Source organism: Vicia villosa, unplaced genomic scaffold (genome assembly GCF_029867415.1).
Source record: "Vicia villosa cultivar HV-30 ecotype Madison, WI unplaced genomic scaffold, Vvil1.0 ctg.002608F_1_1, whole genome shotgun sequence".
NCBI lineage: Eukaryota > Viridiplantae > Streptophyta > Magnoliopsida > Fabales > Fabaceae > Vicia > Vicia villosa.
The window spans coordinates 169,896-241,984 of record NW_026705984.1 but is presented as its reverse complement, the minus strand read 5'-3'; the positions used below and the strand labels follow the sequence as shown (position 1 = coordinate 241,984).

The following is a 72,089-nucleotide window of genomic DNA, read 5'->3' as shown; positions in this document are numbered from 1 at the left end:
TAAATATCATGGTTTCTTAGGCCACAAAACCTCACAATGTTTTCTTTTCAGGGAGCTAATCCAGAATGCTATCAAGGATGGACGTTTGAAATTTGCTGACAAAAGCAAGAACCCTATGAAGGTTGACGCTGATCCTTTGAACGTGGCTGACACTAACTTGTGTGAACCATTTGATGTCAACATGGTGGAAGTATCTGAAATTCATGCTGCTGGATCAAAGACAATTTCAGATGGAAAGCAGGCTACTGAAAGCCTAAGTGACAATCCGATCCTCAATACTGATGTTGAAGGATCCTTCGATGCTGAAATGACTGAAGATTCGAAAGGAGAAACAAGTGAGGCCACTGAAGACCTCACAATGAAGCTTCAACAGATACAGATTTCTGAAGTCCCTCCGGCGGTTGTTAACATGGTCAATGCTAGACGTCCCTTATCTGAAATCGAAGAACTAGAAAAATGGTTGATGTGGGAGAAAGCAAACCTTGAGATTCCGCCAAGGGGAAACAGTTTGAAGGATTATCTTTGGAATTGTCATATAAAGAATGGAGGAAAAAGGGTGATGTGCCCAAGATGTTCAATTATGACAAATCGGAGGATCCAGGCCAATTTCGAGAGGGCTTTGCGAGAAAGGTTAGAGCAACCTTGGAGAGGAGGAAACCTGCTGTTGAAAGTGTACCCAAGGTCTGAAGAAAGCTTGGTTGGGTTTTTGGTCAGGTGTCACAGCGACAATTCGGAAGTTGCACTATGCCCTAGATGTGGTGCAGTCTATGACGAACTGCTAGCAGGATCATTCGAAACGGGGTATCTTTATATGGGTCGGGAGACCCAGGGATTGCGTCCTAACTTATTTGGGTTCGATGATCGAACCCCATCGAGAAGGCCTGACAGCCCACACCCTAGAGCTCGAAGGGTTACATTCAAGGTTCCTGCAGACATACCTAGGGATAGATGGATGCAAGCTGGTGCCAGAACCAACAAATGGTGAAGTTGGGACCAGGGTGGAAGAACTGCAATGGCATATAGAAAACAATTCCAGACTTCTAATCGAGAGATGTACAGGTTGGAAAATTACAAAGGCAAAAATCCTATGTCCAGATCCCAATGGAGAAGACACCAGAGGATGAAGAAAGCCCAAAGGGAATTCAAACCAAGGGAGGCTGGAGAAACAAGAAGCAATCAAATCCCAATGCAGGGGGCAAAGACAAGCAAACCTCCATCGGAGCGCAAGTTGTTCGATTCTGAGAACGAGAAAGAAGAGGAGAGGATGCATTCAAGCCTTTGGAAAGAGGATGATAGAATGACAAATGATTTTGACTCTGATGGAGTATCATCTATAAACCTCAACTACAATGTTGTATCTGTACTCCCTCACGAGTTTAATCAAGAAACTGAAGTTGAAGATTGTGAGGAGGCTGACGTCGAGGAGATGGCAAAACACAGACCTGTGTGTTACTATGTTCTGAACAACGGTGCAGTTGAGGAGCAGAATGCCTTCTTCGAAAGGCCTGATGAAGGTATGCGAAACCATTTGAAGCCACTCTACATAAGGGCTAAGATCGAAAATGTTGGAATTAATAAAGTCCTGGTAGATGGAGGGGCAGCAGTGAATCTAATGCCCCAATACATGCTGAAAAGAATTGGTATGTTTGATACTGATATAAGGCCACATAATATGGTTTTATCTAACTATGAAGGCAAAATAGGGCAAACCTTGGGAGTTGTCCAAGTAAATCTCACGGTGGGATCAGTCACAAGGCCAACTATGTTTATGGTCATACCTGCGAAAGCAAATTATAATCTCTTGCTCGGAAGGGAATGGATCCATGGGGTTGCTGCTGTGCCTTCGACAATGCATCAAAGGTTAACTATTTGGAGAGAAGATGGAATAGTGGAGAATATTGAGGGAGACCAAAGTTACTACATGGCTGAAGTTAACCAGGTTAATAAGACTAAATTCGATAGGAATTTGGCAAACATAGGGCCTTGCCATGCTGCGGAAGATATATATACCCCGAATAAGAACGCATTGTATTACTTATCTTTGCACCCAAATGGATTCCAGTGGAATAGAGAAATAATGGATGGCCCAGAAGATACCGCACCAACAGAGCATGATCCAACAATACGGCCAACAGGCTGGGATGACGAAGTTGATGATGTCTGAGTCATCATTTTTTGAAAAGATTTCGGCTTACGTAGCCGAGAATAAAAGAAAGACGGCTCTCGAAGCCGAATTGTCAAACATGTTATTTAATGAAGGTCTAAAAAAGGAAGAAACTCCAGATTTGGGGATAGATACGATCCCTCACCTGCCTGAAGATTCAGTCTGAGTCGAAGAGATTTCAGGAGAAGAGATAGGTCAAAGATTGGATGCAATCTACGAAGAAGAGCCTTTGGGTTTCGAGAAGGACCCAATGGGATCAAATATCAAAATGTTAGCCCAAGATCCACTCGAAGAAGTAAATCTCGGAGATGGAGATCAAAAGAGGGTAACATACGTCAGTGCGAAACTAGCGCCAACGCTAAAGTCAAAAGTGTTCGCGTTGTTGAAGGAGAACAAAGATTTCTTTGCATGGGATTACGATGAGATGCCTGGTTTAGGCGCGATTTGGTCGAATTGAAGTTACCCATAAAGGAAGGAAAAAAGCCCATCAAGCAAACTCCTAGAAGGTTTGCACCAGAAATTCATTCGAAGATTAAAGCAGAAGTCGAAAGACTCCTACGGTGTAAGTTCATCAGAACCACAAGGTATGTCGAATGGATTGCTAATATTGTACCAGTTATTAAAAAGAATGGTTCATTAAGAGTATGCATAGATTTTCGTGATCTTAATGCAGCAACTCCTAAGGATGAATATCCCATGCCTGTGGCAGAAATGTTAGTAGATTCAGCCGCATGCTTCGAATATCTAAGTATGTTGGATGGATACTCTGGTTATAATCAGATTTTCATTGCAGAAGAAGATGTGTCTAAAACAGCTTTTCGTTGCCCAGGGGCAATAGGCACCTATGAGTGGGTTGTAATGCCTTTCGGTTTAAAAATGCTGGGGCAACCTACCAGAGAGCAATGAATTCAATATTTCATGATTTTATAGAAACATTCATGCAAGTATACATAGATGATATCGTTGTGAAATCTGTCTCAGATTACGATCATCTCGATCATCTAAGCCAATCATTCGAGAGAATGCGAAAACATGGCTTAAAGATGAATCCCCTTAAATGTGCTTTCTTTGTGCAGGCTGGAGATTTCCTGGGCTTTGTGGTTCATAAAAAGGGAATAGAAATTAACCAGAATAAAACGAAGGCAATTATGGAAACTAAGCCTCCATCCACGAAGAAAGAACTGCACTCCTTGCTGGGGAAGATAAATTTCTTGAGAAGATTCATCTCTAATTTGAGTGGACGCACGCAAGCTTTCTCCCCTCTACTTCGTCTTAGAGAAGGAAAATTCGAATGGCGTGCTGAACATCAAGAAGCTTTTGATAAAATCAAGCAATACTTGATCCATCCACCAATCTTATCTCCCCCAAATGGGAAGAAGCACATGCGCCTGTATATTTCAGCTTCAGATAATACAATAGGCAGTATGTTAGCACAAGAAGATGGGAATGGCATCGAAAGAGCCATTTATTATTTAAGTAGAGTACTCAATGATGCAGAGACTAGGTATAGCGCAATAGAAAAACTCTGCCTTTATTTATATTTCTCTTGTATCAAACTCAAGTATTATATAAAGCCAGTTGATGTTTATGTTTCGTCTCATTGTGATGTTATCAAACATATGTTATCAAAGCCAATATTGCATAGTCGAATTGGCAAATGGGATTTAGCCCTTACTGAGTACTCACTGATATTTCAACCTCTCAAGGCAATGAAAGGTCAGATTGTGTCAGATTTCATTGTTGACCATGCAGTGGTTGAGAACCCTCAACAATATGTAGATTTGAAGCCTTGGAAGCTATACTTCGATGGTTCGACTCATAGAGAGGGAACTGGTGTTGAAATATTGATAATTTCTCCTGATGGAATTCCAACAAAGCTCAAGTACAAGATTGAAGGTCCTTTATGCTCCAACAATGAAGCTGAATATGAAGCACTGATTGCTGGACTTGAAGCTTTGTTAGAATTGGGGGCAACCAGAGTCGAAATTAAAGGAGACTCCGAACTAGTGATTAAGCAACTAACAAAGGAGTACAAATGCATCAAAGAAAACTTGATCATGTACTTTGTCATAGCAAATAGGCTGCTTAAAAAATTCGAATATGTGGAGTTAAACCATGTTTCGAGGACCAAGAATCAAGAAGCAAATGATTTGGCACAGTTAGCCTCAGGATATAGGGTATCGAAAGAAAAATTAGAAGAACTGATCGAAGTCAGAGGGAAAGCAATGGCTACCAAACTTTCCCCAAGTGACCTGGAGAATTCACAATTAGGCTTTGCCAGCAAAGAAGAATTCGAAGTGTTAAATATAGACTCTTTAGCAGACACAGATTGGAGGAGTCCAATTGTGAACTATCTAAAAGATCCTTCGACAGACACGGATAGAAAGGTGAAATATAGAGCCTTGTCATATTTTCTGATGGGGAACGAATTGTTCAAGAAAACTCCTGAAGGGGTCTTGTTAAAATGCTTGGGTGAAGCAGAAGCATATTTGGCTCTCTCAAATGTACACAGTGGAGCATGTGGGGCACATCAAGCAGGGCACAAAATGAAATGGCTTTTGTTTAGATATGGAATGTATTGGCCTTCTATGTTAAAAGATTGCATAGAATTTGCAAAAGGGTGTCAAGAATGTCAAGAACATGCAGGTATTCAGCACGCTCCAGCAAATGAGTCAAGTCCAATAATAAAACCATGGCCTTTCAGAGGTTGGGCACTAGACTTAATTGGAGAAATTCATCCTAAATCCTCTAAGGGTCAAAGATACATACTAGTAGGAATAGACTACTTCACAAAATGGGTCGAAGCGATACCACTGGAGAATGTGGACCAAGAGGCTGTGATTGAGTTTATTCAAAGACACATCATATATAGGTTTGGAATCCCAGAAAGTATAACCACAGACAAAGGATCAGTATTCACTGGGCGGAAAATGCAAGACTTCGCCAAAGAAATGGGTTTCAAATTGTTCACCTCTACACCTTACTATGCTCAGGCAAATGGACAAGTCGAAGCAGCAAACAAAATAATAATCGGTCTCATAAAGAAACATGTGGGAAAAAAGCCTAAGAGTTGGCACAAAACCTTAGACCAAGCGCTTTGGGCTTGTCGAACATCTCCAAAAGAAGCTACAAACACTACGCCATTCCAATTGACATTTGGGCATGACGCAGTACTCCCAGTTGAGATATATTTGCAGTCTGTTCGGATACAAAGACAGGCAGAAATCCCTCCTAACATGTATTGGGAATTGATGATGAATGAATTAGTAGACCTGGACGAAGACAGACTTCGAGCATTGGAGATGATAAAAAGACAAAAAGAAAGAGTGTCCAGAGCATACAACAAGAAGGTGAAAGGTAAAAATTTTAGCAATAATGACTTAGTCTGGAAAGTTATATTACCCATAGATCGAAGGAATCAAGCACTTGGTAAATGGTCCCCACACTGGGAGGGACCCTTTCGAATCTTGAAAGTATTTTCGAATAATGCTTACGAGATAGAAGAGTTAGCAGAAGATCGCAGGATCCTAAGAGTAAACGGGAAGTATCTAAAGAGATACAAACCAAGCATGCACGAAGTAAAGATTGCAAAAACGTAGATATTGAAGTATACTACATAAGCCAAAATGGTTGAATTAACACCAAAATGGCTTTGTTGTCTAAACAAATATGTATGGAAAAATAAAAGAAGAGACGAAGAAATTTGCTTAACATCTTCCATTAATAATTAAGGGAGTACATTCATTACAGGAGATTTGGTTTCCAAAACATGGAAGGTTACAAAAAGAAACTAAAGCAAATAAAAACCTAGACTAAACTACCTCCTAGTTGATCCTCTGGTCTAAGCCTTCCAAAGGTAACAGGGGCAAGCTCTCTGCCTCGAACATGTTCATGGATCCGGAGTTGCGCATCCTTCTTACTATTCCCTTTTTAAGGAATATGTAAGACAAGAGCCTTCCATATGGAAGACAGGTCACAACCCCTTGACGGGCAGCAGCCATGGAAACGGCTTCGACAAGCCCTTTGAAAATCATTAAAGGGAAGTTAATTTTCTTCCCACGAAGGGCACAAAGGATAAACTCCAAGTCCTCCACCATGATGCTGTTTTGGTCATGGTTTCGTGGTTGAAAGTTACCCACGAGCAGTTGATGCCAAACCCTGATGACCTTAGCACTGTAAGGATCGTTGTCCATGAGAGTCCTCAACAGAAGATGATTCGTCATGTTGAAGCTATTATCATCAAAGGTTTCACCAGAATTGTTGCATCTCATCAAGTTAGAGATGGTGGAAGGAGTGATTCTGATTTGGGCACGTCGAACTTCAGAGACTATAGTAGTTCTGCCCTCTGGATCTATGCGTAGGGACGCAAACATCCAGAAATCAGCCAGCATGTTGGGATAAACTGGTCCCTCCAGGATTTCATAATAGAAATCAAGTTCTTGATTGGCAAAGAGAGCGCTGATGCTGATGAAGTTTTCATCAAACTCTTCTTCGGAAAGTTTGAACTCTTTCTTTATGCAAGCTCTAATGTTGTTATAAGTAAGAGGTTGCGCCATGAGGAGAAGAAAAAGTTGAAAATAGTTGTCTTTTAGACTCTGTGTTTTTGAGAAATGGAGGAAGAGAAACAAGGTTTCAAGCAAGTGTGAAAGAAGAAGTGTGATGTTAATCCTTTATATAGACCTGGGGCAATAGAGGGACGGTTTAATTGTAATGATTGATTGGACTGCGTTTGGTATTCCAAAGAGGAGTTATGGCTTCCGCCGTTTCCCGCCCTAGGAAGTTGAAATGTAATCATGAGAAACTGGTGCACGCACGTCTTAAAAGAGACGTTTTGAAGGAAGTGACGTCATCACTTAAATGATGGTTACGGCTAAGGGAGTGGAAACGTCAAGTCTAGACTAGAAGGAGTGCGAAGGATAGTCAGGTCACGTGCTTGCATTTATTAAGATTACTGTGACAATTAAATATATTTTGGCAAGATTTGAAGAATTGCTAAAGTGTTACACATAATCGTTGCAAAATGGAATAGAATATGTAAACTGGCGAACAAAAGGTCTACATAGATATATTCCTGGTGGAATTCGATTACAAGACAAATCAATGTGCATTACAGAAAAGTCATTACAAGATTCGAAAGGACTAATTAAAATCTCTAGGAAGAGTGTCTTTTATATTCGAATACTGAATCTCCCAGGAAGACATGCGAAGTTCAATCAAGGCCCGTTGTTTCTTCAGTTCGTCAATTTCGGGAACTAGTTTTTGTGCAGCTTCGAAATGCTGGATTCCTAAACGCGCAACTTCAGTCAATTCCTGCTCACTGGAATGTTGAATGGTTGCCTTACGATATTCAGCCTCCTTTATCTTTTCTTCAAGCTGGACAATCTCTTGTTTCTAGGATTGGATATTCCGCTCACATTCATCGTACTCTTGTTGTTTCTCTGAGCGTTTAAGCTTGAGAGCATCACCTTTCTTCGACGCATCAGTAGCGGCTTTCCAAGATAAACTATGAGAAGCCACCTTCGTAGTAAGTTGCTCCTCAATATTGCGACGTCGAAGAATGTTTGATTGAAGTTGTTCAATCAGAGAACCCAGCAAAACAATCACCTCCGAGACTTCTTTCGAAACCAGAAGCAGATCCACCTTTTTTAGAAGTTGATTCAAGCCATGAGTTTTGGTAGGATCCTTGCTAAGAATTTCGACGAGGTTGGTTTCGAAGAACTTTTCCTTTATCTGATGAAGAAGTACAGATGTATCCTCTTTGTCACCAGATTCTGGCTGGACAGCTGGAGAAGTTTCGAGCTCAGAAGGTGAAATGTTATCAGTATTCATCATAGCCTTGAGGAAGCTGAGAGGATCAGTTTGTTTAAGCTGCTCCAATTATGAAGGAGTGGGCTTTGCTGGGGAAGGCGTCGAAGTAGTTTCAGGAGAAATTATGGTCCCAAAAGGTGTAGTTTCATTAGGAACTACTGTGGCTAGCTTGGAGGTTTCTTCCATAACATCTTGTTCAGATAAAGAATCCTCACTACCAGTTGGATGACCAGCTGCATTGTGGCTACCTGAATATTGTTGATCTGCTTTTTCGCTCTGGTGAGTAGGTGGAGAATCATCAGTTGAATGGCTTTCTTCGACTGGCATATTAGGAATGATGGTCGCTAAAGGCTGAGCATCTTCGACAACTGGTGAAAGCACGTGAGATTTGGCTGCATTAAGTAATTAGGACACATTATGATGGGTAGATTGCAAGAAATCTATTTGTCGTAAGAAAAAATGTACACTTACCTTGGAGACTATCAAGGTCGATGGTAAGGTTGAAGGCTTTGAGATCAGAAGTGGCTGTGCCAGCATCATCCTACAATCATAAGGTAAAATGTTAACTTAATTGTTTAAGTTAAAATTTATAGAAATGATTATGTTAGGAGATCCAAATACCTTGGTTGGAATGTTATCTGGACTCGAGTTGTGGCTCTCCACAACAAGAACGTTACTACCACCTTTCAAAGGTGATTCTTCAGAAGATACCTTATCAACCGGTGAAGGAATTTTCGAAGAACCAGACCCCTTTTCTTTGCCTGAAGGAGTGACAGTCTTCTGTCTTTTCTTGTGTCCTTGCCTGGTGCGAGGAGGATATTTGTCTTCATCATCTGAAACAACGGTTTGAGGATCTTTTCGCTTCGAGTGCACCGGAGGTTTCGAAGTCTGAAGAATATGAATTGAGCAAAGTAAGTACCATCCACAGAAATATACCAATTGGAATATAAAATGCGTGTATACTGTGGGTTTCTTGCCGGTCGTGGTAGAATCACTCCTACTTGCCTTGTTGCTATTCGAAACTCCAGAATCCTTTTGTGCAGCGGCTTCTTTGATCTTTCTCTTTCGAGCTACGGCTGTAGTTGAAACTGGAATCAGTATTTCAGCCAAAAGAAAGAAAAGTTAGTCGAAAGTTGTCTAAACCCAAACCTTTAGGTATTGGAGTCAAGACACGAACATGTTCAAGATCTATATGAAGGTGTCCTTTGAAAGTATCCAGGGTATGCTTAGTCGGGACCACTCGTTCAGCGCGTTTTTTAGTGCTTTCCTGAAGAATTTTAAAAGCATTCCCACACACGAACCAGTCTGGGAAAGGAGGGCTTAAAGCCACACCAAAATCAGCACTTGGCAGTGGAGGGAATTTCGGAGGATTAAGTTTGAAAGCCACTTCATAATGCAGTTCTGGTCGAACAGACGAGGGCAGTTTCAACTTATCCAGTTTAGTAGAAAACTTTTCGCGCAAAATGATTGCAGCTTCACGAACGTTCCGACTAAGATCATCGGGCCTGTAAATGGTTTCAAAGAATTTTTGAAAGGCTTGTATTTCTTTAATATGAGTTGAAGTACCTTTGTGAAATTTTTCCTGCACATCATCAAAAGCTTCAGTTAGTTCGCGAGTAAGGCTCTCAGCATCGAAGATTTGCATGGTGTAGTAATCTGTCCACCATTTTTGAAAATCTGGAGTAGAATAAAAGGCAGGTTCGAAAGGAATGGGAGAGAGATTGGTAACACCGGTGTATCTGGCGATTTTTTATTCACACTCATCTTCAGTTAGATACAAAGTGTGTAAGCACATATGGTTCCTTTTCTCATATAGACATTTGGGTTTTATTTGAACCAATCCAAATTGTCTCGACACCAAATTTGGTTGGTAGCAGAGAAGAACACATTGGCTTTTGGAGGGTCGAAGACGGTGATAGAACAGCCTTGGGGTAAGAAAAGCTTCCCAAATAATTACAGATTCAGTCTGTTGGTCTGGGGACGTCGCTGGAAACCTTCGAGTGAACCATTCAGGACCCACTGTCCTTTGTACGAATGGAGCCATTGAAGGGCTGAATTGATCACACTGAGCAAACATCATGATATATGCTAAAAAGTGTTCACGAAGCTTCCCAGTATCTTCTTTAGGAGTTAGCGAAGCCAACCTGGTTCCTTCTACAGCTCGATTTTTGATGTCTGGATCTTCTTCGTTGACAGTGCCTCGAAATGGGAGGTGTAATACGGTGAACTGACTTTTTATCGATCGAAATGTCGCGGTTAAGCATGAGTCGCCACCGACTTTTATTTTATCCAAACAAATTCAGAAAGGCTAAAAGAAACACAAAAAAAAACCTTTTAAAGAAATCTAAGTTCGGGGGGTAATTTATGCAAAGGGAAGGTGTAAGGCACCCTTTGCATCCATGGTTTTCCATGGGCTCTTAATTGCTTTGCTTGCTCGTTTTCAAAAAATGTAGATGAAAGAGGAAAAAAGGACTTTAGCTCGTAAATGAGCGTAGCCAGCTTTTGAAGAATTTTGAGAAAGAATATAGAAAATAGAGCATGGCAAGGCAATTAGGGGCAATTACCTTAAACTTAGATGATAGGTCTCTTTTTAGCCTTTCAGAATGAAAGGGTCTATCCTTGCCATAAGAGGGCAGGAAGCCTTTCGTTTGGAGGTTGAAGGGTCATCGAGTTATCGTTCGCCCTAAGACTGACCCATGCCATAGAGAGGCAGGTAGTCTAAGGGGAAGGATCATAATAGCCTTTCGTAGGCAACCAGAAGATACCTCAACCTTTTCCGTAGGCAACTTCCGAGGGTCGAGGTCATGTTAGTGTATCGAAGGCAGCATCATTTAGGGTCGTATGTGTTAGAACAAGATTTGTTCTTATCAATTATCTTAGTTTTGATGATAACAATAATATGAATTTTGCTTAAGATAATATGGTACTCTAATCCAATGCAATTTCCCTTTCAGGAAATATATATAAAGAGTACGCATAATTCAGCGCTCAGAAGATGTGTCTCAAATGGTTCAGCGTGCAACATCAGAACATGGTCTGGCAAGACATCAGAAGATGGTCGAAGCAGAATCAGAACATGGGTCTATGGAAGCATCAGAAGAACATGAGATCAGAAGCACTGAAAATCAGAAGATGGTATCATGCTCAGAAGCACTTCAAGGTCAGAAGATCAGAAGATGCTGTGCACCAAGCTGTTTGACTCTGATGATATTCAAACGTCGTATTCACAAACATCAGATCAGAAGGAAGTACACGTGGCAGACTACGCTGACTGACAAAAGGAACGTTAAAGCTACTAAAGGCTACGTCAGTAGACACAGCGTGAACAAGGCTCGAGGTAGTTGACAAAAGCGTATAACATTAAATGCAAAGCTGTACGGAACACGCAAAGCATTAAATGCATTCAACGGTCATCTTCTCAACGCCTATAAATATGAAGTTCTGATGAGAAGCAAGGTTAACGATTCTGCACAAAATCAACTTATATCAAACTTGCTGAAACGCTGTTCAAATCTAAACTCAGAATCTTCATCTTCATCAAAGCTCACTACATTGCTGTTGTAATATCTTAGTGAGATTAAGCTTAAACTGTAAGAGAAATATCACAGTTGTGATTATCGCTTTTAAGAAGCATTTGTAAACTCTTGAATTGATTACATTAAGTTGTAAGGAACTAGAGTGATCGGTTGATCAGTATACTCTAGGAAGTCTTAGCAGTTGGCTGAGCAGAAAGTCTTAGGAGTGAACTAAGCCTAGAGTGATCGTGTTGATCAGTAGACTCTAGAAAAAGTCTTAGGAGTGAACTAAGCAGTTGTTCCTGGAGTGATCAGGTTGTGATCAGAAGACTCTGGAAGACTTAGTTGCGGCTAAGTGGAAAACCATTGTAATCCGTGCGATTAGTGGATTAAATCCTCAGTTGAGGTAAATCATCTCTGCGGGGGTGGACTTGAGTAGCTTCGTTAACAGCGAACCAGGATAAAAATATTTGTGCATTTATTTTTATCGTCCAAGATTTAAAGTCACACTTATTCAATCCCCCCCTTTCTAAGTGTTTTTCTATCCTTCAATTGGCATCAGAGCGCCGGTTCTAAGGTGCAAGCACTTAACCGTGTTTAGAAAAGATTCAGGAAGAGAAAAACGCTTCATTTAAAAGATGGTTGATGAAAGTGAAAGGACTATACCTACACCTGCATCTACATCTGGCTCTGCTGAGCAATACAACGGTAACAATGGTTATACTAGACCGCCGGTATTTGATGGTGAAAACTTTGAATACTGGAAAGATAAACTGGAAAGTTACCTTCTGGGTCTAGATGGTGATCTATGGGATCTTCTGATGGATGGTTACAAACATCCTGTAAATGCCAGAGGCGTAAAGCTGTCAAGGCAAGAAATGAATGATGATCAAAAGAAGCTTTTCAGGAATCATCATAAATGTAGAACTGTTTTGCTGAATGCTATCTCTCATGCTGAGTATGAGAAGATATCTAACAGGGAAACGGCCTATGACATATATGAGTCCTTGAAAATGACTCATGAAGGAAATGCTCAAGTCAAGGTGACAAAAGCTCTTGCCTTAATCCAGAAGTATGAAGCCTTCAAGATGGAGGATGATGAAGACATTGAAAAGATGTTTTCGAGATTTCAAACTCTTACTGCTGGATTGAGAGTTCTTGACAAAGGATACACCAAGGCTGATCATGTGAAGAAGATCATCAGAAGCTTACCCAGAAGATGGGGTCCTATGGTGACTGCATTCAAGATTGCAAAGAATCTGAATGAAGTTTCTCTGGAAGAGCTTATCAGCGCCTTGAGAAGTCATGAAATAGAGCTGGACGCAAATGAGCCTCAAAAGAAAGGTAAGTCTATTGCATTAAAATCAAATATCAAGAAATGCACTAACGCTTTTCAGGCCAGAGAAGAAGATCCTGAAGAATCAGAATCTGAAGAAGAAGATGAACTGTCCATGATTTCCAGAAGGCTAAATCAACTCTGGAAGACCAAGCAAAGGAAGTTCAGAGGCTTCAGAAGTTCAAGGAAATTTGAACGTGGAGAATCTTCTGATGAAAGAAGATTTGACAAGAAGAAGGTCATGTGCTATGAATGCAATGAGCCTGGACACTACAAGAATGAATGTCCAAATCTTCAAAAGGAAAGTCCCAAGAAAAAGTTTCATAAGAAGAAAGGTCTTATGGCAACCTGGGATGAGTCAGAAGATGATTCAGAAGATGAGCAGGCCAACTGTGCGCTGATGGCGACAGAAGATGACGGATCAGAATCTACATCAGAATCAGATTCTGAAGAGGTATTTTCTGAACTTACTAGAGATGAGTTAGTTTCCGGTCTAACTGAACTTCTGGAACTCAAGTCTCAGATTAGTCTCAAATACAAAAAGCTGAAAAAGCAATTTGAATTTGAAACAAAGAAGCTTGAGTTGGAGAATTCTGAATTAAAAGAAAAACTTTTAAAATTATCCAATAATGTTGGATCTCCTTCTGATTCAGAAAAATCCACTCCTAGTCTGAACCATATTCTGAAAGAATATGATTTAAGTTTCAGAAAGTTCTTATCTAGAAGTATTGGCAGAAGTCAGCTAGCTTCTATGATATATGCTGTGTCTGGAAACAAAAGAGTTGGCATTGGTTATGAGGGTGAAACCCCATACAAACTTGAACCTGTTGATGAAATGAAAATTACATACAAGCCATTGTATGATCAGTTCAAGTATGGCCACTCTCATGATATTAGGCACACCTCACATGCACAAAGTTTTCACATAACACACACTAAGAAGCATGTGACACAACCTAGGAAATATCATGAAACTCACATTAAGAATTATCATGCTGTTCCTCCTATTGCTTACAATGTTAAACCCAAGTTCAATCAGAACTTGAGAAAATCTAACAAGAAAGGACCCAAAAAGATGTGGGTACCTAAGGATAAGATTATTCCTATTGCAGATATCCTTGGCTGCAAGAAGGACAAAGCACAACATGTCATGGTACCTGGACTCTGGATGCTCGCGACACATGACAGGAAGAAGGTCTATGTTCCAAGAACTGGTGCTTAAGTCTGGAGGAGAAGTCAAGTTCGGAGGAGATCAGAAGGGCAAGATAATTGGCTCTGGAACTATAAAGTCTGGTAACTCTCCTTCCATTTCTAATGTACTTCTTGTAGAAGGATTAACTCATAACCTCTTATCTATCAGTCAATTAAGTGACAATGGTTATGATATAATCTTCAATCAAAAGTCTTGCAAGGCTGTAAATCAGAAGGATGGCTCAATCCTATTTACAGGCAAGAGGAAGAACAACATTTATAAGACAGATCTGCAAGATCTTATGAGTCAGAAGGTGACTTGTCTTATGTCTGTTTCTGAAGAGCAGTGGGTCTGGCACAGAAGATTAGGTCATGCTAGTTTGAGAAAGATCTCTCAGATTAACAAACTGAATCTTGTCAGAGGACTCCCTAATTTGAAATTCCAATCAGATGCTCTTTGTGAAGCATGTCAGAAGGGCAAGTTCTCCAAACCTGCATTCAAGTCTAAGAATGTTGTTTCTACCTCAAGGCCATTAGAACTCTTGCACATTGATCTGTTTGGCCCAGTCAAAACAGCATCTGTCAGAGGAAAGAAATATGGATTAGTCATCGTAGATGATTATAGCCGCTGGACATGGGTAAAATTCTTGAAACACAAGGATGAGACTCATTCAGTGTTCTTTGATTTCTGCATTCAGATTCAATCTGAAAAAGAGTGTAAAATCATAAAGGTCAGAAGTGATCATGCTGGTGAATTTGAGAACAGACCCTTTGAAGAATTCTTCAAAGAAAATGGTATTGCCCATGATTTCTCTTGTCCTAGAACTCCACAGCAAAATGGGGTTGTAGAACGAAAGAATAGGACTCTTCAAGAAATGGCCAGAACCATGATCAATGAAACCAATATGGCTAAGCATTTCTGGGCAGAAGCAATAAACACTGCATGTTATATTCAGAATAGAATCTCTATCAGACCTATTCTTAATAAGACTCCCTATGAATTGTGGAAGAATAAAAAGCCCAACATTTCATATTTCCATCCTTTTGGATGTGTGTGCTTTATTCTGAACACTAAAGATCATCTTGGTAAGTTTGATTCCAAAGCTCAAAAGTGTTTCCTTCTTGGATATTCTGAACGCTCAAAAGGCTACAGAGTATACAATACTGAAACATTGGTTGTAGAAGAATCAATCAATATCAGGTTTGATGATAAGCTTGGTTCTGAAAAACCAAAGCAAGTTGATAATTTTGCAGGTTGTGATATTGACATATCAGAAGTTGTTGAGCCAAGAAGCAACGCATCAGAAGCAGAGCTTCTCAGAAGCAAAGAATCTGAAGATCAAGTATCAGCTTCTCTGGAGGATCTAAGTATTTCTGAAGAACCATCTGTCAGAAGATCATCCAGACTCATCTCTGGTCATTCAGAAGATGTCATTCTTGGAAAGAAGGATGATCCAATCAGAACAAGAGCATTCCTTAGAAACAATGCAGACTGTCAATTAGGTCTTGTATCTTTGATCGAGCCAACTTCTGTTGATCATGCTCTAGAAGATCCAGACTGGATAATTGCTATGCAAGAAGAACTAAATCAGTTTACAAGGAATGATGTTTGGGATCTTGTTCCTAGACCAGATGGATTCAATATAATCGGTACAAAATGGGTCTTCAGAAACAAGCTCAGTGAGAAAGGCGAAGTGGTAAGGAACAAAGCCAGACTGGTGGCTCAGGGTTATATTCAGCAAGAAGGGATTGACTACACAGAAACCTTTGCACCAGTGGCCAGGTTAGAATCTATTCGTCTATTAATTTCTTTTGCCACTCAACATAACATCACTCTCTATCAGATGGATGTTAAGAGTGCCTTCTTAAATGGTTATATAGATGAAGAAGTTTATGTCCATCAACCTCCTGGTTTTGAAGACTCTATGTCTCCTAATCATGTTTTTAAACTTAAGAAATCATTGTATGGATTGAAACAGGCTCCCAGAGCTTGGTACGAACGCTTAAGTTCTTTCCTTCTGGATAATGGTTTCACTAGAGGAAAAGTGGACACTACTCTCTTTTGTAAAACCTTTGAAAAGGATATTTTAATTTGTCAAATATATGTAGATGATATTATTTTTGGAACATCTAATGCTACACTTGGAAAGGAGTTTGCTAAGTCTATGCAGGCTGAGTTTGAAATGAGCATGATGGGAGAACTCAAGTATTTCCTTGGAATACAAATAAATCAAACATCAGAAGGAACGTATGTTCACCAGACCAAGTATGTGAAGGAACTTCTGAAGAAGTTTAATCTTCTAGACTGCAAAGAAGCCAAAACTCCTATGCATCCAACATGCATCCTAGGTAAGGATGAGGTAAGTAAGAAGGTAGATCAGAAGCTATACAGAGGTATGATTGGATCTCTTCTATATCTGACTGCTTCTAGACCTGACATTCTGTTCAGTGTTTGTTTGTGTGCTAGATTCCAATCAGATCCTAGAGAATCTCATTTAACTGCTGTTAAGAGGATTCTAAGGTATCTGAAAGGTACTACTAATGTTGGCTTAGTTTACAGAAAATCTAAAGAATACAACTTAGTAGGATTCTGCGATGCTGACTATGCTGGAGACAGAATTGAAAGAAAAAGTACTTCAGGAAGTTGCCAATTTCTTGGAAGTCATTTGATCTCCTGGTACAGCAAGAAGCAAGCAACTATTGCTCTATCAACAACAGAAGCAGAATATGTCGCTGCTGCTGGTTGTAGCACACAGATGCTCTGGATGAAGAGTCAGTTAGAAGATTATCAGATATTTGAGAGTAACATTCCTATATTCTGTGATAATACTTCTGCTATATGTTTATCTAAGAATCCTATTCTTCATTCAAAAGCTAAACATATTGAGATAAAACATCATTTCATAAGGGACTATGTTCAGAAGGGTGTTATTTCTTTAAACTTTGTTGATACAGACCATCAATGGGCTGATATCTTTACAAAACCCCTGGCTGAAGATAGGTTTAAGTTCATTCTGAAGAACATCAGTATGGATTTATGCCCAGAATGAGAAGATGAGAAGTTCTCATGTATGAGTATCTTCTGAAATGAATGTGGAACAATTTTTTTTCAGAAGTTCTGATTGAAATCTTTTAGAAATTATGATTCGGTTATTACTAACGTTTCATTGTCTAAGTTGATTCAGAACCTCTTTTAAAGCAAAACAGCTGTTACGTTTTATCTTGGGATGGTAAACCTGTCGTTACTATTCATGGATAAGCGCGCGTGCAGTTGAAGGGACGCCGACCATAGGTAACTGTGCCAGTCACTTCATTTGTCTTTATTATCTCTCCTCACGTCACGTAACATTAAATGCTAGTCATCATTCGTTTCATTTCATTTTTCTTTTAAATACTCTTCAAAATGGTTTTTTGGTTTCCTATCTTTTTGTTTTCCTCTTAAAAGTTTTCTCTCTCTCTCTCTCTCTCGGTTTTCATTTCTTCTCTCAAAACCTAGCGTTCACCCTAAGCCTGTTGAAGCTCCATGACTCAAAGGCGACAGATCTCTGTGCATCTCGGGATGGCTCTTCTAATACCGCTCAAGTCAGACTCTTCTTTGATGTTGTTATCAACTTTCATCCAAAGACAGAAAACTTTCTTGAGTTGTGGGAAGATATACTCAACTTCTATGTTGAGTTTCTTGACCGAATGTTGTATTTTTTTTATTTTTGTAGTCATTTCCTCTTTGGAAATTCTACTTTGTAGTTTTCTTTTCCTTGCTGCTTCTGCTTGTTAAACATAGGAACCTTTTGTAATATCTTTTGCTGATCAATGAAAAAGTTTCTTTGTGTTTTACATTCCAGTAAATGTTTTCTTTTGTCGTTTTATACATCTGAATTTTTTTTTATATATATTCTTTTTGATGTTATGACAAAAAGGGGGAGAAAGATAAATGATAAATGATTTGATTAAATCTATCAGTTGCTGGGTAAAGGCTCCCACACATTCACTAACAAGAACTGCAAGTTCTATATGGTTTAAGTGTTTTGCAGGTACAGAGAAGTGAAGTGAATCTTCAAAGCAAACACTAGAAGCAAAACCATGGAAACTGAAGCAAGCTGAGTGCTGTCAAGCTTCAGAGATCAGAAGCAAGAAAGAAGAATGAATCAGAAGCACTGATAATAGAATTTGAATATCATTGTCTATCCTGTTATGACAAAATTCTATTTGCCCTGATACATATAATGTTATGGCTCTGATACATTATTTGCTCTGATACATGTTTTTAGCCTAAATGCTCTGATACATTTGGCTCTGATACATATCATGTATTTGAATATACATTTTATGTTCTAACTCGTTCATGCTGACTTTTGTCGTTTAGTTTTTGTTCTGTAACATTTCAGGATGTAGAGATGCTCAGATGATGCTCTGGTACATTCAACAATGTTCTGATACAAATCTAGCATGAAGTGATGTTGGTAGACATTCAAAGTTCTGAAGCTATCCGAGGGAAGCAGAAATCAGAAGATGTGAATGTTCTAAAAGATCCAGTAATTCAAGTTCTGAAGCTGTCCTGAATGGAAGCAGAAGTCAGAAGCTGTGAATGTTCTGAAGATCAAAGAAATTCAAGTTCTGAAGCTGTCCAATGGAAGCAGAAGTCAGAAGCTATGAATTCTCTGAAGGCAGAAGCTTATATGATCGTCTCTACCGAAATAATCAGGGAAGTCTTTTATCAAAGTTCTTCGAGTATTTATTTCAGGGGGAGATTATTTATCTCAGGGGGAGATTGTTAATCTCAGGGGGAGACATATTCATATGCTTATGCTATAGCTGTGTAATTTGTCTTTTGCCGTCTACTCTTTCTGATCGCAAATTCATATCATTTATATATGTTTTTGTCATCATCAAAAAGGGGGAGATTGTTAGAACAAGATTTGTTCTTATCAATTATCTTAGTTTTGATGATAACAATAATATGAATTTTGCTTAAGATAATATGGTACTCTAATCCAATGCAATTTCCCTTTCAGGAAATATATATAAAGAGTACGCATAATTCAGCGCTCAGAAGATGTGTCTCAAATGGTTCAGCGTGCAACATCAGAACATGGTCTGGCAAGACATCAGAAGATGGTCGAAGCAGAATCAGAACATGGGTCTATGGAAGCATCAGAAGAACATGAGATCAGAAGCACTGAAAATCAGAAGATGGTATCACGCTCAGAAGCACTTCAAGGTCAGAAGATCAGAAGATGCTGTGCACCAAGCTGTTTGACTCTGATGATATTCAAACGTCGTATTCACAAACATCAGATCAGAAGGAAGTACACGTGGCAGACTACGCTGACTGACAAAAGGAACGTTAAAGCTACTAAAGGCTACGTCAGTAGACACAGCGTGAACAAGGCTCGAGGTAGTTGACAAAAGCGTATAACATTAAATGCAAAGCTGTACGGAACACGCAAAGCATTAAATGCATTCAACGGTCATCTTCTCAACGCCTATAAATATGAAGTTCTGATGAGAAGCAAGGTTAACGATTCTGCACAAAATCAACTTATATCAAACTTGCTGAAACGCTGTTCAAATCTAAACTCAGAATCTTCATCTTCATCAAAGCTCACTACATTGCTGTTGTAATATCTTAGTGAGATTAAGCTTAAACTGTAAGAGAAATATCACAGTTGTGATTATCGCTTTTAAGAAGCATTTGTAAACTCTTGAATTGATTACATTAAGTTGTAAGGAACTAGAGTGATCGGTTGATCAGTATACTCTAGGAAGTCTTAGCAGTTGGCTGAGCAGAAAGTCTTAGGAGTGAACTAAGCCTAGAGTGATCGTGTTGATCAGTAGACTCTAGAAAAAGTCTTAGGAGTGAACTAAGCAGTTGTTCCTGGAGTGATCAGGTTGTGATCAGAAGACTCTGGAAGACTTAGTTGCGGCTAAGTGGAAAACCATTGTAATCCGTGCGATTAGTGGATTAAATCCTCAGTTGAGGTAAATCATCTCTGCGGGGGTGGACTGGAGTAGCTTCGTTAACAGCGAACCAGGATAAAAATATTTGTGCATTTATTTTTATCGTCCAAGATTTAAAGTCACACTTATTCAATCCCCCCCTTTCTAAGTGTTTTTCTATCCTTCAGTATGACCTTTAGTTATCGAGGTAGCATGGCTGAGGTATCCTCATATTCGAGGGACATGGCTTATTCTGCAAAAAACGCAAGGCAACAGGCAGCAAAGCAACAGGCAACAGAGGGATTACCATAAAAGCGTGCGTGTGTGCAACAATCACGTGGTTAATTCGATTAAATTATCTTGTATATTTAGTTATCTAATTCAATTAACAAGACTTGCACTCCCTAGGATTACTAACCACACAGTTACATAACAAATACGGGGAAGGGAAATTGTAACCAGCGGAGGAGAGGGGAATTGAAACCAGCGGGATATAATTAAACAATTAAAACAGAAAATATTAGAGTTAGGGTTTAGGGTTACCGATACGCGTAGCTTTGGCATTCGACAAACCCTGAAAATTGGAAAAGAAAGAATAAACAGAGGGGTGAGTGCATTATCGATTCGTAGGCAAACATTACTAACCCTAAAAATAAAGAATAAAGAAATTTTAAAATAAATAAAGCAAATGGGAACTTAGCTTCGAATTTGATCTGATATGGTTGGCGGGGAGCCTCGGGGTTAACCCTGAAAGTGGCAAGGCAAAAGGATGAAGGCAAGACAAACCCTGATTTTTAAAAGGAAATAAAATAGATTTTAAATTAAATAGGGTACTTAGCTTTGAGTCTTGATCGGGCGCGCAGTCGGAAGAAACCCTGTTGCTAACCCTGAAAAGGTATAAAACATATTTTTTAGTGTAGGGCAATGTTCTCGTAAACCCTGACTAGGGCACAAATTAACCATAATTAATAGAATAAATAAAAAAACCAAATTAATTAATTATTGGTTTTCAACCTAATTAATTAAATCGGTCAAAAACAAAATTTCGATTAAATTGTCTAATCTTAATAAGTATTTTTAATTAATAAAACAAAATTAACCTAGTTAAATATTTAAACAATTAAGTTAATCATAAAAAAATGTTAATAAAATGGTAGAAAAAAAATCAAACTTTCGATAAAAATAAACAATTGTAAAAATGTTATATGTAAAAAAAAAAGGTTATAAAAATAGAAGTAATCAAATAATTAAAATAATAATAAAAAAAAGGTGAAAGAAATAAGTAAAAAACATTTATATAATTAAAATAAAAATAAATTAGGAAAGAAATACTTAGCTAGTAATCCTGTGTGGTAAGCTGAGAAGGACCATGGTGTAGCTGAGTAGTGCTGGAGCGTCAGATCATCTTGATGGTAATCCAAAGATCCTGGTGTGAGGACGTATCGTAGCCACGCATAAGGTAGCAGTACTGGATCCATAAGAGAAAAATATGGTAAAAATTAGTGTAGCCAGCGGGACTCGAACCCAGGCTCTTGTTATTACCAACCACGCCCTTTTGTCGTTTGCGCTGCACTGGTCAATTGATATAATCACAAACTAAATATAATATAATGAAAAACATATTAGGAAATTTTAAACCAAAAAACTTGCGCGCCCAGGGACCATCGTCTTCCTCTTGAAGACTGAAACTTTTGCCCACGGTTTTTTTTTTGCGTTGTTGCCATAGCCCCTGCAACTAATGAAATTCACAACACACAGCATAAATCAATTACGAAGCCACGGATCGACTCCTTTGGACGCCCTGAGCATGATAGTACCCCTCATTTGACCTAATTTTGCTTTGAACAAAAAACCCTAAATCGTACCTTAAAAACCTAGCAATGGCAAGTAGCAATTCCTGCGCTAAAACCATAATTAAACTACACAGAAACGATCTACACATCCATACCAACGCAAATATATCCTCGAAATCGATTTATGATACACAAATTAACATAATCGAATCAGTTTTAGGAAAGCAAACTGTGACGCCCATTGGAAGCGATTCTGGGCGTTATAGACTTCGGTCTTGATTGGGACACGACCAACGATCCTTCAGGAAGACAACTGAACCTCCAAAAGCTCTTGAATCTCCTTTAAACTCCCAAACTGATTTGGATTTTTCTTTGAGTTTGTTGAAGTTTTTTCACGGGTTTCTTTAGCAGCAATCCTTGTGAATTCGTGCCCTTGCCTCAGAATATGTTTAGGTACTTATAGAGAGTGCATTAGGGTAACAAAATTGAAAGCAATCTTTTTGAATCTTGATATTGAATTTTTGAGAAATTTGATTTGTAAAACCTTCTAAAATAGGCCAATTTCAATCCAATCTCCTTTAATTCTATTTTGCACGAAAATATATAATTTAGGAGATATTATTGATAATTGAATTGATTCAAATTGATCCTATAAATCAAATATTTGATTTTCTATTGATTTACTTATTTTTAATCATTTTTAAATGAATAAAAATTTATAATAAATCAAATAAATCACATAATTTCGTGGCCATTGGTTTATGGGCTCTCCATGTCATGAGGAACCAGTTTGGATCTTAAAAATATAGGCCCATTAGCAAGAAATTCAAAACTCCTTCACATTTTCCCTCCAAAATAGTCCAACTTTGACAAGGTCTATCTCTCTCAATTTTTGAGGTATGGAAGTGTTCTAGGATTTTTTAGGAACCTTGGGGAGTCCCCTAACCAGTGTCTTTGGTCTCATATGAAAATGATTTTCCATACTCATTTTATGTCCTTTTGAAAAAGGTGTCTTTTTGTTGACTTTTGAAAAGGACCTATAATGTTTTAGTCCATATCTCTTAAATGAAGCATTTTTGGACTTGGCATGTGAGAGACAATTTTGTAGAGAATTCAATTTCCTTCAAAATGAGCTTTGGATGGGAAATTTCTGATGTTCCATGTGAGAGTTATGGCTGGTCAAAGTTCAGTTGACTTTTCCTATACAAAACCCTAATTTAGAAACTTTTTGAATTGTTGATTTTTGATCTTTCCTTGATGAACCATGATCAATCCTTGATCAAATGGTGAATGATACTTCAATATGAGGATCTTGACAAAAAATCAGGAGTTTTGACTTTGTTTTGGCCATAGTTGACTTTTTAGGTCAACCAGTCGACTGTTGACTTTCTGAACATTTGAATGATCAATCCTTTGAGATGAGACTTGATATTTGTCATGGAGATGATATGAGATATATTGAGCCATGTGAGATGCCTTGGAGCCTTTGGTTCACTGATTTTCCTTTGAATAAGCCAAACCCTAGTTTCAGAGCCTTGTATAGGAGAGTGTGTCTTGGAGCTTTGTATCTTTATTTGAATTTGAATAGGAGAAATAGTATGGGAAAATTTTGGGGTATGACAGCTGCCCCTGTTCAATTATCTTAAACCTGAAGATGTAGAATGGTTTGTATGCCAGTCGGTATCTGAAGGTGGAAGATGATTGAACACTAGAATACCAAGAAATTTGCCCTAGCTGGAGTAGGGAATTTTGTCGGAGATGGGCTTAAAGATGCCATCTAGATGTTGAGACTGAAGTGTTTGAGAAGTAGTTGTTTAGAGATGGGCTTAAAGATGCCATCTGACTTGATAAGCTCGGGAATTAGAATATGTTGTACGTTAGACTGTTTCTAGTTCGCATCATCAGATGTCTGGAAAAGCCGTATGTTAGGCTGAAGAATAAATCATGCGTTAGATCATTCTTAATTGCATCCTCAGATGTCTGGAAAACCGTGCGTTAGGTCGGAGAATAAATCGTGCGTTAGACTATTCTCAATTGCATCCTCAGATGTCTAGAAAACCGTGCGTTAGGTTGATGGATAAGTCGTTGTTAGGAGTAAATTAATGGTAAATTCATGTGTTAATATAAGTGATTTCTTCTCTAAACTAATGCAAATTGTGATAAATCCATAGGTTTTTATTAAGAATTGAACTGAACAAGTTTAGTTCGTGCGTAAAGCAAATCGAATCACTTGTGGGTGTTATTGTTGCAGGTTTAGAGCTTAATTGAAGCTTGAGAAGAACATGAGGAGGAAAGAGAGCTGGAAGTCTCAAAGGCAGAAGAAAAAGATGGAAATTGCAAAGAGCGCGCCGCGAGAGTCCTAGAGCGCGCCGCGAAAATATCTCTGTTTTGAAGCGCGCCGCGCCAGTCCGATGCCGCGCCGCGGCCTCGGCGTTAAAAGCCCAAAACTTCTATTTAAAAGCCCTAGCTTCCAAGAGAAAAATAACTGTGTGGAGAGCGAAATTAGGAGAACAATCTGAAGGTGCAGCCACAATCATCAATTGAAGACCAATTCTCTATCAAGCGAAGACATTCCTTTGATGAAGATGAATTCTTCCATTAATCTTTGTGTGTTCTTCATGTCTATGGAGAGCTAAACCCCTCTTGTTGAATCTAAGGTAGTAGTTAACCTATGAATATACAATACCATTAATTAATTCCTGTGAACAATTATTTGAATTCATTATCAATAAGAAATCTTGTTTTTATTCTTAAATTATCGTTGAATCTTTGATCGAAAGAAAGGATTTAACTTTTGCCCTAGGTTACTATATTGATTCAATTGCAATTTGCAGAGATGGGATTGTAATTGGGTTTTCATAATTATCGTTCTTAATTACTATTATCGTTATTGATATTTGGAGAGATCGAATCTCATACCGGTAAAAGTTATCTAATTTGATTTGCAGACATGGAATCTTATTTGAGGATAAGTGAAGATAATGATTTAAAAGATTGTTCAATTGTGAATTAAGTAATAATTGTATAGGAGTAGGTTGATGAACCCTAAGGTTCAACATATTTCTCTAATCGTTAACAACAGTTCATTACTCGCTTTTAATTTATTGTTTACTTTTGATATTATTAGAATCATAAAACAAACCAACTCAATTTTCCAAACTCAAAATAAACAACTATAGAACGGCAGTGATATTAACCAATCCCTGTGGATACGATATATTACCGAAAATATTTACCCAAAAATACTTTCAACAAATTGGCGCCGTTGCCGGGGATTGGTGTCAATATTGCACGCATTGCAATAGTTTTTTATTTTGAGTTATTTCCTCATTTTTAGTTATATTATTTTTAGTTGTTTACTTATTTTTTAGATTTTTTGTTTAATTACTTAATTTTAGATTTTTTGTTTAGTTCCTTAATTTTAGATTTTTAGTTTAGTTCCTTTATTTTAGAATTTTTGTTTAGTTCCTAAATTTTAGATTTTTAGTTTAGTTCCCTTATTTTAGATTTTTAGTTAATTACCTTATTTTAGATTTTGTTATTGCAATAGTCTTTTAATTTTGATTTTTGTATAATTTTTCTATCTTGTTATTTCACTTGTTTGCTAGTTTTGTAGATGTTTGTTTGTCAGAATGTTTGACCCAAATACAAATGACGCGATTCATGCTCAAAACGAGATCCTTTTTCAACAAATGGAGTATCTCTTTCAAAGTGTGTCACAGTTCACACCTCAAGTTAGTGAGTTTCATGATATCGGATGGGGCATACCGGAAGGTGCGATGGAGTATCAGATGGCTAACCATGAATACCAACAACAAGGGCTTTCACACTATAATCAAGGTTATCAAAGAGGACCCACTGAGTTAGAGGAAACCATGAATCAATTCATGCAATTCTCTTTAACCATTCAACAAAACCGGGAAACGCAAGATATTCAACTTACCAAATTCTTCGCCGAGCAAAACGTAAGTCAGGCCTCAACTTTTCAAAACCCTATGACTTGTGTAGAAACCTGCAATGCTACTTCTATAAGGAGTGTAAAAGTGGTTGATGAGGAAGTTGGAAACAATGATGTTGGAAAGAAGAGAGTGGAGGAGGAAATTGATGACAAGGAATATGTTGTTGAAAAGGATAATATAGAGTATGTAAATATCAAGAAAAATATAGAAGTTGAGTATGAGCTTTCAATGAAGCTACCTTATCCAAGACCTCCTAAAAAAGGAGATGATGTGTTTGTTGAAGGAACAAAAAAGGAGGATATAATCAAAGAAGTCGTGAATGAGTTAGAAACGTCAAAAGTTGAAACTTTTTCAAAAGAGAATATGGTGGACTTAGAGTTGAAGAAGAGTAGTAATGCAAATGAGCATAAACTCTCATTGGAATTACTCCCTCTACAAGTTCCTAATAAAGAAGGGAATGAGAGTCACCACTTTCGGCCAATGGATATGTTTAGCCGTTTGCAAATCACCATCCCATTTTTAGAAGGTTTAGAGGTAAAGCCAAAACGTGTCAAATTCATCAAGGATAGGTTTTCACCGAAGAAGAAATTAACGGATAAGGAGGTTATCTCTCTTGAGGAGAGGAAAAAACAAATGAAGGAAGAGAGATCGCGAGTTGAACTGGTAAGAATTAAGGATGAAGAAACCAAACAAGAAAACATGAAATACTTTTGGGGTTTCACATTGGTAAGAAAAGTACCAAGGAAACGAGACAATGGTTGATGATTCAACCATGAACCGTCGAGCCATGCGACGTTAAACGAAGCGCTTCGTGGGAGGCAAACCACGCTTCTAATGTTTTATTTTGTTTTGTTTGTTTTTATTTCAGGAAATAATAAGGGAACCTTTCTGGTGAAAGCTAGGAAGAGGCAATTGATATTGCAATACCCTCTGTGAGTCAACCCTCTCGGGCTTGTTACGAAACATTGAGGTCAATGTTTAGTTCAAGTTTGGGGGTGGATTTACTCTTTTGCATTTTTCAATTTTATGCTTTTATTTTTGTCATTTTATCCCTAGTAGAAAAAGTAGTTCCACAACATAATGAAAACCTCAAGCAAAGCACCAACAATGGAGCAACATGCGTGAAAGTGGTAGTGAGGGAAAATTTCGAAATTTTTGAGATTTTTTCTTTCTTTTTCAATAAGTAACAAAGCAGGTATGAATTTTCAAACTCAAACTCTTAATATGTGCAATGAAACTTAAGGTGTTAGTAAATGCTGTCAGAAGTTCTTTATGGTACAGTGTTTATTGGATCAGCTTAGCCTTAACCATTGTAAGGAAAGCTTTCCATTGTTTACTATATGCAGGAGACCATCAATTATTTTGACTTGTTTGTATCATGCTAAACCGTTTGTTGCATCGTTTGTGGAAATCTGTGAAAGTGATTTAGGCACTTGTTTGAATCTGAGAGTTCTTTTAGCCTATTCCAATGTAAAACTTATTTGCTTCTGTGAGAGTGTGATCCTTTGCTAACCATTCTTTGAGCCTGAGATTAAGATAAGCATCATAATATGCACCAAGGAAAATACCTGGTGAGTTTTGATCTCAATAAAATTTTTGTGTTAGACCATCAACCATAAAATTTGGTGATGTGTGTTCTCTTTGACCTTTTTAGAAAGTAGGGGAGCATTCATATAATCTAAATACAGGTTGATCTCCAAGTTAGGGAGAGTCACATTCAAAAGAAGAGTAAGTACATGTGGTAATTGGTGAAAGATAAAAGAAGTCGTAGCTTGAAAAAAAAATTTTTGGAAAAAGAACACCGTTTGAATATAACGGTTGTTGAAAAAAAGTGAAAAAGAAAAACCAAGCTATGAATGGAAAAAGATGAACGGGTGAGAGAATTAAAGTTATAAAGAAGAAGGAATGAGTTATGATTGGGATGCTCCCCTAGATTAGGAACAACCCTTGACTATCTTCTTTTCTTTGAATCTTAAACCACATTACAACCCGAGAAAGACCTTCTGATTCTCAGATTCCACAAGACTTGATGCTGACAATTTGGTGAACGTGTGATATGGATCTTTTGATTTAATTGTTTGGATGAGTGTTTAACCCCTCTTTTATTCATCATACTTTTTGATGAGAGTGATTAGTGTTGATTCAATTACAATTGTGTAGTGTCTTGAACTTCTGGAGGTAATTTGCTTTCAAAGTTTGTTTCATGTGTATATTCTGAGTTTGCAGGTAGAAGAGGAGTATTTGACTTAGTTATTGGATTGAACCACTTGAGAAAACCTTTTTGAAAAACTTGTTGCTTGATTGTCGGTAAACTTTGCTGGAGGTAAGTAATTTTGTTTAGGGACAAACAAAACTCTAAATTGGGGAGAGTTTGTTAGGAGTAAATTAATGGTAAATTCATGTGTTAATATAAGTGATTTCTTCTCTAAACTAATGCAAATTGTGATAAATCCATAGGTTTTTATTAAGAATTGAACTGAACAAGTTTAGTTCGTGCGTAAAGCAAATCGAATCACTTGTGGGTGTTATTGTTGCAGGTTTAGAGCTTAATTGAAGCTTGAGAAGAACATGAGGAGGAAAGAGAGCTGGAAGTCTCAAAGGCAGAAGAAAAAGATGGAAATTGCAAAGAGCGCGCCGCGAGAGTCCTAGAGCGCGCCGCGAAAATATCTCTGTTTTGAAGCGCGCCGCGCCAGTCTGATGCCGCGCCGCGGCCTCGGCGTTAAAAGCCCAAAACTTCTATTTAAAAGCCCTAGCTTCCAAGAGAAAAATAACTGTGTGGAGAGCGAAATTAGGAGAACAATCTGAAGGTGCAGCCACAATCATCAATTGAAGACCAATTCTCTATCAAGCGAAGACATTCCTTTGATGAAGATGAATTCTTCCATTAATCTTTGTGTGTTCTTCATGTCTATGGAGAGCTAAACCCCTCTTGTTGAATCTAAGGTAGTAGTTAACCTATGAATATACAATACCATTAATTAATTCCTGTGAACAATTATTTGAATTCATTATCAATAAGAAATCTTGTTTTTATTCTTAAATTATCGTTGAATCTTTGATCGAAAGAAAGGATTTAACTTTTGCCCTAGGTTACTATATTGATTCAATTGCAATTTGCAGAGATGGAATTGTAATTGGGTTTTCATAATTATCGTTCTTAATTACTATTATCGTTATTGATATTTGGAGAGATCGAATCTCATACCGGTAAAAGTTATCTAATTTGATTTGCAGACATGGAATCTTATTTGAGGATAAGTGAAGATAATGATTTAAAAGATTGTTCAATTGTGAATTAAGTAATAATTGTATAGGAGTAGGTTGATGAACCCTAAGGTTCAACATATTTCTCTAATCGTTAACAACAGTTCATTACTCGCTTTTAATTTATTGTTTACTTTTGATATTATTAGAATCATAAAACAAACCAACTCAATTTTCCCAACTCAAAATAAACAACTATAGAACGGCAGTGATATTAACTAATCCCTGTGGATACGATATATTACCGAAAATATTTACCCACAAATACTTTCAACAGTCGTGCGTTAGACTAATCCGATTTGCATCCATAGATGTCTGGAGGGCCGTGCGTTAGGTTGTGCTTTAAATAAGATTTGAATCTTTGTAATGTACCTGTCACATATTCACTTGGTAATCAATGTTAGTTTTATGCAATGTATGTAATGAATGAGGTGGAGTTCTCAAAATAAATGGGACGCTTTGTGTGTTATGCATGAATTATAACCGCATGCAATATATGAATATGCATGTGATGTATATGATGTATGGCTATGATTTATGTTACTCGAAGCATCTTGATTGAGAAGATAAATCTCTATGTCATTGTGAGTTTGATGTTTTGATCTTGTCTTGAAGATGCTCACCTGGGAATTTATGGTTTCTGCTTGGGGATGATCAGTAGTTGATGTACCCTGATTGGGGATCAGAGAAATTAATACACCATGCTGGAGAAGAGCAAAGTGTTGGAGAACCGGTAGTGTTGAAGATGTAAACTCTGTTGGGGATCCATGTCTTTGTCGGGACGAGTATGTTTGAAGATATCTTCTTAATGATTACTCTGTGGGGATATGATCTTATGAACGTGGCTCTGTGGGGAGATGTGGGAGTCTTGAAAGTTGCCCCCAGTATCATAGTAACTTACTACTTGATTCAGAACACGCCACTGAGTATTGATCAAGATGTTGAACTAGACTTTCATAGATTTGCCCCTGCTAGAGATTCACCTCGCGAGGACTTTATGAAGTGTATATTGTAGGCGACATGCCCCTAGTAATCGTAAACTTAGGATGATGCCCCTGACTGTTTGGCTTTTGAGAGATTCTTGTAATCTTGACTTGATTGCCCCAGATTGATTGGGCGAAACGTGTCATGCCCCTCGTGTGCGTTGGAGACATTGCTTCTTGGAGTAATCTTGTCTGTCGGGATAACTTTCAGTCATTAGTTGTACCCTGTGCAAATTCTTTCTGTTGCTAACATTTGAAATTATGTAGCAGAATATGTTTAATAATGAATTCATGAGATGCAATGCATACGTCTGTCTTGAGTTTTTTTGAAAATATTTAAAACAGGAGATGTAAAAACGTGGTATTTGTAAAAACATGATTTTTGTAAAAACGAAACATCAACTCAGCATTTGTGGTAAACCTTAAGGAGTCGGGATACCTTTGTTATGGTAGTATGCTTTCGAACTAACCATGCTTCAGTTAGGACTTTCAAGGGTTGTAGCGTGGCTTGGTTCACGGTTTAAGAAACAAAGGATAAAGGCTCAAAATTTGATTGTACCCACCCCTCTTCGTGATGATCTTCAGTCCTAAGCTCAGTTAATTCAACTTATGCATTCATGTTCCAAGAGACTTTTGGATTTGCACCTTTGGTAATGATGATGGTTCACAAGCAAAGAGAACTTTTGAGATGGCAGTCACTTCTTCCTTTTGGTAGTCACAACATTGTGTTGTTCAGGAATTTATTGACTTCTCTTTTTCATCTTTTTGATATCCCTAACTTTTGCCTGAACTGTCTAGTTTGAGCTTACAGTCAGCGGGATGCCTTGATTTTTGCCTAAGTCTTCTTTTGATTTTTGACTTAGCAGGCTTTTCTTTGTATATATGTTTTTCATTTTTTTTCTTTTCGAAAGATATTGACTGCCTTGCTTAATGATCGATGAACCATCATTGGCTTTTGATTGACATCTCCAACACTTCTTTGATGTGTGCGGATGAACGCTTGTGATTGAAACCTTTGTTGAAAGGTGTACTGAATGATTCTCTTAAAATAGAATGCACATCCAAATTAACTGAGAACTACCCTGCCCCTGGTTATGATCAAGGGTTTTAATTAGTACAAGAAAGAAACTTCTACTTTTTAGGCTCAAAGGGGTTGACGAGGGATTAACATCCTTATATCTCCACTGTTTAGGAATTGAAACAATGCCTGTACATCGTCAGCATAGTCCGCTCAAAAGCATATTGTATGAGGTTGCGGTATCGTTTTCGTCATCCTCCCTCAAAAGGTATACAGCTTTAGCAGGAGTTGAGTATCATAAAACATATGCAAAGTAAAGATGCAGTTTAGATGAGTGATAGCGAAATAATTTATTCAAGACAAACATATGCAATGCACTGATGATGATTATTAAAACAGATAATGTCTATCATGAGTCGAATGTTTAAACAAACAGAATAGAAATTGCAAATGAAAGTAAATCTAATGATCTAAAGTTCATCCATTCTGACATTAATCAGTTTTGTCATGACTAGGCGTGGAAACGGTGATCACCACAGGAATCTTAGGAAGATTGAACTCAACTTCGCCAGCATCGATCACGTCTTGGATCTTATTCTTCAATGTCCAGCAATTGTTTGTGTAATGTCCAGGACTGTTGGAATGGTACGCGCACTTCGCATTGGGCTTATAGTTAGGAGTGTAGGTGTTAGAATTCGTTGGCTCGATTGCCCCGAGCGTCTGGATCATATGAGTGAATTGATTGTTGTGACTCAGTTGTCGTTATTCCATTATCATGACTCAGTGGTAATGATTCCATTATCGTGACTCAGTTGTCGTGACTTCGTTGTCGTGATTCCATTATCGTGACTCAGTTGTCATGATTCCATTATCGTGACTCAGTTGTCGTGACTTTGTTGTCGTGACTCAGTTGTCGTGATTCCGTTATCGTGACTCAGTTGGCGTGACTTTTTTGTCATGACTCAGTTGTCGTGACTTCATTGTCGTGGTCTTTTCTGATTTGAGTGTCATGATTAAATCTTTAATCGCACGCTTCAACGGTCTACCATCCTTTACACCATAACCATGATTGTTTGAATAATAAGCGCATCTCGCATTGTAATTGTATCCCAAGAATAAGAGTGCCTTCAATTCTTCTTGCCCCTTGGCCAAGTTAAAGATCATCTCTCGGAATTGGTTGTTCTGAGCCTGAAGGTGTTTGACTAATTGCTCGAAATCCATTTGGGCTGAAGTACACAGCAAGAGAGGATGAGATACCTGTTGTGAGAAACCTGCTATGCGATGTTATGAATGCAAATGCAACGTTTTCAAGGGTCTATAGGAAATTTAGTTTGCGACGTTGCGTCTTTGTCTGAAGAATTCTGAATTTCGTCTTTGAACATCCTCCTTTGAGAGTCGAGCTCACCATATCGAGTGGGTCATCGCCTCTGATTCGGGATACTTCTCAATTTGAAGATATATGGCTAGAGGAAAATAAATCCTCTTGCCCCTTGATTAGGTATTCAGTATCTAAATTGGAAGGTATGTGGCCAGATGAAAGTAAATCCTCTTGCCCCTAGGTAGACACTGAGTCTCTGAATTGAAAGGTACGTGGCCAGAGGAAAATAAATCCTCTTGCCCCTTGATTAGGAATTTGGTCCTTGATAAGAGCACCTGAGATTGTGCGCCCTAAATTCCTAAGATCCTTGAAAGGGTTAGTTAATCATGTTATGCTTATGATGTCATGATGTTATGCGAATGCAGTTTGTCAGGCATAACGTGGAATAGTAAGGGTAAACACGTCCTTTAACAAAACCTGCAAGGAAACAAATGTTAGTATGCGAATGCAACTCATTATGCATAACGTGAGATAGTAAGGACAAACAAGTCCTTTTAACAAAACCTGCAAGGAAGCGAAGGTTAGTAGCAAGCACAAACAAGTCACACAGGTCACACAATTTTTGGCTTAAGGCTTGCGTGAAGTCTGATCAGGTGTCCTTCCCAAGGGTATTTCTATGGATAAGGAAATTTCAGCAACGGGTTCTACCAAGTGACTCAGAATTGTCAGCCCTCCTAAAGCACCCTCGAACATGATACATACATACCATGCAATGATACTTTGAGAAAGAACCTATCTGAGTTGTAGTATCGGGTAGCGACTATGCTCTCAACATACATCAAGAGTAGTCCCCCCACTACGTTCCTAAAAGTCAGGATGGGTTAAAGGTAACTAAAGGTCCTTAAGCTCCGTCACCCACGGACATCCGCACGAACCTCCCTCATACAAGAGAAGCATGCAAACACCCATAGAGGCCTAACTTAAGCGTGAACTCTCATATTGACCAATCCTCCACATACATGAAGGAGGTCGCCATGACTATGCCACTTCCTATCTTAGATGTACTTGAATCCGGGTGTAGGATTCGTCCTTCATTTAATTCCCAAAACAGCCCTGAAAAATAAAACAAGCAAAGCAAACAATAGAAAACATTTAAAGTGTTCCTAAACTATTAAGGTAACCCCTCTTTTTAATCGAAAAGTCCCCAGCAGAGTCGCCAGTTCTGTAATACGGTGAACTGACTTTTTATCGATCGAAATGTCGCGGTTAAGCATGAGTCGCCACCGACTTTTATTTTATCCAAACAAATTCAGAAAGGCTAAAAGAAACAGAAAAAACCTTTTAAAGAAATCTAAGTTCGGGGGGTAATTTATGCAAAGGGAAGGTGTAAGGCACCCTTTGCATCCATGGTTTTCCATGGGCTCTTAATTGCTTTGCTTGCTCGTTTTCAAAAAATGTAGATGAAAGAGGAAAAAAGGACTTTAGCTCGTAAATGAGCGTAGCCAGCTTTTGAAGAATTTTGAGAAAGAATATAGAAAATAGAGCATGGCAAGGCAATTAGGGGCAATTACCTTAAACTTAGATGATAGGTCTCTTTTTAGCCTTTCAGAATGAAAGGGTCTATCCTTGCCATAAGAGGGCAGGAAGCCTTTCGTTTGGAGGTTGAAGGGTCATCGAGTTATCGTTCGCCCTAAGACTGACCCATGCCATAGAGAGGCAGGTAGTCTAAGGGGAAGGATCATAATAGCCTTTCGTAGGCAACCAGAAGATACCTCAGCCTTTTCCGTAGGCAACTTCCGAGGGTCGAGGTCATGTTAGTGTATCGAAGGCAGCATCATTTAGGGTCGTATGACCTTTAGTTATCGAGGCAGCATGGCTGAGGTATCCTCATATTCGAAGGACGTGGCTTATTCTGCAAAAAACGCAAGGCAACAGGCAGCAAAGCAACAAGCAACAGAGGGATTACCATAAAAGCGTGCGTGTGTGCAACAATCACGTGGTTAATTCGATTAAATTATCTTGTATATTTAGTTATCTAATTCAATTAACAAGACTTGCACTCCCTAGGATTACTAACCACACAGTTACATAACAAATACGGGGAAGGGAAATTGTAACCAGCGGAGGAGAGGGGAATTGAAACCAGCGGGATATAATTAAACAATTAAAACAGAAAATATTAGAGTTAGGGTTTAGGGTTACCGATACGCGTAGCTTTGGCATTCGACAAACCCTGAAAATTGGAAAAGAAAGAATAAACAGAGGGGTGAGTGCATTATCGATTCGTAGGCAAACATTACTAACCCTAAAAATAAAGAATAAAGAAATTTTAAAATAAATAAAGCAAATGGGCACTTAGCTTCGAATTTGATCTGATATGGTTGGCAGGGAGCCTCGGGGTTAACCCTGAAAGTGGCAAGGCAAAAGGATGAAGGCAAGACAAACCCTGATTTTTAAAAGGAAACAAATTAGATTTTAAATTAAATAGGGTACTTAGCTTTGAGTCTTGATCGGGCGCGCAGTCGGAAGAAACCCTGTTGCTAACCCTGAAAAGGTATAAAACATATTTTTTAGTGTAGGGCAATGTTCTCGTAAACCCTGACTAGGGCACAAATTAACCATAATTAATAGAATAAATAAAAAAACCAAATTAATTAACTATTGGTTTTCAACCTAATTAATTAAATCGGTCAAAAACAAAATTTCGATTAAATTGTCTAATCTTAATAAGTATTTTTAATTAATAAAACAAAATTAACCTAGTTAAATATTTAAACAATTAAGTTAATCATAAAAAAATGTTAATAAATTGGTAGAAAAAAAATCAAACTTTCGATAAAAATAAACAATTGTAAAAATGTTATATATAAAAAAAAAGGTTATAAAAATAGAAGTAATCAAATAATTAAAATAATAATAAAAAAAAGGTGAAAGAAATAAGTAAAAAACATTTATATAATTAAAATAAAAATAAATTAGGAAAGAAATACTTAGCTAGTAATCCTGTGTGGTAAGCTGAGAAGGACCATGGTGTAGCTGAGTAGTGCTGGAGCGTCAGATCATCTTGATGGTAATCCAAAGATCCTGGTGTGAGGACGTATCGTAGCCACGCATAAGGTAGCAGTACTGGATCCATAAGAGAAAAATATGGTAAAAATTAGTGTAGCCAGCGGGACTCGAACCCAGGCTCTTGTTATTACCAACCACGCCCTTTTGCCGTTTGCGCTGCACTGGTCAATTGATATAATCACAAACTAAATATAATATAATGAAAAACAGATTAAGAAATTTTAAACCAAAAAACTTGCGCGCCCAGGGACCATCGTCTTCCTCGTGAAGACTGAAACTTTTGCCCATGGTTTTTTTTTGCGTTGTTGCCATAGCCCCCGCAACTAATGAAATTCACAACACACTGCATAAATCAATTACGAAGCCACGGATCGACTCCTTTGGACGCCCTGAGCATGATAGTACCCCTCATTTGACCTAATTTTGCTTTGAACAAAAAACCCTAAATCGTACCTTAAAAACCTAGCAATGGCAAGTAGCAATTCCTGCGCTAAAACCATAATTAAACTACACAGAAACGATCTACACATCCATACCAATGCAAATATATCCTCGAAATCGATTTATGATACACAAATTAACATAATCGAATCAGTTTTAGGAAAGCAAACCGTGACGCCCATTGGAAGCGATTCTGGGTGTTATAGACTTCGGTCTTGATTGGGACACGACCAACGATCCTTCAGGAAGACAACTGAACCTCCAAAAGCTCTTGAATCTCCTTTAAACTCCCAAACTGATTTGGATTTTTCTTTGAGTTTGTTGAAGTTTTTTCACGGGTTTCTTTAGCAGCAATCCTTGTGAATTCGTGCCCTTGCCTCAGAATATGTTTAGGTACTTATAGAGAGTGCATTAGGGTAACAAAATTGAAAGCAATCTTTTTGAATCTTGATATTGAATTTTTGAGAAATTTGATTTGTAAAACCTTCTAAAATAGGCCAATTTCAATCCAATCTCCTTTAATTCTATTTTGCACGAAAATATATAATTTAGGAGATATTATTGATAAATGAATTGATTCAAATTGATCCTATAAATCAAATCTTTGATTATCTATTGATTTACTTATTTTTAATCATTTTTAAATGAATAAAAATTTATAATAAATCAAATAAATCACATAATTTCGTGGCCATTGGTTTATGGGCTCTCCATGTCATGAGGAACAAGTTTGGATCTTAAAAATATAGGCCCATTAGCAAGAAATTCAAAACTCCTTCACATTTTCCCTCCAAAATAGTCCAACTTTGACAAGGTCTATCTCTCTCAATTTTTGAGGTATGGAAGTGTTCTAGGATTTTTTAGGAACCTTGGGGAGTCCCCTAACCAGTGTCTTTGGTCTCATATCAAAATGATTTTCCATGCTCATTTTATGTCCTTTTGAAAAAGGTGTCTTTTTGTTGACTTTTGAAAAGGACCTATAATGTTTTAGTCCATATCTCTTAAATGAAGCATTTTTGGACTTGGCATGTGAGAGACAATTTTGTAGAGAATTCAATTTCCTTCAAAATGAGCTTTGGATGGGAAATTTCTGATGTTCCATATGAGAGTTATGGCTGGTCAAAGTTCAGTTGACTTTTCCTATACAAAACCCTAATTTAGAAACTTTTTGAATTGTTGATTTTTGATCTTTCCTTGATGAACCATGATCAATCCTTGATCAAATGGTGAATGATACTTCAATATGAGGATCTTGACAAAAAAATCAGGAGTTTTGACTTTGTTTTGGCCATAGTTGACTTTTTAGGTCAACCAGTCGACTGTTGACTTTCTGAACATTTGAATGATCAATCCTTTGAGATGAGACTTGATATTTGTCATGGAGATGATATGAGATATATTGAGCCATGTGAGATGCCTTGGAGCCATTGGTTCACTGATTTTCCTTTGAATAAGCCAAACCCTAGTTTCAGAGCCTTGTATAGGAGAGTGTGTCTTGGAGCTTTGTATCTTTATTTGAATTTGAATAGGAGAAATAGTATGGGCAAATTTTGGGGTATGACAGGAGGTGAGCTTCGAAAGTAGCATTAAGCCACAGTTGCAAAAACCAGAAAGGACCAGCAAAGAGTAGAGATCCTGATTCATAATTCTTAACAAGGTCTGTTGCTTCACCTAGGTTCTCATAGAGAAACCCTAGAATTAACTGGCTTAGGTTCAGTTGCGTTCCAGCATGTAGTTGATTGGCCATACAAAGATACCTCTTTTCTACCTGTATGGACCTAGAGCAGAAAACGCACCTCGAAAGCCATAAGGCTAAGAAAGCAATATGCTCTTCGTCCGAGACTACTTCATTGTTTTCGTCATGATATTGTTGAATGAACGCAGTGTAAGTAACTGTTGCTTCGCTGAAATTAATGGTATCAGTATCCATGACATTGGGGTCAAAGGTCTCTCCGGTTGGTCGAAGCCCCGTGATAGCAGCTATGTCGAAAAGAGTGGGGGTGACCATTCCACACGGGAGATGAAAAGTGTTATGGGAAGCATCCCAGAAATGAACTGATGCTACTAACATGTTTTGGTTGTATTCTAAATCAGTTTTGGACAGTTGGATTAAATCATAAATGCCCAATTGTTTCTAGAAAGAAGCCTTGTGTTTCTCTACTCTTGTTAGCCAGACATAGTACAGTTCAGGGTCTTTTGCTAAAGGAATTGACCTAAAAACTCTCAAAAAATTGGTTATATAGTTTAACCTAATTTTCTCTAGGGCTAAAGGGGTTACGGTCGAAGTGTCTTCTGCACTATCAGGATCTGCTAAGATAGGACGGCCATCTTCATCTATTTTGTTCTTACTAACTAAAGGCCTAGTTTTATAATAAGCAGGAAAGAATTTATTCAGAGAAGAGTTAGTTTCTCCTGGTAAAGGACCCATGAAGGCATGAGTTTTTCCAGAAAGTTCAAAGGGAATGATTACCTGATAAGCATAAATGGCGCGCACTTCTGCAGTATTTGGGTTTGGTATGTATTCTTGATCCCCCATCTGTGTAGATTTCTGAAGTTTCAAAGTTGGTTGGAGAACATTTGAGGAAGATGCCATGAGTAAGCTTGATCTGAGAAATAGGTTTGAATGGAACCAGAGACGTTTCTTTTCCGTAGAAAGAATGAAGAAAGTTATCTGAGCATATGAGTTCAGGTATTTAAAGGTTTAACGGAAGCCTTTTCAAGTCTTTTGGGTAAAAACCAAGAGACACGTGGCAGACGTTGATTTAATCCAACAGCGGTCGAATAGTTATTAGCTTTACTCCTAGTATGTAGGAGTAATCATCATAAAGTAAGACCAGAACGTGGGAATGTAAGTTATGAGTAGACATCTTTGAAAATGACAAGACGTTTTGGAAACAGAGTCATAAATGATTATGACGTCAGTCAATGATCTTGGAACTCTAAAACGAAATCTTGTTACAGCAAGAAACGCCTATTTCTCTTGTCTTTCGAAACAGGCATTTATTGGGGGCAATTTGTTAGCTAAAGATTTCGTTTTGAAAGAAATGTCCTTCGAAGGTTCGAAGTTCGAAGGAGATGGATTACTGATGACCATCCTTGAAGATAGAGAATGGCTACTGATGGCCATGCTTCGAGAATGATGTTTAAGTTGAAGCAAAATAGTGAGCACCGAAGCTAATTTCGAGAAGAATGATCTTTGGAACTTAGACGTTTTTGCGAGATATGCAAAGTACTGAAGCTTAGCGTATTTTCGTGGCATTCTCGATTATAATTATGTTGCCACGCGTCGAAGGAGGATTCAGGCGGGATGATTTGAATTTGGAAGTAGTTTATGTAACCGCACGAAGACAGATGGCATCCCTGGATTTTCTGCGAGTAACGTGGCATTAGATTAGCGTAGGACCATTAGGGTCGAAACTAGTATAAATAAGGATCTTAATGTTAGGATTCCGTGTGTTCATTTTGTACAATTCACTCACATATTGCTCAAGTATCAAGTGTTAAGAGAAAGAGTTCGCTGAGAAATGTACGTATGACACCAACACCAATTTAAATACATGTGTATTTTCCTTTATTCAAGTATCTTTCGATATTATTACGCTTTCTTTTACTTTCTGTCATTTACATTCCTGCACTCTTTATTTTCATGTCATTTATCTTCGAAGCACTTAACTTTTCTGCACTTTAAGATTCTTGCACTTTTACAAGTTTTGTCTTATGTTTTATCTTTAACTTTCGCTGGTGTTATATTTACGTGTATAACAAGGTGATTGCTAATCTTTATTTATTTGATTAAGTATTTCTTATTTCGAGACACACCAATCATAGACATAATTCAAACTATCATGAATAACAACCTATTTGACTATGTCCTAGGATCAATCTAGTCGATCCTGCGAGTAACCAAATAATATTTATTATAGTTTGGAAGACTAGCGGTTGTTTACCAGAAATCACCGTAAACAGATGTATACAAGTCTGAAGAGACTACTTGAGCCAAAATATCTTAAAATATAGTGGGCAAATTTTGGGGTATGACAGATGGCCCATAATGAGATTTTTTTTGTAACAAACGTGAAATAAGTGGATGAAATTCTTTGTAAATGGTTCTTAGGTAGATCACTAGAAAACACTTACATCTTCACAAATTGCCTTCAAAATTTTATCCTTCAGGTTAATCATTAGTGGATAGAAATGTATGGCTAGGTTGAGAGCGAGTGTATTTTCTTATTTCTTCTATGGTGGCTTTTGATTTGATGGTGGTGGTCCAAATGACTTGAGCTCTAACTCAGTCCTTATTAGGGTGCAGTTCTTAGAGGGCGGTTGTCCCGGAGTTTGGCTTGTGATAAATTCTTTTGTTTTTTTTTTTTGGCTTTGTAGTTATTTCCTCTAGTTTTTGTTCGTTTTATTGTAGCTTTTGGTACCTCTTATGTCATCCATCTACTCATTTGTATACTGATTGTACTCTTTCTTCTATTTATTTATAGGGTTAAATATGTTAGAGGTCCCTCTAAATATGACAACTTTCAATTTTAGTCCCTAAAAAAATTTTCATCAAACAATTGTCCTTGTAATATTTTCCGTCCCTATTTTTGGTCCCTCCCGTTAGATTTCACTAACGGAGGCTTGCGTGGCACGCCACGTGTTACGCCACATCAATTAAAGTCAACACTAAAAAAAATTGATAGATTGCGGGGGTTTTAAACCCCCTTTAAATAACTCAAAAAATAATAAATTTTTAGCACCCAAAAACTTCTTCTAAAAAGGTTCCACCATGTTCCTCAGATTCGCAGTGAGAACACAATGATCTTATATGAACAATATTTAATTCTTTGTTCAAGAAGTGCAATTAAAAATGATCTTTTGTTAAAATATTTTAAAAACATATATGATTAAGTAAGCAGAAAGTAAGAAAATGAGGATGAGGAGGTGAACAAGAGCATGATGGTGATAAATCCCAAAAGGTTATTATCATTATAATATACATGTCAAATATGCTTTCATACTTTCATCTTTATGCACAGGTTACAAGACTTACTAAAAGAATACTAAACAAAACATATATTAGCAAACATGTAATATAGAAATACAAGCTGATTCCAAAAGTGGAGCATCCACAAAGTCTGGAAGAATTTAGACCGATATGTTTAATAGGCTGCATCTACAAAATTATTTCAAAAGTTTTGGTGGGAAGGCTAAGGAAGGTAATAGGAGGATTGATCTCAAAGTCACAAACTGCATTCGTCCCGGGAAGGCAGATTCTAGATGGGGTTTTGGTAACGAACGAAATTGTAGACTATGCGCGAAGAAGGAAGAAGAGCTGCTTGTTGTTCAAAGTAGATTTTGCAAAAGCATATGACTGTGTAGATTGGGAGTTCTTAAAGGAAATGCTGATTAAAATGGGCTTTGGTCAGAGATGGATGAGGTGGATGTCAGCAGGCATGTTCAATAGCAACATGTCAATACTGGTAAATGGCAGTCCAACGGAGGAATTCAAAGCTGGTAGAGGGCTAAGGCAAGGGGATCCCCTTTCCCCATTTTTGTATACAATCGTGGCTGAGGGTATGGCAGGAATGATGCGCAAGCTAACGGAAAGAGGAGAATTTCAAGGATTTAAAATAAATCAAGGAGTCTCATACGAAGTTCTCCAGTTTGCTGATGACACGATTATAGTGGGGGAAGGGTCGTGGAGAAATTTGTGGGCCATAAAAGTGTTACTCCGTGGGTTTGAAATGGTTTCGGGCCTAAGAGTAAATATGTGGAAGAGTAAGCTTTATGGGATAGGTGTGGATGAGTTTTTCTTACAAGCAGCCAGTCAATTTCTTTGTTGCAGGTTAGACAGCATACCATTCACCTTTCTTGGAGTTACGGTCGGAGGAAACCCGAGGAAAGCTAGCTTTTGGAAACCATTGGTGGCTAAAACAAAGTCCAAACTGTCTCCATGGATTGGCAGACTTTTGTCCATTGGAGGTAGAGTAACATTAATCAATTCTGTCCTTATGAATATACCTGTATACTTCCTCTCTTTTTTCAAGCTTCCAAAAAAGGTGAAGAAAGAATTAATCAAATTACAAAGAAACTTCTTGTGGCATAATGCGGAGGAAAGAAAAGGTGTGGATTGGATTAGTTGGAAAATGATTTGCTTGAAAAAACAGGATGGTGGGCTGGGAATCAAAGAAATAGATTTGTTCAATAAGTCTCTCCTTACAAAATGGCTGTGGCGGTTTCTGAAAGACGAAGAAACTATCTGGAAAGGAATTTTGGAGGACAGGTATGGACTGCTTCATGAAAGAATTCTATTTAAAAGAAAAGTGGGGAACAAGTCACACAAATCTATTTGGTGGAGGGACCTAATGAAGTTGGCTGATAGTGAGGCAGAGGTAGGATTCTTAAGGTGTATAGCTAGCAAATTGGGGGATGGGAGTAAGATTCTGTTCTGGTCTGTGAGGTGGATTGGGCAGGAACCATTGCGTGACACTTTCCCACTATTGTATCAAGCTGTACCAGAAGTAATGAAGAGTTGTAGTGTTAGTAACCTAGGTTGGTGGGAGGATAATGTGTGGAATTGGGGTGTGAGGGAGAACACACCTGTACTGGATCATATGGCAGGTGTGGAGTTGGTGGAATTGTGCTGTATTCTGGAGGATGTGAAACCTATATATGAAGAAAAGGATACGTTTGTGTGGATAGGTGGAGACATGAATGCATTCAATGTGAGAGAGTACTATAAGAAGCTTGTCTTGGAGGGTAGGGAGGGGGAGATGCAGGCAGTGGTAAGAGATGCGATTAAGGTGTTATGGATGGGTTGGATGCCTTCTAGAGTAAAAATCTTTGGCTGGAGATTGTTTATGGATAGATTGGCAACGAGGGAGCAACTAATGAAAAGAAACATCATTACAAATATAGAATTGAGCTTATGCGTGTTTGGTTGTGACTCTGCTGAAACCTCCATCCACCTGTTTCAGAACTGTGCTTTCCTAGCAGAGGTTTGGAAGAAGATTATGGAGTGGTTAGGTATTGCTGTACCATTAGGATCGGGATGCTGTGACCATTTCCTGCAGGTTTTGAATGCATTGAGGGAATTTTGCTCACCAAGGAGAGTTGCAGGCATATGGATGGCAACTTGCTGGTGCATATGGAAACAACGTAATGACATTATATTTAACAATGCAGTAGGTGATGCAGATGAAATTGTCCATAATGTGAAGATGTTCACTTGGTGGTGGTTAGCACTAGGTTCAAAACAGCCAGTGCTTTGTAATTTTTATGACTGGTTTCACAATCCTTTAGGTGTTGATTAAGTTTATGTAAAGTTGTTGGGTAGTGGAGCTGGCTGTAAATCATGTTTCTGTGTTGAGTACATTTTGTACTCAAGTCTTATTAATATATCTCATTGTTTATCAAAAAAAAACAAGCTACGAGGAGAGATTTAAAAATACTTTGAATATACACAAATTTTAAATCCGAAAAGAAAAATGATTACAACAATTTGAAATGTTCACAGTAATATTCAACTGAATATTTGTAATATACTGTTATGGCTAATTTGGCATGGAGAAAACATATACATAAATAATAATTGTTATAGATATTTTATGAGGGAATCCTTAATCTATATACTTGTAACAATGATATTGGAAGAGCTGTCGAAATCGAGGATCGAATATACTCACAGGGAAGTCCTCCTGAAAGAATCATATTATGCATGTCCAGTGTTCGACATATGTCGGTGTTTGCGTTCGAACACAAACGCATGTCGGCCATGCATTCGATCTAAAGTCTTGTAGCATTTATCATTTTCTTTCAAAATTCAGATCATGAAATAAATTATGTTACTTTTCTTTCCAAAAAAAATCTAATGCGTAGTTGAGATCATAGCTATTAATATTTTTCAGTGGATATATAGTCTTAATCAGCTCTGATCTATATTTGTCTACTTAGTGTTCCTTTGATCTATATTTGTCTATTTAGTGTTCCTCTGATCTAATCAGCTCTGATTTTATATCTAATGAGTATATGCATCCCATGAATCTTAGTATTGTCTTGGCCATGGATTAGTTTTGTGTGGTTTGATTCATACAATGATTGCACTGTTTGATGAATCTAGATATCTTATAGTTTAAGTCCCTAGTTCCTAGATTGTGTCTTATAAATTTCAATTGTTAATGTTGCAGTAATAAAATGTTGTAGTATTCTTTTTGTTGCTATGTTGTAAGGTTCCTTTGGTGTTTGGAAATATTGGAGAAATTAATGGTGATTCTGTAGCTTTTTGATCCTCTTAATTTAATAATATTGCAAATTTTCAAATTAGTGCATGGGGAAATATTATTTTGTGGGGGGTAATGGTGGATAGTCCATGTGCATGTGCATCTGGATGTGGATGTGCATGTGACGTGCATGCGAATTTTTCCTGGTTAGGTTTACATACCGTTGTAATAATGGATCTTTAACCTGAGCCCCCCTCTTGAACTGAGACACAGCTGAGAGTCTATTTGTATTTGAAAGATCAATAGCATATATATTTACAAATTTTTCTAAGTGTTGAGGAATAGAACCATCAAATTTATTTGAAGAAAGATCTAAGTGAGTTAAATTTGACAGCCTTACTATAGATAAGGGAATAGATCCATGGAGTAAGTTTGAACCAATATTAAGGTACTTAAGATTTTCAAGTTGCCCTAACCAACCTGGAAATAAAGTTCCGAAAATTCCAGGGAATTGGACCACGAGTTCATTGGTTGAAAGCTTCATTGTGAGAATTTTTTTTTTGTGAGAAATTTTTTTTCCAGTTATTTAAAGGGGGTTTAAAACCCCCGCAATCTGCCTCTTTTTCTTTAGTTATATCTTTGTCTGACGTGGTGAGACATGTGGCATGCCACATAAGCCTCCGTTAGAGCAATCTAACGGGAGGGACTAAAATTCGTGACGGAAAATTTTGTGAGGACCAAAATTCGACGAAATTTTTTGTAAGGACTAAAAGTGAAAAGTGTCATATTTATAGGGACTAAAAACTTATTTAACCCTTATTTATATTATTATATTTCCTTTAAAAAACAAATGATGGTGTTTGATATATAATCTCATTTTATACAATTTGATACATTGAATTAACATAACATAAAGTAAAATCAAATAACTGTAAAAAAATAACTATTTGCAAAAAGAAACTAATCATACAAACATTATGATGGAGATTGATAAGATTATAGAAAGATACACAAAGAGATAACCAAATCACATTCATAACCCTGGCAGATTTCGACATAAAGGACACGTAGCATTCATTTTGAGCCAAACATCTATACAATCAACATGAAAATGATGATTGCATTGTGGTATACTCCTTAATGTCTCCATAGGCTTATACTCACAAAGACATATGGAACAAAGTTTGTCAATTGACTTAGGTAATTGTCCACTTTCTGCTAGTTGAATCTTTGGATATTGTTCTATCATTGATCTATCAAGCCCAAACACAAACCAAGGTGGTTCTTGATTACTTGGTTCTATGTTTGTAATTGTCTCTCTTTGTTGAATATGGTTTTGTTGTCTATCATTATATATGGATAAAAATACCCACCACATGAAGAACAAAACTCCTAATACTCCCCAAAGTACCGGAAAAAAGTTAAATTTTTTATGCCTCTGAGTCGAAGGATTTCCAACTACAAAATTTGAAGTCCAATATAAGTTATTTTATATTAATAATAAAATAAAACTAAATAAAAGAATTAAACATGATAAAAGCAGAATAATAATTTTATAAATCAATTTCTAGGAGTTGATCTATGGATGAAAGCTTAGGATTAGAAGAAACTATGATATTAGATCATTCAAATAGACAAGAGTTTTCACCCTAACCTACATTAAGATCAGACTAGACCATTTTTTTAAAATTTAAAATTTTTAAAGTCTATTTAACTAAAAATGATAAATCATAAAATACGATTTTTAAGTCTATCAAATTCAGTCTACTTAAATAATTATCAATAATGTTTTTACTATGATTTTTATTATTATATTATATTTTACTTTCAATTAAATTGTACACTAATTTAATTTTCTAACTTATATTAATTATTTTCATATTTAAATATATTATTATGAGTCTCTATTATTGTAAACTATAATTGAAATATGATCTTTTATATAGTCTTATTAATAAATTGTCAAATTAAATATTAAAATAAATCTTAACTACCTTTGTGAACTTATGAAAATATTGTGAAAACAACTTATAATTAATATATAAATTGTTTTCATAAAATTTTTGATCAAAATAGTCTACAAAATTATGTCTCCCTTTTAAATAAAATTTAAATAAATATTTATTCTCATTAATTTTCTGGATTTTTCGGTTTGTTAATCTATTTACCTTTCAAAAGAATAATAAATTTATACCTGGGAAATTAATAACCTTACTATAACAAGTAACATCAAGACCCGTATCATTTAAAAAGCCACAGGATTGATCAGGTTCGCAGCCACATGAAGGTGTATTCCATCGCAACATTGCATTAGAGTAAAGTCCATCCATGATTACCACTGGTTCTTGTGAATCATCTCTGACTGGAACCTCAGCAAAACCAATCTTATGACACGTCGAATTCAACTTTTCAACAAGAGATGATTGCAACGTATACATAATCGTGTAATTTGCATTGCTCATACAAGGTATAGTTGGAAGTTCATCAATCATAGGATTTGGTTCCTTTGAAGAATTAGTACTACAATTGAGAAATGTTACATTTTCATAATTACTATGAAAAGAGTTGTCCCATATAAAAGGTGAATCATAGTTGAAGTTTATGTTTTCTATGAACCTTTGTGGTGGACAATCATTGGGACCTTTAACCCAAATTCTTTGTCTCTCAAGGGAAATACTTTTGACTACAAAATTTTTATCATTTGGGAGTTTAAGCAAAGCTTGCTTAGAATGATTACAATAAATTTCAAACCCTGGGTATCCACATCGATCAGTTTGATTATTGTTATTTTGATAATCTTCTCTTAATATGAAAGGGAACTCAAAATGAAGACCTGAGTTAGGCTTTCCACAATATTTCTTAAAACAAAGTTGAGTTGAACTGTGAAAAAGAAAGAGAAATATGGAAAATATGAAAGAAAATTTCAAGGTAGACATATTAGATATGGTATGATATGAATGAGAATGCATGTGATGTGAGTTACTACTAAATTGACATATTCATTGTCTACTACATGGGATGAGACATACATTTCGTGTATACCAAAGCTTATTATAATCCTAGTGTTACTCGTCCAACCTAATGTGTGAATTTGGATTATATATGTGGTCACTTTCATTCATCTCTAAGAATTTCTTTGACTACCACGAAGAAATATGCTAATACGAGTTTAATGATAACAAGGAATTCAAATATATTTGGGCCTGTAAATTTACACTGGGTCATTCTGTGGCAGCTCGGAGGGAGAAGGAGAAAAAGTTGAATTAAAAACGTGATTAGCTATGACTAATATTATTCATTATTTATGTTGACATATTAGTTCATTAATCTATTTAAATAAATGTAAGATTATTTGTTTAAAGGCTGATAATATAAAACTGTGAAGATTATGGGTCATTCTTTTTTTTCTTAATTACTAAAATAAAGGGTTAAATATGTTTTTAGTCCCTATAAAATTACCACTTTTGACTTTTAGTCCCTATAAAAACATATTGACTTTTAATCCCTATAAAATTACTTTTGCACGCAGTTTTAGTCCCTCTATATGGACTCAAACTTCGTGCAAACGTAATTTTATAGGGACTAAAAGTCAATTTTTTTTTATAAAGACTAAAAGTCAAAATTGAGATATTTATAGGGACCAATAACATATTTAACCCTAAAATAAATGATGGAGGAGAGAGAAAAAAATAACACATAAATGATACGTTTCTTTTATATATATATATATATATATATATATATATATATATATATATATATATATATATATATATATATATATATAAGGGTTATATTTACTCCAAGTCCAAATCTTAACCATTGATTTTTATTAATCTAACGGTTTTAATTGATCATTTAATCTAATTATTTTTGGAAATATTTTTCTATATAAAACTTTAATTAAAACCGTTGGATTTTAATGATAATCAATGGTTATGATTTGGAGTAAGTGTTGAACATATAACCCTCCTCATTTATATATATATATTAAAATGTTATAACTGATTAGTTAATGGATCTTGCTAACCAATGTCCTCAGGGCACTTTTTAAGCATACTAAATAAAGAAAATATTTTTCATAAAAGTCAACATTTCAATTTCCAATGGATTGAATTCACGCATTTTTAAAAAAATTTATCACTTTAAGAGTGTCTAAGGGCACTGGTTAGTATTTCTCTTAATTTATTACTTTTATTAGTTTGTTATTTTATTAGTAATTTAAGTTTGGATCTTTAGTAAGGCCCATTAGGTCAGATTACTCTATTTAAAGAGATTAATTCTTGTATATTCATTAATAATAATAATATTAAATTATTCAATTCTATTATGGTATCACGAGCTCTCGTTAGAGAGGGTTTCGCTTCCGCACAAAAAACCATAGCCGCCTTAATTGCGTTTTTTTCCAAAAACCTAGCCACTTTCATTGTGGTACTATTCATGGTTTGTGTTCCCGGTACTATTTTGTCATTGTTCATCACGGTACTATTTCGCCTTTGTTCATCGTGGTATTGTTATGCACTATTCATTATGATACTGTTCATTGCAACTGTTTGAACAGTCGTGTGTATCTCCATCGACTTCTTAACCTCGCTTGTGGTGTTTTACTTGCATTTGTTTCTAAATTTCTTCAATGGTTGACGGTAAAAAGGAAACAAATAGGTACAAGTCAGAATCAGAATTACATATTATTCCTCAGGTTTACAAGTTGAATGGAAATAATTATTTGAAATGTTCTCAACTCGTGAAAACAACCTTGAAAGGTAAAGGAAAAGCAAAACACCTTACAGACATCTTAAAGAGAAAGATCCTAAATTTGAAAAGTGGGATACTGAAGATTCGACGATCATTGCATGGTTATGGACCTCAATGACTCCAGAAATTAGTGACACTTGCATGTTCCTAAAAACGACAAAAGAGATTTGGAAAGCATTCGAAGAAACTTATTCTAAAGCCAAAGATGCTGCCCAAATATATGATGTAAAGGTAAAAACATTGGGAACTAAGTAGGGCAACAAAACAATTACAAAATACGCTAATCATCTCAAAGCCTTGTGAATGGAGTTAGACCACTACAGAGTTATCAAAACTGAGTGTACAGTAGATGGAACAACACTTAGGGATTACATTGAGCAAGATAGAGCCCACGACTTTCTGGTAGGACTCAACTCTGACTTTGACCCTGTTAGAGTACAAATTCTTGGCAAATAAAAAGTACCGAACATTAGTGACGTAGTGTCTATTGTGAGGAGCCAAGAAAGTAGAAGAGAATTAATATTGACACTACCACCTGTAGAAAGCTCGACAATGCTTGTTAAGAAGAATTCAACCATGTTAGTTTATCAGAAGAAATTAGGAGAAACCTATGTCGAGAAGAATGGTGAAGGGGTGTGGTGTACTTATTGCAACAAGCCTCGTCATACTCGAGAAAAATGTTGGAAATTGAATGGCAGACCTCCTAATATAGAGTAGGGACAAAAAAGAGACTTATCTAGAAAGGGCGGACATGCACACGTGGATGAAAGTACTAGTGGAGACAGTATAGAATGAGGGGTGCACCTTAACCTAAGTGAAGTAGAAAAGGTGAGATCTCTCCTCACTAAGTTGGAGAAACCAACATGTACTTTTCTTTAACACATTCAAGTACATTTCTATTATCTTTTCCATTTGGCAACTCTCCATTTTCGTTTGGAATTAATGCTTCAAATATACCCTATAAACAATACTAGATACTAGATTCTAGAGCCACTGATATAACACCCTTACCCACACAATTCTCCACTTATTCACCTTGCCCCAGTAACAAAAAAATATCCACTGCAGATAGCACCCTTATAACCGTAGCAGGTGAAGGAACAATTTAACTTAACTCATCCATGACTCTTAATAACGTCCTTCATATCCCAAAATTGGCTACTAGCCTAATTTCCATACATAAACTCACAAAACACCTATCATGTAATGTTATTTTTTATAATAAATCTTGTGTTTTTTAGGACAAGAATTCGGGGAGGACGACTGGAAGTGCTAGAGAATGGAATGGTCTTTACAACTTGGATAACAAAAATTCAAGCCCAAATTTTCTCAGCAACAATTCCTTTTTTTCATAATTAATAAAGACCAACAGGGAGAAGGTTCTCTTATACCATTGTCGCTTGGGTCATCCTTCGTTTAGAGTCATTAAGCAGTTCTTTCCTATTGTATTTAAGACATTAGATGTTGAGAGTCTTCATTGTGAGGTGTGTATGCTTGCTAAACACAAGTGTGTACCTTTCTCCGTTAGTAATAAAATGAGTATTTTTCCGTTTTATCTAGTTCATATAGATGTATGGGGTCTATCTAATATTCCAAATGTTTCAGGTGCCTGTTGGTTTATCACCTTTATTGATGATTGTACTTGGGTTACTTGGGTCTACTTACTTAAACAAAAATTTGAACTTAGTCATGTGGTTCCTCAATTTCCCTCTATGGTTAAAATTCAATTTGGTATGAGTATTAAGACGATTCGGTCTGATAATGTCAAGGATTATTTTAATCATAATATTAATTCTGTTTGTCAAAATAGAGGTATCATTCATGAGTCTTCATGTGTTAAAGCACCCTAACAAAATGGCGTTGGTGAAAGAAAAAATGGGCATTTGTTAGACCAAACATGTGCTATGATATTTCAAAATAAAATTCCCTAGAAACATTGAGCGAGGTTGTTTTAGGTACATCATATCTCATAAATTGTTGGCCTTATAATGTCCTTGCTTCCAAAACTCCTATGGAAGTCTTATCCTCATTCTATATTATTGTGCCTACCTCTATTAACCTCATTCCTAGGATATTTGGGTGTACATCGTTCATCCATATTCATAGTGATGGTAGAGGGAAACTTGATGCTAGAGCTTAAAGTGTGTCTTTATAGAATATTCTTCCACCCAAAAAGGTTACAAATGCTAGAGCTTGAAGTTGATGATGCATATTCTGGGTAAAAGTTTAAGATGCGTGCAATATTATTTTGCACAATCAACGACTTTCCTGCTTACATTAACTTGGATGGATATAGTGTCAAAGAACATAAAGCGTGTCCTATTTGTGAAGATAATACTTGTTATCACCAACTTGTGTTTGGAAAAAAAAGATTGTTTACCTTGGGCATCAGAAATTTCTAAAACCCGGTCATCCTTATCATAGATTGCGGAAGGCTTTTAATGGAGAGCAAGAGTCTATTGAGGCTCCTGAACCTTTAACTGGGGATGAAGTTTATCAACGGCAGAAACACATTAATATTGTCTTCAAGAAGAGAGAAAAATGGGCAGTTGCAAAAAATATATGGAAAAAGAGGTTTATCTTCTTTGATCTTCCATATTGGTCAAGTCTTGATGTTAGACATTGTCTTGATGTGATGCACGTGGAGAAAAATGTGTGTGATAGTTTGATTGACACACTTCTAAATATTCCAGTCAAGACTAAAGATAGTAATACTTTTCGTCTTGATATGGAGGCGATGGGTATACAAAAATAGTTGGCTCAAATAGAGAAGTTTAAAAGAACTTATCTGCCTCCAGCATGTCACACTCTATCTAGAAACATATATCAATGAAAGATATCAAGTAAATTGGTTTAAAATTTCATGATTGTCATGTATTAATGCAATAACTTCTATCAGTGGCTATTTGTGGGGTCCTACCAAAGAATGTGAGAGTAATTATAACGAGATTGTGCTTATTCTTCAATGTCATATGTAATAAAGTTCTTGATTTCAAAAAGTAAGATGAATTAGAAGATGAGGTTGTCATAATCTTGTGTCAACTGGAGATGTATTTTCCTCCATTATTTTTTGAAATTATGGTTCACTTACTTGTTCATCTAGTCAGAGAAATCAGATTTTGTGGTCCAGTTTATTTAAGGTGGATGTATCCTATAGAGCGATAGATGAAGATCTTTAAATGATATAAGAAGAATCATCACCGATCGGAAGCTTCAATTATTGAAAGGTACATCATTGAAGAAGTTGTTGAGTTTTGTACAAACTATTTGTCGGAAACAGATTCTATAGGCATTCCAAAGTCTCGTCACGCTGATCACACAGACGGAAGAGGTATTCAAGATCTAAATGTTAAGTCAATGGCTCGAGATGTAGTTAAACGTATTTAGTCATTAGGGTCATAAAATTTATGATCAAGGAGGAATATTTTGAAGAATTTAAGAGGGGGATAAGGTAAAATATAAATTAAGGATCACCCTTAATTGTTTGAAAAACTTAATTATTCTCTTTATGTTATATTGGTCATAAATCCCTTAAGGACGAATGGATAGTTCCCCTAGATTATGTCTCTCTTTGATGATTTATCCCTAATAATGTGAAACGTGTACATGATTTTTTTAGATATGTTCTCTATAATGATGGACTTTTTATAATTATTCAATTTTATTTTGTATTTAATGTTTTTTTTCCTAACTACGAAATTGGAGAATCGGTTTATATACTAACAATTAAGAACTAATTATAGATTTTGCTTTCGGCGAACTAAATAATTTTAAAAGATAATTCATGACTAGTAAGAAACCCGTGCTATCGCACGGGTCCCCTTTGGATTTACTTCACATGTCTACCAAATCATCATTTGTAAAGTTTAAATTCATTATTCAATTGGTTAACCTTGACATAGTTACAAATATATGCTAATAATATGCACCAACTTTTAAACATTGATTAGTACTTACAGTAAAACATCAAAAATATTTAAAAGATGGACATTAAAATGAACCATCTACAGATGGTATGTCATAGATACGTTTACATCTACCCGTGAATTCAGATGAGTTAACAATACTCAATTGAATCTAGATAAGTTAATTTTAAAATTATAAATTTGAATAAAATCATTTTTCTAATTCAAAATAACATTACTTTTTAATATTATTCAATTTTTCTAAACCTAAAGTTTTTAACAGTTTCCCGTCAAATATCAGTTTTAAATCCTTATTATATCATATTTACAATTTTTATAAATCTACAATATATGACAACTTCCCGTCAAATTTCAGTTCTAAATGAATATCTACCTTCCAATAATATCTTGAAATTTCTGTTCTAAATTAATATTTATGATAAATAATGATAATTAAATTTTTAATAATTTTCTATTAAAAAAAATCTAATACCTAATTTATTTGATTTTATTGTTGTGAAAGAAAAAGGAATGGTAAGGAGATTGAAAAGGGGATAGTTTTATTGATTTCATTAACAAATTTATAATGCAAATAATACGACTAATACGGTGATGAAATCTTTAAAAGAATTTATACACAAAAAAAAGAATCAAAGATTTCCAATCGTCTGTATTTGTTCTTACCAAATAAATCAAGTGGAAGATTTCCAATACTTTTGACCATACACAGAGACCCAAAAATAAATATAATCAAATATCAAAAACGTAATTTAAAATAATTTGATTTAAAAATTAAATAAATATATTTTATTTATTATACTTATATAGATGAAAGATTAGAAAGAGCACAATAAAAATTATATAGTAACACGACACATCATTTAAAAACACAATAATACTATATAAACACACAAAACACAAACTAAATGAAATGAATCTTTAATTTCCATAACAGTGATAAATCTTACATTTAACCAAAAACAAAAAAATACATTAATCAATATTTTTTACTAAATGTAAATCAAAAGAATATTAATATTCCGAAAATATCATTAGTATATTAGTAGGTCCATTAAATGTTGATTATATATAATTTACTAATTAATTAAAAAACAATTTGACTCAAAACGCTTTGAACGTAGAAAAAAAAGCTTAAATTAGAATAAATTTTTATACAAAAAGAGGGAAACAAATTTTTAACCAAAAAAATGTCATATTATAAATTTTGTTTTCCATTTAATTTCCTTTTCAATCATAAATCCAAGGCATTAAATGACATAGAATTAATATATTATCATAAATCATGTACAAAATAATTAATATATTATCATAAATTTAAAATTTAATATATTTTCTGTATTTTTATCCTTATCTCGCTTTCTCACTTTATTGATATCATGAGTGTATAATATAAACCGTAAAATATAATAAAACATTTTAATAAAACAAAATTATAAAATTATTAATTAATTAAATTTAATAGTGTTTGTAATTGTAGAATGGTATATACAGCAGCCTATAATAGGGTTTAATATTTTACACTGTCAATGCATCACTCATTTTCTATATATATATATATATATATATATATATATATATATATATATATATATATATATATATATATATATATATATATATATATATATATATATATATATATATATATGATGCATTGAAATTAATAATATCAAATATATGATGATCTATATTGTTAAATTCTAAAAGTCCTCGTAACACACAATGTATGCATGCATGGAGTAATGTGCAATGGAAACTAAGAATTTATTGCCGGCCCATTAACTATGCATGGTAATTTCATCATTGTAAATACATTTCTCTTGTTAGTTGTTACTATGAGCATGTTTGGACAAATAAAAAGCAAAGAAAAATAACAATTTATTGATAGACTAAAAATGCAGGCTGGACAATTAATGTATTATGGCTGAGACTACAAAATCGAAACATCAATTATATTTAAGGTGAATTTTTTAGATAATGAAATGGGCAATGACATGATGATTATAAACATACAATATTCAATTCATAAACCGTAAAAAATAAATATTTTATCAAGAACATAAACAATTTCATTAAGAATAAAATGAACGTGACACACTATACCCTAAAGTGTAATAGAATAAATTAACCACTAATATAATGTTTATTACAAAAATAGTTCAATTATTAATTATCTCTTATCTGAGTTGAGTCAAAAAAATGTGACGGAGTAATAAACCTTGTAACTACTTATGGAATGAGAATTGAAAAAATATCAATACCTGCAATAACAGATATGGATTAGATATGTCAATACAATGTAGTTGTTTTTTTTTTACATAACAAACCTAAATTAATATTCTGATGATGATATACCTTTGGATTTGAAATCATAAAAATAACACAATACTATGTATCATATAATCAGATTATATATAATAATTTCATATATAATCATAAAATTAGGAATTGCTGCTATAATAATATACATGAAACCATATAAATAACACAATCTAACTGTCATCATACATGTTGCACGTATTTATAATAATCACCAATACAATTGAAAATCAAAAATAAATTAGTGAGCATAGATCCCCAATACATTACAAAAACAACCAAAAATGTCATGCAAGAACTTTCTACAGCCAACTGCTTCCCAATCGACATCTTCACCCTTGGCAACAACTGCAACATCCTTAGCTGAAGTCATTAAACTGTTGGTTTCAGGATCATTTTCTCCACATCCAAACAATGATAGCTTAAAAACTAAGAATATATATATATATATATATATATATATATATATATATATATATATATATATATATATATATATATATAATGTATAATATATTAATTAAAATTAAAGTATCAAAATTGTAAACATACAATTATTCGTGTTACTCTCTTGAAGCTCTAATGATGCACACATTAGTGGTTGAAATCATATATACTTACTTACACACTGACCGTAAAGACCTAAAACTGAATATTGTCAAATATCACAAACACAATATAACTTAGGAAATTACTAAACAGAAAAGAAAAAAATAATAGATTAAATTGGATAATTATAATAGAATCACCCAAAACTTTGGTCTTTATTAGGATTCATAAGATCCTCCATTACCATGTATATTTTTTTGAACAACATTCTTTTTCCATAATACTAAACAAAAAATATAAGATATAAGAATACAAATAAATAGAGTTCCTTCTAATAATTATTAATTTAACAGAATAAAAAATACACATGAAAAAAAATCAAATCTCAAAAATCCATGATAAACTAAATCTAACTCATGCATAAATGAAAAATCAAAACTTGAAACGATTTTAAAATTGGAAATAATTTTAGAGTTTTCAATTTCATTTAAAAATAACTTCGGAGATGGGTTTATAACATAAACAATAATATTATTAAAAATGGAAGTGAATCCTGATCTGAGAACAATTTTAGAATTGAGAATAATTTCACAAAATGTTAACTTTTTTTTTAATTGAAAATCTGAATGGATTGTAAAACATTTGCATGAACCAAAAAATAAAGAAAAGGAAGACAAACAAATATTGATGATGGTCTGCAGAAGGAAGGAACTGATTTTGCAGATGATGATGGTGGTAGAGAGAACATAGGAAAGTATTTTCAAAGAGGATGGTGCAAGATGGAGCGAAGGAAAAGAGAAGAATACCACACATGACTCCAACCATTTGCTTAAATAAATGGAATAATAGGATTTGAATGAATAGAATAGGAATGGCCAAGGTCTCTTTATTTTTCCAATGCTTTATTCCTTTAAGTTGGAAGTAGAATAGGGTTCATGTTGGAAGTAGAATAGCGTTTGATGAAATTATTTAATGTCATACATAATTAATAAATTGGTTTAGTTAGGATAATTAATTAATTAATTATTAATTAATTAATTAATTAATTATATTAAAAATAGATACAGATAGTGATTAGGTTAAGTTAATTACTATACAATTAAAAAAAATAAAATGCAACAAATATTCTGGACATGCCACATCAGCGGTATTAAATACCAAATCAATATAAAGCAAGCAATGTTTAATTAGTCAATTTTACCCTTATAATTAGGTTAGTTTTAGCTTTTAATTAGAGGGTTTATCATGTAATTATCAGGTACTTTACTTTTTATATATTTATATAGATTGTTAGTCAAATGCATACTCAATCATGACATGTGTTTTTCCGCCCAATCAAACATATAACAACTTGAAGACATGTTTATGTTTAATGCTTGAGAGTGGTTAAAATAAAACTATCTCTATATGTACAATAGTTTCTATAAGATATATAAAAATAAATGTTGGTGTGTTTTATACAATTTGATACATTGAATGAGCATAACAAAAAGGAAAGCTAAATGAATTTAAGAAAATGATTATTGACACACAAAAATTAATCATAGAAACACTAAGATGAAAATTCAATAAGAAATTGTAGAAAGAGGCACAAAGAGATACTCAAAGCACATTCATAACCCTGGCAGATTTCGACATAAAGGACATGTAGCATTCATCTTGAGCCAAACATCTATACAATCAACATGAAAATGATGATTACATTGTGGTATGCTCCTTAATGTATCCATAGGCTTATACTCACTAAGACATATGGAACAAACATTGTCAATTGATTTAGGTAATTGTCCACTTTCTGCTAGTTGAATCTTTGGATATTGTTCTATCCTTGATCTATCAAGCCCAAACACAAACCAAGGAGGTTCTCGATTACTTGGCTCTATATTTGTAATTGTTTGTCTTTGTTGAATACGGTTTTGCCTTCTATTTTTATATATAGATAATGATACCCACATGAAGAACAAAATTCCTGATATTCCCCATACTACTGGAAAAAAGTCAATTTTTTTACGCTTTGGTGATGAAGGATTTTCCCCTACATAATTTAAACTCTAGCATAAGATATTACAATTTAATTATATTATCAAAAATAAAATAAAATAATTAAAGGGGTCAGGCACGAAAATACTTTTAGAAATCAATCTCTATTAGTTGATTTAGTGGCGAAGAATCATGACTTAAGAGCAAGGATAAGAATAGGTCACACGTCGACCAACAAAAGTCTACCAAATCAGTCTACTTAAATAAATATTTATTATATTTATTATTATTATTATTTTATTAAATTTTACTATTTGAATTAAATTATAAATTTATAAAAAATCCCAATAATTTATATTTATTAATTTATATTAATTATATGTATATTTAAATATATTATTATAAATAAAAATTAAAATAAGAGATTTTATATAGTTAGATTTTATAAATTTTAAATAAATAAAGTTTAATTATCTTATAGAGTTTACCAAAGTAAGGTGAAAACAACTTAGAAACACTGACATAAATTTTTTTATTTCTATAAAAAAATTGGTCTACAAAATTTATGTTTTATTTAAATTCAAATAAATTCATTCAAATAATATTTATTTTCATTAAGATAGTTTGATAGTTTATTTAAATATAAGTAAGATTTAATATTTTTAAATAATATGATACTCAAATAAAAAGTAAATTTATGATAGGTTTAGGGTTGAGCACGGCCGGGTAGCATATGGATTGGTACTATAGTAGTTGTTTACATATTTGAAATTTGAAAAAAAATTGTATCCGAGCTCATACCCGTGTGAACACCAATATTTATATGAGTAATGCTATTTAGTAAGAAGGAAATTGGAGAAGAAATGCAAGAATGAACACATGTCCCTATATTATAGGGAAATTTTTAATTTATTTTTAATTTAATTTCCTTTTTAATAAGAATCATGGGTGATGGTGATAATGAATGATTGAGATTTATTCTTGTCTTTTTTGTTTTTATGTTTTCTTAACAATTAGCATTTTTCTATTTATATATGTACTCGTACTCTCTAGGTATCTAAGTACTCATACTCATATCCGTTTACTCGTATTTTTAATAAAAAATTTAATTAATCCCAACTTATCATGTAAATTTTAAATTTTTAACAACATTTTTAAAAAAAAAAATTAAGGATGTTATTGTTGAGTTGAAAAAAATTTATATTTAAATGCGTACAAATTTAATAGTGATGTGTTTAATAAAATTGATAAACATATATGCCAATTAATAATAAATAAAAATATATAAATATACATTGTGCGGGTATGGTAATGTGGGCACTAAATACTCGTACTCACGTTCATATCCGTTAATTTTAATGAATAATTGTTTGTTTCTATGTCCGTATTCTTTTTGCAAGTTTTTATCCTAACTATTGTGAGTGATTAATGGAGATGGGTCAAATTATCTTCCCTTAATAGGTTTCATATCAAACCTAAACTTTTTTTATCGAATAGGACTTAGATTTGACGAAACTTATGATTTACTCTACTTCCTACCTACTACAAATATGCTCCTCTACTTTGTGTTTCAATCTCTTGATTATAATAGAGCTGTTAAAATGGACTAAGCCCATATGGACCGGCCCGTCATTTTTGAAAAATCATAGGGTTTGGGGCTTTAAAATTAGAGTTCATATTTTTCATGTTTTTTAGTCCAGCCATGAAAAGCCGGCTACCCATTAAGGCTAGCACATATGGGCAGCGGGTAGCCTATTAGGCCCGCATAATTATAAATTTAAAATATATATTAATATTTATATTATCTTACTCCAAATAACACATTAATTTTTCTCACCTAACTAAATTTTATCTCTATTCTATTCAATCTTTCTCTTTGAGATATTATACATTAACATAATCAATATTCTTTTATCGTATTATATTAGTTTTCTCATATGTTAAATATTCAAGTATTATTATATACAATTTAGACATATATCGTATTTAGAAACATATTATAATATTTATAAGAGATAATATAGTACTTAAAAATATATTATGTTTAAAATAATATAAATTTTTAATTTATCTATAATAAATATTATGAAATTTTAATTTTTTAAAATTAAAAAAAAATACGTTTATGGCTGGGTAGTCCGAAGCTCATCTAGGATCGGACTCGGGTAATAATTCTCGAACCTATATTACATAGTCTTTTTTATCCAACCATAAAAAGTCCTAGATCCACCAAGACCGAACTAACAGCTCTAATTATAAGAATTATACTTTATGACTAATCTTAACAAAAACAAATATACCTGGGAAATTAAGAACGTAGTCGGAAGGATAACAAGTAACATTAAGACCCGTATCCGATAGAAAACCACAAAATTGATCAGGCTCACATCCACAAGAAGGTGTATCCCATCGCAACAATGCATCAGAATAAAGTCCATCCAAAACTACCATTGCTTCACTTGAATTATCTTTTACTGGAACTCTAGCAAATCCAATCTCATGACACCTTGAACTCAACGAATCAACAATAGATGATTGCAACGTATACACAATCGAATAATTTGCATTGCTCATACAAGGTATAGTTGGAAGCTCATCAATCACTGGATTTGGTTCTTTTCCAGAATCGATACTACAATTGAGAAATGTAACATTTTCATAATATTTACGATAAGAGTTATCCCATACAAAAGGTAAATCTTCAATAACGTTTATGTTTTCGATGAACCTTTGTGGTGGACAATCATTAGGACCGTTGACCCAAATTCTTTGTCTCTCAAGGGAAATACTTTTGACTACAAAATTCCTATCATTTGAGAGTTTAAGCAAAGCTTGCTTATCATCATTGCAATAAACTTCAAACCCTGGATATCCACATCGATGACTTTGATTATTGTAATATTCAAATGGTTCTCTTAATATGAAAGGAAACTCAAAAATAAGACCTAACTCAGGGTTTCCACAATATTTCTTAAAACAAAGTTGAGTTGAACTGTGAAAAAGAAAGAAGAATATGGAAAATATGAGAGAAAATTTCAAGGTAGACATTAGATGTGGTATGATATGAATGAGAATGCATGTGATGTGTCACTACTAAATTGACATATTCATTCGCTACTATATGGGATGAGACATATAAATTTCGTGGATTACAAAGCTTGTTACAATCCTAGTGTTACTCGTCCAATATTACTTTCCTAATGTATCAATTTGGATTATATATATGTGGCCACTTTCATCTCTAAGAACTTCTTTGACTGCCGCAAAGAAAGAAACATGCAACAATAACAAGAGTTCAAATATTCTATAGCCTGTGGATTTACACTAGGGCATTCTGTGGCAGCTCGGGCGAAGAACGGAGAAAAAGTTAAGAAACGTGATTAGCTATGATAAGTACAGTATTATTCGTAGGGTATACATGTTTCTTTAATATTTTTGTAAAATGTATTAAAGTAATACTTTCTAAATATACTATTAAATCTTAAAATAGAGTTTAACTTCATTAATCTATTAGTTAATGTCATTTTTTTGATTTCAAAAACTTTTAAAAAAATATTTATCACACCTAAAAAATTGGGTGTTTTTACTAACACCAGTAAAAAAAAGTTTAATTTTACACCTGTTATTGAAGGGTATAAATTCAACGGGTAAGAAATTTCTTAGGAATTTATACCCGTTTAATAACAGGTTTAAATAGATGTTATGTTATACCATTTTTTAATAGAAAACGAGTGTAAATATATTTTATGTTACACCATTTTTTAATAGAATATGGGTGTAAATACGTGATGTGTTACATCTTTTTAATAGAAAATGAGTGTAAATATGTGTTATGTTACACCCTTTTTTAATAAAAAAATTGGGTGTAAATACATTATACGTTACACCCTTTTTAATAGAAAATAGGTGTAAATGCATGTTATGTTACATCTTTTTAATAGAAAACGAGTGTAAATTGTTACATATATACATTTAAATCAAACACAGTTACACCTTTTTTTTATAAAATCGGGTGTAAAATACATAATGCTTACTATGAATATCTGCAAATTTACACCCTATTTTCTTCAAATTCGTGAAAGGTAATTGAATCATATCTTATGCAATACAAAAGTATGCACGATAATTTAAAGAGCTAAGGTAGTAGAAAATAGTAACCCCTATTAAAATATTTTATTAAAAGAACCTTACAACATGTATCATTATTATTATTATACACGTAAACACTGCTAGCAACTATTTCTTGTTTATTTATATAGGTTATAATCCAATTGACCATTGAAATGTTTTTATTTTCATTGTCTAGATCTTGTAATCTTCAAGAGATTATACATCAGTGCTCTGTCAATGAGAAGTCTTCTTCCATCTATAGTCGTGGACTCGTGTTTCCATGCAGTCCTAATGAGCCATGATGCAACAATTCCACCAATCAAGCCCCATAACTGTAAAAATTTGTGTCAAACGTAGCACACACAATAGAAAAGAAACTACGCACATATTACATTGGTTTTGTAATAAAAGTTTAGATGTTTTACCTGAACATTGTTAGGACCACTCGATAACATGAGTCGCTTAAAAATCAACATATTAGCACCATATTGATTTGCAGACTCAGTGTAATGAGTCCCACCCAATTTACATACACACTACTATGATTGCAACCTTTTGATGCAGTTGTGGTTCCATTCAAGATCTTTGTTAGTCCACAAGAAACGCGATTGTCGCAGTTCAACGGTGGACCTCCTTATTCGCAGCAAGCCAAAATAGGTTGTTCAAACCCTGTAATCAAATAGTCACAAATTTAACACTAGCGAAGATACTAGCAAAGATATTGGCCCTACAATTTAGTACAAAAATCTCGCAGTTGTAGATTAAAGGCTTTTGCAGCTTGATTGTGTGCACGAAGACATCTTTGTGCATCGGGCTTTGAGGAATCATTACCAAATATGGCAACATACTGAGCCAAGCATCCTAGCGGACCCGTGTCATGTGTAACACCCGCATTTTCTTATTTATTAATTTAATTTAATTTTAAATTAATTATTAAGAATTTAGCATTTTAAGGGATTTATCAGTAAAATTATGGATTAAGGGCCATTGGGCCGGATGGTGAGATTAGTAATGTGGGGGGTGCTAAGTGAGTAAGTGTAATACGGTGAACTGACTTTTTATCGATCGAAATGTCGCGGTAAGCAAGAGTCGCCACCGACTTTTATTTTATCCAAACAAATTCAGAAAGGCAAAAAGAAACAGAAAAAAACCTTTTAAAGAAAATCTGAGTTCGGGGGGTAATTTATGCAAAGGGAAGGTGTAAGGCACCCTTTGCATCCATGGTTTTCCATGGGCTCTTAATTGCTTTGCTTGCTCGTTTTTAGAAAATGTAGATGAAAGAGAAAAAAATGGACTTTAGCTCGTAAAATGAGCGTAGCCAGTTTTCGAGGAAATGTGAGAAAGAATATTAAAGATGAGCATTGCAAGGCAATTAGGGGCAATTACCTTAAACTCAGATGATAGGTCTCTTTTTAGCCTTTCAGAATGAAAGGATCTATCCTTGCCATAAGAGGGCAGGAAGCCTTTCGTTTGGAGGTTGAAGGGTCGTCGAAGCATCCTTTGCCATAAAACTGTCCCATGCCATAGAAGGGCAGGTAGTCTAAGGCAAGGATCAGAATAAGCCATTTTTCGTTAGGCAACCAGAAGATACCTCAGCCTTTTTCCGTGGGCAACTTCCGAGGGTCGAGGTCATGTTAGTGTATCGAAGGCAGCATCATTTTAGGGTCTCATGACCTTTTATCGAGGCAACATGGCTGAGGTATCCTCATATTCGAGGGACTGGCTATTCTGCAAAAACACAAGGCAACAAGGCAACAGACAACAGGCAACAGAGAGGGTTACCCAAAAGCGTGCGTGTGTGCACCAATCACGTGATTATATTCAATTATATTATCTTGTAAATTAGTGAGGCTAATTCAGTTTAATGGTTGTCACTCCCTAAATTACTAGCCACGCAGATAACATAAGGCAAGAAACAGTAATACGGGGGAGGGGACAATGAAACCAGCGGATCCCTTAATCAGGGTTTGACACAAATAATAATAAAAGCAGAAAACATTAGGGTTAGGGTTTAGGGTTACCAACACCCGTAGCTTTGGCGGTCGACAAACCCTGAAAAAAAGAATAAACAGAAGAAGGGGTGAGTGTATTATTGGTTCAGAGACAATTAGGGTTAACCCTAAAAATGAAAATAATAATAAAAGAAAAAGGGTAAAAGAAACTTAGCTTCGATTGACGAAGATTGATAGTCGGAGGTAGCCTGAAGCATTGACTCTGACCATCTGAGAATTGACAGAAGAATAAAATACAGTGAGTGTATGGCTAATTCAACGACAATTAAGGCTAACTCTAATTTGGAGGGAAGAAACAAAAATAAAATAGAATGAATATTTAAAATAAATATGAAATAGGACTTAGCTTTTAATTTGACGTGGTGTGTAGTCGGAGTGTATTTGAAGCAACTCTGAAAATTTGACACAAAGGAGAGAACTGGAAATGCAGACCCTAACAATAAACCCCTAAGGTTTATTTATTAAGAAAACTTGTTGTGACCTAAATGCTAGAATCATGTGTGGTCGAATCCAATGCTCACGATGGTATTACCTCGCAAAAACACGAAAATGGGAGGAAGGACATAGGAGAGAATAGCAAAATTATAATTATTGATAAAAATCGAATAAAAAAAAATCTAAATAAAGAGTAAACCAAATTCTAAAAAAAAGAAAATAAACATATAATAAAAAAAGATATTTTTGTATTTTTCCTAATAAAAAAACTAAAATAACTTGACTAAAACACGTACCCTAATCTTTCTTTGAAATTATATGACTTATAAATTGTATTATTTTAAAAAAATTAAAAAAAAAAGAAAAGGAAAACGGGAGGATAGGATTACCTCTTGTCTCTCATATATAAAATAATGGTTACAAACACTAACTAAAAAAAAATAACTAAAAAAATAATTTAGTTGACTTTTCAAACAATCCACCAAACCAACCACGTTATGACACTTAGCATATGATTATTAATTAAAAAAAATAACACAAAAAGAAAACAACATGAGCCAATATAATGCATCAGAACTGAAAGAAGTTTTAATGCTCTCTTAGCCAATACAATCAAACACACCTCAACATCTATCACTCATTCTATTTTCATTATCAACAGCAAAATAAAAACCACAACAAAAAAATAAAGATGAATGAAAGAACCTGATACGTGATTGCTCTGAAGACACGTGATGGTGGTCTCTCGGCATTACCGGTGGGTGGATCCAGGGAGATCTTTGGCGGTTGACGGAGCGAGTGGTGAACTCGATGGATCCGCTTCGGTGGTGGAGCAGTGTGCGTCGGAAGCTTGTTGGCAGCGGACGGTCGCGGTTGGTTTCACGACGTAGAGGAGATGCATCGTCGATTCGTCGGAAGTGGTTCTGGCCGCATCGGAGTGTCGGGAACGCGGTGTTTTTATTGGCTAACTCCGATCTCACTTCCTCTTCTCTTTCGTATTCTGCTTTCAACCTGTAGACAAACTGAGAAAAAAACAAGAACAGTAATGAAAGAAAAGGCCACAACCACAGTAACGGCAATGCTAGAGTTTCTCTTTCCGATCCAATCTCCTTTTTGTTTGTACTCTGTTTTGAAGTGGGTTGTTGCTTATTAAAAAAATGTGAGAGTGTGGAGACTATGTACAGTGTGAGGGCGAGAAAAAAATAAGGGTTAGAAAAGTTAAACAATACTTAAAAATAAGGGTTCTGTGTGGTAGTGAGGATGGTGTAGGATTTGTCAGAAAAATGGAGAAAGTTTGTACGTGGGCCCCCCCCCGAAAATAGGGTTAGTTGTTCCTATATATAAATGCAAAATTAGGTTAAAGCCTAATGCATCAAAATTAATTAAAAATAATCAAAAGCCCAAACGAAAATAAATATTTTAATTGAGTTTTATAATTATATTTAACCAATTAAAAAAACTAACCTAAAATGTAAAAAAGGTGTAAAATTTAGAATCTTTTCATTTTATGGAAAAAGTAAAAAAAACTATGAAAATTAATTGAAAATAATAAAAACAAGTTTTTTGTGATTTTAAGAAAAAAATAATTTAAAACGGAAATTAAGTTAGTAACAAAAAATAAAAAAAAACTGTTAGTAGTGGGACTCGAACACGGGACCTCACGCTATTGCACTATTCACGCTCAAATTCTTACCAACTGTGCCAATTCATTTATTCAAAATAAAATGGCGTTTGTAAATATGTGAGGGCAAATTTTGGGGTATGACAGCTGCCCCTGTTCAATTATCTTAAACCTGAAGATGTAGAGTGGTCTGTATGCCAGTCGGTATCTGAAGGTTGGAGATGATTGAACACAAGAATACCAAGAAATTTGCCCTATTTGAAGTAGGGACTTTTGTCGGAGATGGGCTTGTAGATGCCATCTGATAGTTGTTGGAGTATAGATTGTTACGCAATTTCTGCTTTTGCTGTCTTCCCTCTTTTGAATGTTGAGGAACCGTCAAAGGTATCGACTCAAATCTGTGTTGGGTTATTTAAGGAACCGTCAAAGGTATCGAATTAAATTCGAAGCATATTGTTGAGGCACCGTCAAAGGTATCGACTCAGATATGCGGATAGATTGTATAAGGAACCGTCAAAGGTGTCGACTTATATCTGAAGTATGTCGTTAAGGAACCGTCAAAGGTGTCGACTTAACTCTTGATGTGGGTTGTTAAGGAACCGTCAAAGGTATCGACTTAACTCTGAAGCATATCATTGAGGCACCGTCAAAGGTATCGACTCAGATATGTAGATAGATTGTATAAGGAACCGTCAAAGGTATCGACTTATATCTGAAGTGTGTTGTTAAGGAACCGTCAAAGGTGTCGACTTAACTCTTGATATATTAAGGAACCGTCAAAGGTGTCGACTTAACTCTTGATATATTAAGGAACCGTCAAAGGTGTCGACTTAATACTTGATATATTAAGGAACCGTCAAAGGTGTCGACTTAATACTTGAAAATAGAGGTAGTAGTATCCTGAAAAGTAGAGGTTAGTTTTCTTATGTCATGATGCATGTGTTTATGTAATGAGTATCTCAAAATAAATGAGAAACTTCATATGTTATGGATTTGTTATGCAGTGATGTATGCGATGTATGTTTGTGTCATGTGGTATGCGAATATGATTTATGTTATCTTCGTCGAGAAAATAAATCTCCAGGTCTTTGTGTTTTTGATGTTTGATTTCGTCTTGAGGATGCTCAGCTGGGGATTCATGGTTTCCGCTTGGGGATGATCAGTAATTTGATGGACCCGGACTGGGGATGAAAGATATTAGTAAACCATGTTGGAGAAGAGCAAAGTATTGAAGATGTAAACTCTGTTGGGGAGTCATGTCTTTGTCGGGACGAGTATGTTTGAAGATATCTTCTTGAGAGTTGCTCTGTGGGGATATGATACTCGTGAAGTCGACTCTATGGAGAAGCATGGATGCCTTGAACATTTCCCCTAGTGATTATAGCACTTGTCATTCCTGGACTCATATTGATTGGAAAACACCAATGAATTTTGATCGAAGTGTTGAACATGCCTTATATACTTTGCCCCCCTGCTAGTAGGAACTTGAAGAGATTCACCTCACGAGGACTTTATGAAGTGTATACTATAGGTGACATGCCCCTAGTAATCGTAAACTTAGGATGATGCCCCTGACTGTTTGGCTTTTGAGAGATTCTTGGAATCTTGACTTGATTGCCCCAGATTGATTGGGAAAAACGTGTCATGCCCCCTTGTATACGTAGGAGACATTGCTTCTTGGAGTAATATTGTCTGTCGGGATAACTTTCAGTCATTAGTTGTATCCTGTGCAAATTCTCTCTATTGCTAACATTTGAAATTATGTAGCAAAATTTGTTTAATAATGAATTCATGAGATGCAATGCATACGTTTGTCTTGAGTTTTTGAAAAACATTAAAGCATGAGATGTAAAAACATGACATTTGTAAGAACATGATATTTATAATAACATGTCGTTTGTAAAAACATGACATCAACTTGGCATTTATGGTAAACCTTAAGGAGTCAGGATACCTTTTTTGGTAACAGTATTCTTTCGAACTAACCATGTTTCAATTAGGACTTTCAAAGGTTGTAACGTGGCTTGGTTCACGGTTTAAGAAACAAAGGATAAAGGCTCAAAGTTTATTTGTACCCACCCCTCTTCGTGATGTTCTTCGATCCTAAGCTCAGTTGATTCGACTTATGCATTCAGGTTCCAAGAGACTTTTGGATTTGCACATTCGATAATGATGATGGTTCCCAAGCAAAGAGAACTTTTAAGATGGCAGTCACTTCTTTCTTTTGGTAGTCACAATATTGTGTTGTTAAGAATTTCTCTTTTTTCATCTTTTTGATATCCCTAACTTTTGCCTGAACTGTCTATTGTGAGCTTACAGTCAGCGGGATGCCTTGATTTTTGCCTAAGTCATCTTTTTTATTTTTGACTTAGCAGGCTTTTCTTTGTATATATGTTTTTCGTTCTTTCCTTTTTTGAAAAATAATTACTGCCTTGTTTGATTGATGAACCGTCATTGTCTTTTGATTGACATTTCCAACACTTCTTTGATGCGTGCGGTTGAACGTTTGTGATTGAAACCTTTGTTGAAAGGTGTACTGAATGGTTCTCTTAAAATGGAATGCACAGCCGAATTAACTGAGAACTACCATGCCCCAGGTTATGATCACAGGTTTTGAATTATTCAAGAAAGAAAACTCCTACAACTTAGGCTCAAAAGGGTTAACGAGGGATTATCATCCTTATATCTCCACTGTTTAGGAGTTGAAATAATGCCTGTACATCGTCAACACAGTCCGTTCAAAAGCATACTGTATGAGGTTGCGGTATCGTTTTTCGTCATCCTCCCTCAAAAGGCTTACAGCTTAGCAAGAGTTGAATAAACACAAAACATATGCAAAGTAAATACGTGATTCGAAATGAATGATAACGAAATAATGTATTCAAGACAAACATATGCAATGCACTGATGATAATTATTAAAACAGATAATGTCTATCATAAGTCAAATGTTTAAACAAACAGAATAAAATTTGCGCATGAAAGTAAATCTAACGATTAAAAGTTCATCCACTTAGACATTAATCAGTCTTGTCGTGACTAGGCATAGGAGCGGTGATCACCATAGGAGTTCTCGGATGGTTGAATTCAATTTCTCCAGCATCGATCATGTCTTGAATCTTGTTTTTCAATGACCAACAATCATTCGTATCGTGTCCAGGGCTATTGGAGTGATATGCGCACCTCGCATCGGGCTTATAGCTAGGAGCGGAAGTGTTGGGCTTTATAGGAGGATCCCTCACAGTAATCAAGTTTGCTCTCAACAAATGTTGTAATGCCTGAGCCAACGACATGTTGATCTTTGTGAACTGACGCTTGGGTGCGTCTACCTTACGTCTTTGTTGTGGAACCGGTGTAGAGATCAAAATTGTCCCCACAGATTGGTTTTGTTCATTGCGACCTTTCCGGTTGTGCTCAGCATTAGTCAGGTGAGGTTCGGGTCATACATTTAGACCATATAGAGGACGTCAGAGCAAATAGACCATATATATTGAGGGACATCAGAACTAGTCGTACATTTAGACCTTGTCTGTTGAAGGATGTCAGAACGAGTTATTCATTAGACCATATCTGCAGAGGAATGTCAGAACGAGTCATACATTAGACCATATCTGAGGAGGAATATCAGAACGAGCCATACATTAGACCATATCTGAAGAGGAATAGTAGAACGAGTCGTACATTAGACTATATCTGTTGAGGAATAGCAGAACGAGTCGTACATTAGACCATATCTGTTGGAATGTCAGAACGAGTCATACATTGGACCATATCTGAGGAAGGATATCAGAACGAGTCATTCATTAAACCATATCTGAAGGGGAATACCAGAACGAGTCATACATTAAACCATATCTGATGAATAATGCCAGAACGAGTCATACATTAGACCATATCTGACTGAAAATACCGGAACGGGTCATACATTGGACCATATCTAATAGAGAATACCGGAACGGGTCATACATTAGACCATATCTGACTGAGAATACCGGAACGGGCCGTACATTAGACCATATCTGATAGAGAATGCTTGCTTGTTAGAGTCGATGAGTTATTTGACGAAGTTTTGGAATGTAAAAGGGCTTGTCAGAATGAATCTCCAGCTCGATTATATCTGAGAGGAATGATTGTCGAGGCGGAACCTGAAAACAAAGTTAGAAATATGCGATGTCATGAATGCAAATGAAATGTTTTCAAGGATCTTTAAGGAATTTAGTTAGCAACTTTAGGAATTTAATCAGTCACAGCTTCGTCTGAAGAACCTTGGCTTTCATTTTTAAGCGTCCTTCTTTAAGAATCAAGCTCACCATATCGAGTGGGTCATCGCCTCTGATTCAGGATACTTCTGAATTTGAAGATACGTGGCCAGAGGAAAATAAATCCTCTTGCCATTTGATAGGTACTGGATCTCTGAATTGGAAGGTATGTGGCCAGAGGGAAGTAAATCCTCTTGCCCCTTGATTAGGAGATCAACCTTTGATAAGGGCACCTGAAATTGTGCACCCTAAATCCCTAAGATCCTTGAAAGGGTTAGTTAAATCATGTTATGCTTATGATGTCATGATGTCATGAATGTTATGCGAATGCAATTCATTAGGCATAGTGTGAGATAGTAAGGGCAAACACGTCCTTTTAACAAAACCTGCAAAGAACAAAGGTTAGTAGCAAACACAAACAAGTCACACAATTTTTTGACTTAAGGCTTGCATGGAGTCTGATCAGGTGTCCTTCCCAAGGGTATTTCTATGGATAAGGAGATTTCAGCAACGGGTTCTACCAAGTGACTCAGAATTGTCAGCCCCCTCTAAAGCACCCTCGCACATGGTACATGCATACCACGCAATGATACTTTAGGAAGAAACCTATCTGAGCTGTAGTATCGGGTAGCGACCATAACTTGGCATGCACCAAGAATAGCCCTCCCACTACGTTCCTAAAAGTCAGGATGGGTTAAAGGTGACTAAAGGTCCTTGAGCTCCGACGCACCCAAAGATACATGCGTAAACCTCTCTCATGCAAAAGAGGTACACAATAACCAGTGGAGGCCTAACTCAAGTGCGAACTTCATTTTGACCAACCCCAAGCATGCACAAGGGGGGTCTCCATGACTATGCCGCTCCTAATCTTAAGTGTTCTTGAATCCGGGAATAGGATTCGTCCTTCAATTTTCCCAAAACAGCCCTGAAAAATAAAACAAGCAAAGCAAACAATAGAAAACATTTAAGTGAATCCTAAACTTTTAAGGTAACCCCTCTTTTATTCGAAAAGTCCCCAGCAGAGTCGCCAGTTCTGTAATACGGTGAACTGACTTTTTATCGATCGAAATGTCGCGGTAAGCAAGAGTCGCCACCGACTTTTATTTTATCCAAACAAATTCAGAAAGGCAAAAAGAAACAGAAAAAAACCTTTTAAAGAAAATCTGAGTTCGGGGGGTAATTTATGCAAAGGGAAGGTGTAAGGCACCCTTTGCATCCATGGTTTTCCATGGGCTCTTAATTGCTTTGCTTGCTCGTTTTTAGAAAATGTAGATGAAAGAGAAAAAAATGGACTTTAGCTCGTAAAATGAGCGTAGCCAGTTTTCGAGGAAATGTGAGAAAGAATATTAAAGATGAGCATTGCAAGGCAATTAGGGGCAATTACCTTAAACTCAGATGATAGGTCTCTTTTTAGCCTTTCAGAATGAAAGGATCTATCCTTGCCATAAGAGGGCAGGAAGCCTTTCGTTTGGAGGTTGAAGGGTCGTCGAAGCATCCTTTGCCATAAAACTGTCCCATGCCATAGAAGGGCAGGTAGTCTAAGGCAAGGATCAGAATAAGCCATTTTTCGTTAGGCAACCAGAAGATACCTCAGCCTTTTTCCGTGGGCAACTTCCGAGGGTCGAGGTCATGTTAGTGTATCGAAGGCAGCATCATTTTAGGGTCTCATGACCTTTTATCGAGGCAACATGGCTGAGGTATCCTCATATTCGAGGGACTGGCTATTCTGCAAAAACACAAGGCAACAAGGCAACAGACAACAGGCAACAGAGAGGGTTACCCAAAAGCGTGCGTGTGTGCACCAATCACGTGATTATATTCAATTATATTATCTTGTAAATTAGTGAGGCTAATTCAGTTTAATGGTTGTCACTCCCTAAATTACTAGCCACGCAGATAACATAAGGCAAGAAACAGTAATACGGGGGAGGGGACAATGAAACCAGCGGATCCCTTAATCAGGGTTTGACACAAGTAATAATAAAAGCAGAAAACATTAGGGTTAGGGTTTAGGGTTACCAACACCCGTAGCTTTGGCGGTCGACAAACCCTGAAAAAAAGAATAAACAGAAGAAGGGGTGAGTGTATTATTGGTTCAGAGACAATTAGGGTTAACCCTAA

The 72,089-nt window shown here is 35.6% G+C and overlaps 2 protein-coding genes across 2 annotated transcripts; both read right to left on the bottom strand.

Annotated features, from left to right (window-relative positions):
- Positions 1-45,036: 45,036 nt before the first annotated feature.
- Positions 45,037-46,939, bottom strand: LOC131639390 (putative RING-H2 finger protein ATL21A). Its single transcript, XM_058909889.1, has 2 exons — positions 46,198-46,939; positions 45,037-45,461 (listed from the first exon to the last, which is right to left on the bottom strand). Exons 1-2 carry the CDS (start codon positions 46,937-46,939, stop codon positions 45,037-45,039), a joined length of 1,167 nt encoding a protein of 388 aa, XP_058765872.1.
- A 10,226-nt stretch (positions 46,940-57,165) lies between these two features.
- On the bottom strand, positions 57,166-60,580 carry LOC131639389 (putative RING-H2 finger protein ATL21A). The gene is made up of 2 exons (XM_058909888.1): positions 59,833-60,580; positions 57,166-57,587 (listed from the first exon to the last, which is right to left on the bottom strand). The coding sequence occupies exons 1-2, from the start codon at positions 60,578-60,580 to the stop codon at positions 57,166-57,168; spliced, it is 1,170 nt and encodes a 389-aa protein (XP_058765871.1).
- Positions 60,581-72,089: the final 11,509 nt, after the last annotated feature.

What these genes read in the sequence shown, in the direction of transcription:
- LOC131639390 (XM_058909889.1), bottom strand. Translation starts at nt 46,939, where the DNA reads ATGTCTACCTTGAAATTTTCTTTCATATTTTCCATATTTCTCTTTCTT. An exon ending in TAAGGTTATTAATTTCCCAG is followed by an intron (nt 45,462 to 46,197) that starts GTATAAATTTAT and finishes CAAATTTTGTAG; the next exon opens with TTGGAAATCCTTCGACTCAG.
- LOC131639389 (XM_058909888.1), bottom strand. Translation starts at nt 60,580, where the DNA reads ATGTCTACCTTGAAATTTTCTCTCATATTTTCCATATTCTTCTTTCTT. An exon ending in CTACGTTCTTAATTTCCCAG is followed by an intron (nt 57,588 to 59,832) that starts GTATATTTGTTT and finishes TAAATTATGTAG; the next exon opens with GGGAAAATCCTTCATCACCA.